Consider the following 72,089-nt stretch of genomic DNA (forward strand, 5'->3'; position numbering starts at 1 on the left):
CGTTGCCGCCGCGCTGGTCGGGACCCCCGTGAGTCCGGTCGCGGGACCCGCGGACTCGATCGCCGCGGGCATCCCTGCGATCATCTCACGGAGCGGCCGAATGGAGGAAATGCTGTATAAACAACATTTTTCCATTCTGCCTAGCAACTAGTGACGCTGATCTCTGCTCCATGTGATTGGAGCAGAGATCAGTGTACACTAAATGAAAGCCCAACCCCCCCACAGTTAGTAACACACCCCTAGGAACACTTAACCCCTACACTGCCACCCACTGGTTAACCCTTTCACTGCCAGTGTCATTTACACAGGAATCACTGCATTTATATAGCAGTGATTACTGTATAAATGACAATGGTCCCAAAAATGTGTCAAAAATGTCCGATGGGTCCCCCACAATGTCGCAGTCACAATAAAAATCGCAGATCGCCGTCATTACTAGTAAAAAAAAAAATAATAAAAAATTATTAATAAAAATGCTATAAAACTATCCCTATTTTGTAAACGCTATAACTTTTGCGCAAACCAATCAATAATCGCTTATTGCGATTTTTTTTTACCAAAAATATGTAGAAGAATACGTATCGGCCTAAACTGAGGGAAAAAAATGTTTTTTTATATATTTTTGGGGGATATTTATTATTACAAAAAGTAAAAAATAATGCGTTTTTTTCAAAATTATCGCTCGATTTTTGTTTATAGCGCAAAAAATAAAAACCGCAGGGGTGATCAAATACCACCAAAAGAAAGCTCTATTTGTGGGAAAAAAAGGACGTTAATTTTGTTTGGGAGCCACGTCGCACGACCGCGCAATTGTCAGTTAAAGCGACGCAGTGCCGAATCGCAAAAAGTGGTCTGGTCTTTGACCAGCAAATTGGTCCGGTCTGAAAGTGCTTAATGAATCTAGTGGTTTTTTTTTTTGATTAGCTAATTAATCCTTTGGATAACCTTGAGTATTGTATGGCAGAGTATTGTATGGCAGAGTATTGTATGGCATTGGCGGGCATTGCAGGGCAGGGCAGAGTATTGTATGGCATTGCATTGCAGGGCATTGGCGGGCATTGCAGGGCAGGGCAGAGTATTGTATGGCATTGCATTGCAGGGCATTGGCGGGCATTGCAGGGCAGGGCAGAGTATTGTATGGCATTGCATTGCAGGGCATTGGCAGGCATTGCAGGGCAGGGCAGAGTATTGTATGGCATTGCATTGCAGGGCATTGGCGGGCATTGCAGGGCAGGGCAGAGTATTGTATGGCATTGCATTGCAGGGCAGAGCAGAGTATTGTATGGCATTGCATTGCAGGGCAGGGCAGAGTATTGTATGGCATTGCATTGCAGGGCATTGCAGGGCAGGGCAGAGTATTGTATGGCATTGCATTGCAGGGCATTGGCGGGCATTGCAGGGCAGGGCAGAGTATTGTATGGCATTGCATTGCAGGGCATTGGCGGGCATTGCAGGGCAGGGCAGAGTATTGTATGGCATTGCATTGCAGGGCAATGGCGGGCATTGCAGGGCAGGGCAGAGTATTGTATGGCATTGCAGGGCAGGGCAGAGTATTGTATGGCATTGCATTGCAGGGCATTGGCGGGCATTGCAGGGCAGAGTATTGTATGGCATTGCATTGCAGGGCATTGCAGGGCAGGGCAGAGTATTGTATGGCATTGCATTGCAGGGCATTGGCGGGCATTGCAGGGCAGGGCAGAGTATTGGCGGGCATTGCAGGGCATTGGCGGGCATTGCATTGCAGGGCATTGGCGGGCATTGCAGGGCAGGGCAGAGTATTGGCGGGCATTGCATTGCAGGGCATTGGCGGGCATTGCAGGGCAGAGCATTGGCGGGCAGAGCATTGGCGGGCAGAGCAGAGTATAGTATAGTATTGCAGGGCAGAGTATTGCATTGGCAGGGTATGGAGGGATGGCTGCATCCATCCAACCTCTCCCCTCCACTTCACAGATCAGTACAGAGAGGGGAGAGAGAAACGCCGGTTTGTTTACAAGTGATCGCTCCATCGGAGCGATCACATTGTAAACGCCTGGGTGTAGAAAGATGGCCGCCGCTTCGGAGCTAGGCCGAAGCTGCGGCCTCTCCTAAGGCCGAGACCGCGGAGCGCTCCGTGGATCGCGGCATGTGCGCACGGATCGGTGACGATCCGTTGCACCCCTAGGGACGGCAGCACGGAGGGGGAGAAGAGAGGGGGACGGCGGCACGGAGGGGGAGAAGAGAGGGGGACTGCGGCACTGAGGGGAGCAGTAAATGCTAAGCACTGCCCCCACTGTGACGCATCGACGCCCTGCACGCACGTCGACGTATTTTCTTAGTCGACGTAGTCGATTACGTCGACGCGTCGTGGCAGCTCTAATATATATATAAAACACCCCTTCTTCCCTCCCATACCTCCCCGCTTCTCCTCTCCTTATCCCATCCATCCCCTTCTAAATTGTCCTCCAGGAAGATCTTGATATAGTTGTGCCCACATTGGCAGCTCTACCGGGGGTAATTTAAGGTGACCTAGAAAAACAAGAAAGTCTCTACTGTCTCGAAACACAATTTTTCGTCCACTCTGATATACTATTATCTGGAAAGGGAACCCCCATTTATAGAAAATCCTCTTCTCTCTTAATACTTCCAATAAAGGTTTCACCGCCCTCCACCTATTCAGTGTATATTTAGACAGGTCCTGAAAAAACATAAGCTAGGTACCATCGAACTCAAAGCCCTTTTGTACCTGTGCTGCTGTCATGATGTTCTCTTTAACATAAAAAAAGTGTATTCTACATATTATGTCTCTCGGTTTCGTCTGCTCTCGGTCCCTGGGGCTTTGTTCTGTGCGCACAGTCAATCTCTATTTCTGACGAATCAGGGAGCTTTAACAAGGTGTTAAATATACTCGGAAGGGTCCGTTTCAGATTTTCTGTACTTATTGTCTCTGGCAGACCTCTTATTCTTATATTGTTGCGCCTACTTCTATTTTCGAGTTCATCTGTTGCATCAATTATATATTTTAAATAACGATGATGCTCCTGAGTTTTCTCTTCCAATGTTAGTATTTTTTGATCCATAGCCACCATTTTAGCATCTAAGACCTCGATTTTATTTTGAGTATCCATTAGAGATGTTTTCAGTGCCTGTATTTCCCCTTTATATGTGGTTTCCAATCTATACACATATTTGTCCATGTCTTCTCTGGTCGGTAGCGTTTTTATATATGCCTGCATATCCCAATTCGGGCTATTTACCTCTCCTGCCATACCTTCTGAAGGTTGTTGTGTGTTTCCCAGGGAGTTAATGCTGGTTGTAGATTCTAGATCTCTCCTTGGAGATATAAAGTTCAATTCCGCCTGTATCTCTGCATCTTGCTGGGATGGTGATTGTGGGTGTTTAAAAAATACCTTAAAGAGGGATTCCACCAAAAAAAAAATATTAAAAGCCAGCAGCTATAAATACTACAGCTGCTGACTTTTAATAAATGGACACTCACCTGTCCCGGGTTCCAGCGATGCCGAGGCCGATCGCTCGCTCGGCTCTCGGCTGCTGTCGCCACCATTCTAGGTGAGGGAATCAGGAAGTGAAGCGAATCGGCTTCACTTCCCGGTTCCCTACTGCGCATGCGCGAGCCGCGCCGCGCAATAGGAAATCTCCGCGCTGTCACTGGGACCCGTGTGTGTCCCAGCAGACAGCGCGGCAGGGCAGGAAATGGCGTAGACTCCCACGGGAGTCTATGCCCGGAAGTGGGTGAAAATACCTTTCTTTGACAGGTATCTCCACCCCCCTCCCCCCTGAAAGGTGTCAATTGTGACACCAGAGGGGGGGAGGGATCCGATCAGCGGAGGTTCCACTTTATGGTGGAATCCCGCTTTAATATCCGCTTTTTGTGCAGATTGGGGTTTAGGGTTTTTTTTTTTTTTTTTTTACTGTGCCCCCTGTAGATCCCCTCTTAGTCTTTTGGCTCTAAGTACTCTTTGGTGGCATGTTACTATTTGTTACTATTAGAATATATTTAACACAGAATCCTCTATATTTCTCAGCAAAGCTTTTCCCTTCTCTTACACTTCCAACTTCTTTGGATAAATTATTTTAACAAGAGTCTTTATCTTTGCCCTTCTAATATTGCACTTATATCGGCTATTATGAGGAGGGGAAAGAAAAAAAATCCAAGAGAGGAAAGACAGGGGGACTTTCAAAACCCACAACATTCATCAGACTTAGCCCTCAGATGTCTTTTTCCACTTTCCAGGTTGGTTAACGATAGTTTTTCCACCCTTCACAAAAGATTAAATATTACCTTATGGTCAGGATTGTTGTATGTCAAGACTGTTTAATATTTAACCTTTCTGATGTCGCTCCTGCCGTTCCCCGCTACAAGCGATGGTATTCCGCCGAGTCTGTGTAGCCCTAACCGTGCTCCCTGAGCTGCACATCCACCAAGCAGCTACTTTTGGCTATTGACGGTATTGTCCGGGCAATTTCGGCATACTCCGGGGTCACTCGGGGTAACTCTGGCTGTCTCTCTCCTGCTCAGCTGCGGCTTAGATTCGGCATGACATCGGTGGGACTCGGCTCAATCCGTGCATTGTCGGAACATCACGGAGAGCCTCCTTATTAGCCACCGATCCGACAGTCCTCTCCTCCCTTCAACTCCCGAAGGTGTCCGAGCCACTATCCCTGCTCGGTCAAGCCTCTCTGGCCGAATACACCTCGCTCCACCACTGCCTCTTATAGCGTTCTCAGCCCTGAGCTCCAAGCCTACCGATCAGCAGTATACAGAGCTTTACAGGGGACACAGCAAGCAGCAGGGGAAACAGCAGGAGAAGCAGCGAAATTGGATCCTCAGATCATTGAGGAGCAAGCTCACACCACGTCCATCCCGGTCAGTCTCCTACTCCCCTCTCCTCGTATCGTGAGATTTTGAGTGGCAGCATTTTATGGGAACAGTGGCAGCATTTGATGGCACAGTGGCAGCATTTAATGGACACAATGGCTGCAATTGATGGGTACATTGGCGGTATTTGATTAACACAGTGGCAGCATTTGATGGGCACAGTGGCAGTATTTGAGCACACTGGCTGCAATTGATGTGTCATAGATCAGCTGCGGAGCTGATCTGTGTCTCACCTTTACTGCAGTGGGTCGGCTGGCATCTGTTGTCCACTGTCAGGTGTTCAGCTCTGTGCACTCTGCAGCTATGGGCGTCGATGCCCTTCACCTGTTGCCTGATATATGTTTCCTTCCTGCTACTTCCTGTCCAGCCCCTCATGTGCTTCTCTATTTAAATTCCTTCCTAACTACCTACCATTGCTTGAGCAAAGTTTGTTTCTGAAGCTCCCCTGTGTAACCTGTTTTACCTGACTTTTCGTGAACTGATCTTCTGTGTACCAACCCGGCCTGTTCTGATTACATTGTCTGCAGCCCGCCCTGACCTTGGCTCACTACCTGGCTTTCCTTGCTTCATCCATCCATCCTTGTCTACAGTGTCTTCTGGAACTTCCCTAGCAAGCAGGGTAAACCCGGGGGTCGTGACCTGGGGTCAGCACGCGGCTAAGTCCAAACCTTTGTGAGAGGGTCACTGGCGGAACACCGGCTGACTCGTAGATTCCACGACCTGGGGGATCCCGTGTCACCTGATCGCCTGTGGGTTCGCTGTAAGTAGTACCGTGACATGATGGCTCAGTGGCTGTGTTTGATGGCACAGCGGCTGTGTGCTTTCTCATAATTTTTCAATTTGTTTGCACCCCCCCCCCCAAAAAAAAAAATTGGAGCACCAGCCGCCACTGCAAGAGGCCCATGATAGCTCTGGAGGAGCTGCAGAGATCCACAGCTCAGGTGGTCGAATCTGTCCACAGGACAACTATTAGTCGTGCACTCCAAAAATCTGGCCTTTACCGAAGAGTGGCAAGAAGAAAGCCATTGTTGAAAGTAAGCCATAAGAAGCTCTATTTGCATTTTGTGAGAAGCCATGTAGGGGACACAGGAAACGTGGAAGAAGGTGCTCTGGTCAGATGAGACCAAAATGTAACTTTGTGGCCTAAAAGCAAAACACTATGTGTAGTAGAAAACTAACACTGCACATCACCCTGAGCACACCATCCCCATCATGAAACATAGTGGTGGCAGTATCATGTTGTGGGGATGCTTTTCATCAGCAGTGACAGGGAAGCTTGTCAGAGTTGATGGGAAGATGGATGTAACCAAATACAGGGCAATTTTACAAGAAAACCTGTTAGAGTCTGCAAAAGACTTGGGACTGGGGCGGAAGTTCATCTTTCAGCAAGACAACGACCCAAAACATACAGCCAGAGCTACAATGGAATGGTTTCAATCAAAGCGTATTCATGTGTTAGAATGACCCAGTCAAAGTCCAGACCTAAATCCAATTGAGAATCTATGGCAAGACTTGAAAATTGCTGTTCACAGACGTTCTCCATCCAATCTGACAGAGCTTGAGCTATTTTGCAAAGAAGAATGGGCAAAAATTTCACTCTCTAGATGTGCAAAGCTGTTAGAGACAGACCCAAAAAGATTTGCATCTGTAATTACAGCAAAAGGTAGTTCTACAAAGTGTTGATTTGGGGGGCTGAATACAAATGTACCCCATTCTTTTCACATATTTATTTATAAAAAAAATGGAAAACCATTTATCATTTTCCTTCCAATTCACAATTATGAGCCACTTTGTGTTGGTCTATCACATAAAATCCTGATAAAATACATTTACGTTTTTGGTTGTAACATGACAAAATGTGGAAAATTTCAAGGGACATGAATACTTTTTCAAGGCGCTGTATAGTAGAATTTCTAAGAATGGAGGAGGGGCGGAAAGCATGGGCATAATCGGCACTCAAGATGAGTGCCTATGAAAGGTCCAGCACTCATATTAACCCCTGCAGTATGCCTGCAGGGAAAGGGAGGGTGGGAGATGGGGAAGAGGGATTTGTGTTTTTAACTATGGCAGAAGGCATCAGCAAAAGTGACACCACATTAAATGTAAGTGCCATCCCTTGTGCTGATTTTTTTTCAAAAATGTTCTGTTTCAATATTCTTTTATGAATTCTTTTAGTAAAACAAAGAAAGATCAATTAGTAGAACAGCGAACAATCCTTGCTTGCTCCAAGTGTGCAACATAGAAGACAAACAAATGTGGGGCTTGATAAAGAATAATGAAGTCCCAACACATAGGTTAGGTCTGCTATGAGGTCCCCAACACTTTTTAACTAGAATATAGGGCAGGACAGTGACTAGTTCATAAATACTGATAGAACGTTTGAACTTCATGAACTCTACGAAGCAATCATCCTTCTAGCCACCTAGTACATTGTGTGTATACAAAGCTTCCTGATCACAGATACACAACATTACTAAAGTAAAACCACAGTAAGTTGGTCCAGGTGGCATATTGTGTAATAAGTACGGCTCTTTCAGTGATCATTTATTTCAACTGCCCCTTATAGTACAACTGTCCAATATAATGGATATATTCCCAGTGGCGTAGTGTGGGTTGTCAGCGCCCGAGGCAAGGCAAGTAATTTGCCCCCCCTTGTGACCACCACACTACAATACATTGACCACCACACTACACTACACTGACCACCACACTACACTACCCTGACCACCACACTACACTACACTGACCACTATACTTTTTACTGACACGTCAGGTACACCATGCAAGGCTCAGTCAGAGAGCTCCAGCTTGGTGGCTCTTGTTTTATCCTATAGTGTTCTCTCCACAGTCCACACATATCTGACTTCTACTATGACCCCCATCCCAGCGGTGCTCTCCACTCCAGACTCCCCCTCAGACTGCAGACATGATAAAAGACAAGAGATTGTCAGAGGCTGCGCACATGATACAAGGAGTGAACAGAGGCTGCGGACATGATACAGAAGGTGAACAGAGGCTGCGGACATGATACAGAAGGTAAACCAAGACTGCGGACATGATACAGGAGGTGGGCAGAGACTGTGGACATGATACAGGAGGTTGACAGAGGCTGCGGACATGATACAGGAAGTGAACAGAGGCTGCGGACATACTACAGGAGGTGGACAGAGGCTGCGGACATGATACAGGAGGTGAACAGAGGCTGTGGACATGATACAGGAGGTGGACAGAGGCTACGGACATGGTAGTCCTCTTCACCCCCTCAAAGTAGTTTTCTCCTCTGTCCACCTTTACCTCTCCACATCAGTGTCCTCCTCTGTCCCCTGCACGGCTTCACCCCCCCTCCCCCAAGTAATATCCTCCTCCTCTCCCCCCTTTTTGCTATCCCCCCACAGACAGTCCTTGTCACTCTCCTATCTCCTTACCCCTCCTTTGCTCCTCCTTTGCTGACTGCTGTGGTGCGTGCACTGCCAAGAGGACTCGCTTCTATTCAAAAATGGTGGCAGGTGGCGCCATTATGTTACTGGACATGCGTCCCCCCCCGACCGAGAGCAGTTGCATGGGCAGCTTGTGGCCATCTTTTTTATGGGCAGCGATGCCCTAATGGACATTTACGGGCAGCCCGAAATTAGCTTAAATTTATGGGCTGCCCATAAATGAACGTGCAGTTGGCAACACTGGTTACTGAAACACATACTGCAGATTTAAAGCTGGCCTTCAAGTGTATGTAGTCACTAACAATAAACTCTTATTTGCCTTTGCCCCCTACTGGTCTGTTAAACATACCAATGAAATTTTTTTTGTCATACAGTATATGTTTGATAAGTGCCAAAAAAACAATTGGTCTTGTCAGAACTTTAGAGCTGTCTTGGGCATATTTCCTGTGTTTCTCAAGACATCTAGTTAGCCCTCCCAATTCTTATCTTGGACTACAGAATAATTAGTGTCCATGTTGTAGAGATAGAGGAGTCAGAAGTTTTGATTAGTTTAACAAAAAGAAAACAGCAGGAGGAACACCACTCAGGCCACAAAAATGCTGTGTGTTGTCAGCCCACAACAGGAAATACCCAGATAGCATTATAACACATTTTTGGCAGTGTTGAATTGTAAATCTGGTAACTTGTTGCACATTTTCACTGGCAAGCTGTACAATTGCAGAGTATTTGAATCACAAGTTCTAGTTGACACTTTTCCAATTTGTAGCAAATTTGCGTAGCAAGACTGTAGTAAGAGCAAAGTCGCAGTGGTGAGTCTACAGCAAGAGCTCTGCAAGTCTAAAGCATGAAAATTCAGCCACAGTGACCCCTGTGGTGGGATGACTATTGCCGATCATTACTGAACCAGAACTTGCAGCAGTCTTGCAGAATGTTTGCAAAGAAAGTTGACCTGGAGTCATGCAATGTGGACTTGCTGCAATTGTGCAATAAACATGTGAAGCCTGGCAAGTTCAGCAATAGCTTAGCAACTCATTTTCAAACTTGCAGCACAATTGCTTGTTATCTGGGTAGGAGATGAGTGTATTTTGTCCACAAGTGTGTTTCTGTACTTGTAGAGATTTTAAAGGGATAATACATGTGGGGGGGGGGGGGGGGGAGAAGGGGGGGTTGCATGTATTGCAGAGGAGTGCAGCATTTTTTTTTGCCCTGGCATGTAATTTAACCACTTCCTATGAGGCAATTCTGTGCACCATAAGAACAATCGTGGCGGTAGTTCAGCCCCTGCTGTCCCCCGCCCTCCGGTGCTTCTCCCGGGTCACTCCAGAAGTTTACCATAGAGATTTCTGGTGACCAGATGGTCCCCAGTCATCTCTATGACCCTCAGAGGCCCGGACGTGATGTTATGATGTCATGTCCGGGCCGGTGGAAGTAAACAAAGCTAAGGATGTGACTGGAAAGGCAGAGAGGGTTTTTTTATTTTTTTATTTCAGCCTTTCCAACCTGAAGGAGAGATGTGGAGTCTTATTAACACCACATCTCTCCATAAAGAGGACCTGTCCCATACCATTCCTATATTCCTTGTAATAGGAATAAAAGTGATCACATTTTTTTTTTAAGAGAATGTTTAAAAATAAAAAAAATAATAAGTAAAAACAAAGAATAATAAAAAATAAAATTTAAAGCGCCCCTGTCCCCACGTGCTCGTACACAGAAGCGAACACATACATAAGTCGTTCCCACATATGTAAACAGCGTTCAAATCACACATGTGAGGTGTTGCCACGTGCGTTAGAGCAAAAGCAACAATTTTAGCCCAAGACCTCCTCTGTAACTCTAAACATGTAACCTGTAAAATATTTTAAAGCGTCGCCTATGGAGATTTTTAAGTACCAAAGTTTGGAGCCATTCCACGAGTGGGCGCAATTTTAAAGCGTGATATGTTAGGTATCTATTTACTTGGCGTAACATCATCTTTCACATTATACTGTACAAACAAATTGGACTGTTTTTTTTATTTTTGTTTTGTTTTATTCGTGAAACTTTTTTTTTCCAAAATGTTTGAAAAATCGCTGCACAAATACTGTGTGACATAAAAAGTTGCAACAACCCAACTGCCATTTTATTCCCTAGGGTCTCTGCTAAAAAATATATAGATATAATGTTTGGGGGTTCTGAGTAATTTTCTAGAAAAAAATTATGATTTTTACATGTAGGAGCGAAGTGCTAGAATTAACCTGGATGGGAAGTGGTTAATGTCCCCTTAGCCAGCCTCATATACTATAAAGTGATTGTAAGGATTCGTTTTCTTTTTCTTTTAAATAACAAACATATCATACTTACCTCCACTGTGCAGCTCGTTTTGCACAGAGTGGCCCTGAACACCGGCTCTTGCGGCTCCTCCCCACATCAGATAACCCCCTAGGAGAAGCGTTCTCCCGAGGGGGTTAGCTTGAGGGTGCGCTCCTGAGTCCAGCATTTGGTGTACATAACCGCCGAATGTATAACTGGGCCCTGACCCCATTGGCGTCATTGGATTTGATTGACAGTAGCGGGAGCCAATGGCTGCTATCAATCCAATCAAGAGCCGAGAACCCCGGGCAGTGAGACAGATGGGTCAAGTTCCAGGGTTCAGTTAAGTAAAATGGGGGACTGGGGGGCTGGTCACTACCAGGTGCCAGGATGCATTAAGGTGAAAAAACACTAAGGTTTACAAACCCTTTAAGGTGTCAGTAACAAAGAAATTACGTACTTCTGGGTATGGAGGAACATATGTGGTAGTGCTGGTGCCCAGTGACTGGTCCACTGCTTTCACATGGGATGGGTAAAGTTCTCGGCCCTGTGTAAGCTCTGAATTAAATGGCTTAGAGCTTATAGATGACTTCCTTTTTTGGCATTTTCATGGAGCAGAGGGGTTAGCAAAGAATAAGTACATATGTACAGCTGGGTGAAGGGTGCCATGAAAAGGGAACCTTTTATCTACAGTAGCGCTGCATAGGCAAAGCACAGGTTTGCTTAAAATAACATTTTAAAAACTATCAGTAACCTTCATTTTGTATTAACGTATTGTATTGTCTTAAGGATAGCATGTATCCACCATCACACTTTTCATAATCCATTTTTTTGTGTCAGATTAAGAAGTTGTTCTGCAACTCATTGAATGTCAGAGTTTAAATTGTCTGTTTGTCTTCTACTTTGCCTTATGACAATATTCCTCAGGGTATTTCAGACTAGATTGACATTATATTTTAATAAGTAGATGTGCAGGGTTTGGGTTGCCAGAAGCTGCAGGTGAGTAACCAAGCAGATGAGCCGATGACTATCAGCTCACAGATCTCTGTATGAACATTGAAGAGGCAGGAAGCAGGATGTGCACAACACATTCTTTGCTACAGTTTTGCACCTGTTACCTCAATAGTACTGCTCTGAGAAAATTGTACATAATTGAGCTCATTAGGTATAGACAAAGAAAAAGAAAATATTGTCTGCATAATTTCTGATACTTGATACTAGCCTGCTTGATCTGTAGGCGTATTACGGAGACTCCACAGTTATTATTCTTTAGATCACTAAACTGTGCCTAGTTAAATATAAAGGAGTGAAGGGGTTGTTTTTTCACCAACCATTGTGGAGATTTCCCTTCACTTCCTGTCCCATAGCAAAACAGGAAGCAAATGAAGGGAATTCCTTGAGGCCCCCCCCCCCCCCCCCCCCCAGGTTAACAGAACTAGTGTGCTCATTGGAAGATTTCCCCTCTGCTACTTTTCTGGGAAAAAAACAAAATTTGGGATTTTCTTTTACTTTCACTTTCAATGATAATGGTAAACAGGACAAAGAGAGAGGGGAAATCTCCATAACGGTGGCACAGACAGCAATATAAACTGACCAGTATTCTAATCCCGACCCTCTCCACTCTATTCAAAACGAAAGAAAAAGGTTTGCCTCCAGTTATACTTCAATTGGATCTAAAACGACTTGGGAACAATGGATCTCTTATAAATTCCCCTTGCACCAACCAGCCTGTTTAGGCCTTGATTTACCGTTCCCCTCTGGGCCTCTAAGTCCGAACCCCCCAACTCTTTATCTCTTGTCTGTGCTCTTGGACTTGCTCACGTAGTCGCTGCCCTGCGGAGTTGGTTGCAGGAAAAGAGACCCCCCCCCCCAGGTGCCTGCAAGTAAACTTTGGGGATATAGCATTTTTACAGTTTTGACATCATCCCTATGTTCCAGAATACCTTTATCTTAATTAACATGACTGTACTTTTTACCACTATTTGTAATTAACCAAGCCCCTGTGTTGGGGTGATTTCTATGCTTGCTTGAATTCTTAGACCCCTTTCACACTGGGGCGCTGTGCGCTGGCAGGATGTCATAAAAAGTCCTGCAAGCAGCTTCTTTGCAGCTCTGTAGGCAGCGCCCCTGCCCACTGAAATCAGTGGCAGCGTCGTCGTACCGCTGACAAAGCGCCACTGAAGCGTCATTTTGTGGGCAGTTTTACTTTCTTTTTCAGCTGCTAGTGGGGGTTAAAACTGCCCTGCTAGCGGCTGAATAGCGGCTCTAAAACGACGGCAAAGCGGCACTAAAATATTGCGGTTTTACCGCCGACGCCCGGGCGCTTTCAGTGTGAAAAGACTCTTACTGTATGTTCATTTTCAAACAATAAACATATTAAAGCTGAAATTAGATCTAAAACATTTTTTTTATTTTGAACAGAATCTTGAATTGTGAGAACCACAGTCAGGTTTATATTGCTGTCTGTTTGTAGTGGAACAGAAAATGTAAAATTATACAGCTGTCATCAGATCAAGGAGAAATGTTCCACAAAGGACATCAGTTCTGGTGTAATTTCTGTAGGAAGGGATTTGCCCTAATTTCCTTTTGTATCTCCTGCAAAGGAAGTCAAAAGTGAAGGGCTATGTCTAGCTGAACATACGGGGGGGGGAGGGGGGGCGGGGGTGCTTTAAAAATATTTTACTTTTTTTTATTTTTTATTTTTTTACGCTGTTTCTTAAATTTTTTTTCATCAGAAGTACTGTTATCACAGGGAATATAGATATCCCCTGTGATAGCGACACGATATGTACAGGTACTCTTTATGGACAGATCTGCAGATCCCTCTTCTGCCCTTTTTAAGCATTTGATCACACCAAGATTGGTGGAAGGTGGTGGGAGTTTCCCCCGTGATTGTAAAAGTAATCCAGTAGCTGGTTAATCTCTAGGATTGCTTTTAAAAGAGAGCCGACCGTCAGCTTTAAAAATACAACATTGGGATGATGTCTGCAACTACAAGCATCATCCCGGTATAACCACTTGAAGTCCAGCCTGTATAACCACTTGAAGTCCAGTGAGGCTTTAGGAATGTAATGGAAATAGTGAAGGGCCGGCATGACAGAGTGAGAAGGGAAGGCAATGAATGGGTTAAGGAAATTAAAGTTTTAGAAGCAGGAAGGAGAGAGGATTGGCTGAGAAAAGCAGCAAAAGAAGGGGTCTGGTAGTTTACTTAAGGCGGAGGCGGGGCTCTCAGGCATTAGTGGAGGGTCAGCAGGTGAAGAAGTAGGCAGTTTCACATGCTGCTAAAAAAGAAACAGCTATGGCAGAGGTGGACAGGATTTTGGCCCATCTGCTGGTGGTTGCTGCCACAATGGGACCAGAGTGGCTACTTTGTCAGGTAGCGTCCCTTATAGAGGATCAAGCATCCGGGTCAGGGGCAGGGGGGTGGGAATTCCCACGCCTGAGGAGGTTTCGGCCTCTGGAGCATTGTTTCCCGGGTACATCCCCCGAGCTTTGTGCCAGGTCAGGAGCACACTTGCTGGGCCACCATTGGCTGCAGCAGGTGGATTGCCTGGACAGAATCCTCGTCGGAGGCAGAGCTCTATGAGCGAGGTGGCGGGTCACATTCAAAGTCCGTCCCCGTCCGCTCTGCGTCACTGTCGGGAGCCAGCGGACTCCGCCCCCATTTACGTGGCGTTGAGGGGGGGTCCTTGCGAGGGAGACGATCAGCCACAGCTGCTGGGCCATCACCAGACACGGCCAGTGGCTCCAACACCAGGCCAGTTCCCCCTGTAGGAGGCGGAAGGGGTAGAAGCTACAGGAGAGCACCGGCAGTTTCCGGGTGCAACGGAAGGGTGGAACTACTCAGAAGATGTGAAGGGGGTGGATCCGGTGCTGCGAGGAGGGGCCAGTACCCGCACAGGTCCTCGGCGTCCAGGCCATCCACGCCTGGGATGCTAAGAGTGAAGGAGCAGCAACTTCCAGGAGAGCGGTTCGAGGGAGAGCTGTCATGCTATGAGGAGGAAGAGTCGCAGAACCAGCTGGCACCAGTAAATTCGGAAGCAGCGGCTGTTGGGGTCTCCCCTGGTCAGCCCGGTAAGTCTGCGTCTTTATCTACTACCTCTTTCAATGCTGCATTGAGTGGGTTGTTGGCTGTGAGGGAAGAGGGGGATTCGGCAGATGTTGGGCTGCACCGCAGGCTGGAGGCTCGGCGGCTTGCCCACAAGGTAATACACCTGCCATGTCCGGTACAGATGCACAGCTGCACAATTTGCTGGGAGGACTGCAGGATCTTGTGCAGCGTTTTGCAGGGGGGGGGAACAGGGTTACAGTCCCCGCAGGTGTCGCCTTGGGTCCAGCCGAGTGGAAGGGCAGTGTTAGATGGTGCTAGTCTGGGGTCCGGTGCGGTGCTCACTCTTTCCCCTTCAGTCTCGGGGGTACCCCCGGTAGCTACAGGAATTTCTGTGTTGCCTCCAGCATCTGGGGCAGCTAGTGTGGTGCCTGAGAAGACGGGAGCGGCGCAGGAGGTCTCAGGAAAAACGTATGCAGTGCGGTTAGCTGATGTGGCAAAATGTTAATTTTATGTCTGCTTTGAGTGTCAGTTAGGGGCGCATTTAAAACAGGAAGTTCGGCAGAATATTTTCAAGGGTGAGTATGTGGAGATTGTTTCCTTACTGCCATTAGAGAAGTTTAACCTGGTCAGGCTTAAGCCTGACGACACTAAAAAAGAGGATGAGGAGAAGCGGCGGTATCGATTGATTTCTCTGACTTTCACCAACTGGCTGCAAGCGTTTGCCATTATGGCGAACCTCATCGGGGATAAAAATCCAGAACAGAGTTCTGCACTCTTTTGCTACATGGACGCCATCGGTGCAGCTCACAGTCTATGGTGGAACTTCTTGGCAATGTTATGACGAGCAGTTTCGGCAGTATCGGGCTATCTGACCGTTCCTTCACTGGGACCACAAGGACATTAGCTTCTGGAGAGCTCATGTCCTCGGCACGGGCCACAAATTTGTTTTTTCAGGGGGGATCAGTGGTGCAGCATTCACTGGGCAACTGGCCAATAAAAAATGGGGCATATGTTGGAAGTACAACGAGGGATCATGTAAGTTTGGGGGATCATGCAGTGCTTGGGTTGTGGAGGTTCTCATCCCGTGTCCCGCTGCTTTAAAAAATGCAAGGCCCATGCTGGAGATTTTGCAAACAAGGGGAAGGAATGTAGAGGGGGAAAAGGATGCATCCTTTTCTAAATAGATATCCTGACCAGGATGCTGCACACCTGTTGAGGGAGGGATTCTTGAAAAGTTTTCGCATCCCATGTTCCTTGGGGGCCGTGCCGCCTATGAATTTGCATTCGGCGTTGCAGCATCCGGGGGTGGTATCTGAAAAAATGGCTAAGGAGGTGGCATGCGTGGGACTTTTGCAGTGAGGCCACTGCTGGACCTAGTGGTCTTGCCACTTGGGGTGGTGCCTAAGAAGGAACCAAACAAGTTACAACTGATCCATCACCTATCCTTCCCGAAAGGAGGTTCTGTTAATGATGCAATAGATCCAGAAACGTGTACGGTGTCGTACAATTCTTTTGACACATCGGTGAGCTGAGCTTTTCCAAAAAAGGGTAAAGGGGCTCTAATGGCAAAATCTGACATTGAGTCTGCTTTTCGACTGCTCCCAGTTAATCCTGACAGTTTTGAAACCTATGATACAGCTGCTGCGCCACATGGTGCTCCGCTGCCTGCAGATTTATATTTTTCTGTATGCTGTATACCTCCTGGGGATTGACAATACAGTGGCTGACTCATTGTCTTGGTTTCAGTGGGGCAGGTTCCGAGAGTTGGCACCAGCGGCAGAACAACTGGGAGGTTCCTTGTCTGGGTTGGCTGTGGGAGATTGCCTTGGAGCCATCACTGGATGGATCAGAAGGTCAGTGAGTGAATCCACATGGTATCCACATATACCAAGGTATGGCAGAAATGGTTGACGTTGGTGCGGAATGTAGAAGGGGTTCGGGAGGATTTGGAGGTAAGGCTACTGGTCCTTTACTTAGTTTCCAGGAAACTGGAGCAGGGCGTGTTGGTGTCTGCCATTGAGAGGAACCTGGCGGCCTTGGCCTATTTATTTAAATTAGGGGGTGGGGTTGATTTTTTTGTCCGCCAAGTTTTAAAGGGGTTTCGGAAGGATGCTAGGCTGCCTGTGTCCTTTGCTATCTTGCAGGCCATTTTTGTGCAATTGGGCATCATCTGTACTTCCAGATAGGAGCTATCCATGTTTAAAATGGCCTTTTCCTTTTTTTGGGGTGTTCCGGATCAGCGAGCTAGTCAATCCTTCTAGGAAGGTTTCGGGGGGAATCTTGGCGAGGGATGTGATTTGGGAGAAGGACAAGGTGCAGGTTTTGCTACGCAGGTCAAAAATGGACCAGACAGGCAAGGGCACATGAGGTACAGCTGTTTTAACTGCCGGGTTCCATGTTGTGCCCGGTGGGGGTTGTACGGGAATTTTTGGATTTGCACCTGGGCTTGGCAGGGCCCTTTCTTTTACACGGGGATGGGTCACTGTTGTCTAGGTTTCAGTTAATTGCCATATTCAGGAAGATTCTTCGGGCAGTGGGTTTGGAAGAAAAACAATATACCTCGCTCTCCTTCCGTATCGAGGAGGCATCTTTAAGGAGGATTAGAAGGTGGGACTCAAGGAGATTTGTTAGCCGATTAGCTGATCATGAGGGGGGGGGTACCCGACAGAGGAAGGGTCACGGTGGTTCTTGCTTGTGGGCAAGTATTCATGGTGTTTTGGTGTTATCCTGTGGTTCCCATTCTTTTCTTTCAGATGGAGTGCAGACACACCTCATCTGGATTTTGGGCCACTCATACGTATTTTGGGGGACCAGACAAGCTGATGTTAGGCCAGATGGCAGACAGCTAGGTATTTCCAGGAGGGAGGTGTGTATTCGCTGGCTAGGCACACCAGGTTTTGCATGCCTTGACAGGTCACCCGATATAGTGCTCCATGATGGAGGGAATGATCTGGGGATTTGTTCCAGTAGGGAGCTTATTATGGACCTCAAGTTAGATTTCCTGCGGCTCAATACGGCCTTCCTATGCTGGCCTTGTGGTCCAACATGGTGGCTCGGTTACAAGACTCAACAAGACTTGAATTAAAGTCAATAAAGTGGTGGGCCGATTTTTTATGAGAAATGTGAGCATGGTCATTCGCCATAGGGAATTAGAATATGATGCCAGGATGTACCTAAGGGGGGGGGGGGGGTGGAATCCATCTATCTGTGGTGGGGATAGATGTATGGTCCCTGGGGTTGCAGGATGGGATTCAACATGCCTTGAGGGTGTGGAGGGACCCTTAAGGGTAAGGTGTCACCCTTACGGGTGGTGGTGGTAGATTGATCTGTGATGGTGTAAGAAATTACTTACGAGATTGGACTCATCAGTGGTATGTGCCCCTCTGGTGGATTCCAGTTAACATGGTAGTGGGAATAGGGTAATGGTTGCACTGTGGGTAGTGGGGTTGTCTTCGAGCTGGTGTTCATGGCTGGAGGCCTTAAAGGTCCCGCAGTGTAGCAGTGGAACATGTTTAGAAATGTTGGGGTTGCTGTCATAGACCAACAGGCCTGAGAACTGTTTCTTTTGGTTTCAAATGTTGATGTAAAGAATGTTATTTAAATAAGATTTTTGGTTAATAAAAAGGCTGCTGTGGCCATTTTGCTCCATTTTATGTCTGGTCTCATTAATCTAGGTAAAAAGAAGGGGTGGGGGTGAGTACCTATGGTCGGGCAGGTAAAAGAAAATTTGGTGACATCTGATCTAACAGGTCAAGTGAGGCCCGGAGCGATAGGAATGTAATGGAAATAGTGAAGGGCCGGCATGACAGAGTGAGAAGGGGAGGCAATGAATGGGTTAAGGATTTTAAAGTTGTAGAAGCAGGAAGGAGAGAGGATTGGCTCAGAAAAGCAGGAAAAGGAGGGGTCTGGTAGTTTAGTTAAGGGGGAGGCGGGGCTCTCGGGCAATAGTGGTGGGTCAGCAGGTGAAGAAGCAGGCAGTTTAGCACCCACCATCCCTGTGTGTTTTTTCTTTTGTCTGTTTTCTTTTTTTGCAGGTGTGGTATGAACAGGGAAGTCATGGCAGCTGATCAGATGGCGGTAGGTTGGTCTGTGATGGTGTAAGAATGTTACGTACCTGGGATGTAAGCCTGACGTGCAGAGGAAGGCCTCTCGTACAACTCCGGCTCGCGGACCACTGGTAGTGATACAGCAGCCACAGGAGCACGGTGGGATATGAGTGCCTGCAAACAGTTCAATAGTCCCTGTAGTAGCGGCGATCAGCAGGCAGGTAGTGGATGAGCTGACACAATGCTTGACTGGTGGCAGGCTGAGATAAACCACAGAGCAGTACCAGATGCAGGTTTGCAGGGCTGGGAGCTGTAGCAGGCTGGATGAGTGAGATGCAAGGTCAGACAGTCCGGGTCGGTAATAATCAGGCAGATCAGGCATAGACGGTAGGCAAAAGAGAGGTCAGGTCACAAGCCAAGTAGTACCAGAAGATCAGCAGACAGAATCAGCAGGCAGGATCAGAGTCAAGGGAAGCCGGGATCAGAACAGGCAGCAGGCAATCACAGGTAACGACAAGCTGGATCAGATTCAGAGGTCACACAGGAAACAGGATACAACACAGAAGCTGCAGACCAAACAGCAATGAATCTCTGTAGGAGCCCTGTTTAAATAGCCCACCTGACTTCAGTATTAGTGACAGGTGTGTGTCTTAAAGTGCTAGTACACATATGTGCACGCCGGGATCTTGCATGGAAAGCCTGTCTTCCCTGACAAGGAAATTACTTATGAGATGCAAGTATGGGGGACTTATCGGTGGTATGTGCCCCTCTGGTGGATTCCAGTTAACACGGTTTAGCCAGGATAAGGTAATGGCTGCACTGCGGGTAGTGGAGTAATCTCCGAGCTGGTGTTCACAGCTGGACGCCTTATCATGGTAAAGGTCCCGCAGTGTAGCAGTGGAATATGTTATGGAATGTTGGGGTTGCCACCATAGACCAATAGGCTTGAGGACTGTTTATTTTGGTTTCAGATGTTGATGTATAGAATGTTATTTGAATAAGCGTTTTGCTTAATAAAAAGGTTGCTATGGCCATTTGTACTCCATTTCACGTCTGGTCTCGTTAATCTAGGTAATGAGAAGGGGTGGGGGTGAGTACTTATGGTAGGGGCAGGTAAAAGGAAAGTTGGGGACATCTGATCCACACTGGTCAAGCGACATACCGGTTGCTGGTCATCAAGTGGTAAATAGATTGTTTGTTTGGACCAGGCTAGTCCAAACAAATGATTACCCTCACTGCTAGATGTGCCCACTGTGTGCACTGTATAAACTGTATATAGCTTCAGCTACATACAATTTATACAGCGCATTCAGTGTTACATGACTAGCTTGGTCTAAACAAACTATATACGCATAAATATAAGCTGGAGATCAGCTTTATGATTCCAAGTCTGGAATTTACCAAAAAGGTTATTATCAGAAATGCATAAACTGTTTTTGCAGTAGCAAAGGGGCTCACACACTGTGCTGGAGAGGAGTGGCCTTTATTGATCAACTCCATACTTGAGCTGAAAAAATGAGGAAGCCTTAAAAACTTTGGCTAGAGTAAGCAACCCATCCACCAACAGGCAGACTAATAATTATCCACTTGCCGACTGGCTCATGCCGATGTACATCGGCAAAGTGGCGCGGGTGCGTAAAACAACATACCCGTGTGTCGCTGCGTCATGCACGGCTAGCGGGCGTGCGCATGCCGCTGCTGACGCATACGGGAGCAAGTCCACGGGACGGATCATGGCATGAAGAGACAGAACGGGGAGATGCAAACAAGGCATTTCCCTGTTCTGTGTAGCAAAATTACAGGGATCTCCTGTTCACTGTGATCAGGAGCAGTTATCTCTGTCATGTTCTAGTGAGCCCACCCCCCCCCCCCCACAGATAAAACATGCTGAGGGAACACAGTTAACCGCTTGATCACCCCCTAGTGTTTAACCCCTTCCCTGCCAGGGACATTTAAACATTGCAGTGCATTTTTATAGCACTGATCACTGTATAAATGGCAATTGTCTCAAAATAGGGTCAAAAGTGTCCCATCTGTCCACCACAATGTCGCAGTCATGATAAAAATGACATATCACCGCCATTACTAATAAAAAAAATTATTAATAAAAATGCCATAAATCTATCCCCTATTTTGTAGACGTGATAACTTTTGCGCAAACAAATCAATATATGCTGTTGCGTTTTTTTTTATACCAAAAATATGTAGAAGAATACATATTGGCCTAAACTTTGGAAGAAAAATTACGGTAAGTATTTGATCCAATTTTCCATTTCCTGATGCCAAACATGGCAGCATACCAATGATACATAATCAGCTTTTGAGAGGGAGGGTTTAATGCTACAGAGAATCCCATGATTAAGTCAAGTGAATGACAAAACATGTCGGGGCGTGGCTACTAGGTAACTAAGAGTGAGAGGAAGCATCGGACGGCTCACGTCTATCTTCACCAAGGTGCTGGCGAGGCCAAGGAGCGGTGAGAGATTTAAAGAGTGTGTCTCACATACCCTGGGTCTGCTAAAAATCACCAATGCTTTGGCAATCAGCTGTGGTAAAGTGTGCCGTGGCTTGACTTATTTGGCGTTGTTACAGGTTTTTAAATGTGAGTGTAACTTAAGAGGATCTTCTTATGTGTGATTAAAAGTTTTTTTATGGTATCACGCTATGGGAGCATTTCCTTTTTTCTATTTCATGAGAGCACTGTCTATGAAAGTGTCAATTGGGTCAGCTTTTCTCCCGCTGAAGTGAAGGGTTGTATGCCTGTCATCCACATCCCTGCAAAAAGAGTTTGGAAAGCGCTTTTCTGCCAAACACGTTGAGTGTGAGGTTGATTTAGTCGGTGAGTTAATTCACATAAGGGGAAGGGAATCACATTTCACAGCGTTGTGGTGAAGGAAAGGCGGTTTGAGAGAAAAAAACACTGATCAATATTGCTTGTTAAAGTGAAATATGTTTTGGATACTCACGGACTTTTGCAACATTGTATGAACACTGCATATGCTCTGCTCTGGAGTGTTTAAATGTATAGTGTGAACTATCACTTATTCACTGGGTTATTTATTTTTATTTAATGTTTATGTATACCATTTTTTTTAGCTATATCTGATGCACTTCGTAGTATAATATTTAGTGGTGTAACAGTCGATTGGTTTAGCGCCACGTGTTTCAATTATTTATAATAGGAACAAATACACAGATAATTACACATTATTTTAAGTGCCTGCTTAGTGGGGAAGGGTTCTTTTGCTGGAAGCGCAGTGGTAAATACACAGGTGAAAGGGCATTAGTGAGTGTATTTCTGATTGGCAAACTTAGTCTTTATTTGAGAATAGACATAAAAGCTTGGATGGTTTTCCTCCTAAACTCTACTGTAGTAAGAGCTGTTGAATCCACCTTGTAGTTTTTTAAGAACGTATGATGTGATGACTAGGGATGAGCCGAACACCCCCCGGTTCGGTTCGTACCAGAACTTTCGAACGGACCAAAAATTCGTACAAACTATAGAACCTCATTGAAGTCTATGGGACTCGAATGTTCAAAAAAAAAGGTGCTAATTTTAATGGCTAATATGCAAGATATTGTCATAAAAAGGGTTTGGGGACCCGGCTCCTGCCCCAGGGGACATGGACCAATGTCAATTTTTGTTTTTAAAACGGCTGTTTTTTCAGGAGCACTGATTTTAATGACGATTAAAGTGAAAAAAAAAGTGAAATATTCCTTTAAATATCGTGCCTGGGGGGTTTCTATAGTATGCCTGTGAAGTGGCACGTGTTTCCCATGTTTAGAACATCCCTGCACAAAATGACATTTAACGGAAAAAAAAGTAATTTAAAACTGCTTGCGGTTTTAATGTAATATCTGGTTCCAGCAATACAGATGAAAATCATTGAGAAAAAAATGGCATGGGTAGCCACCCTGCCCATTACCAGCCCCTTTGGGTCTTGCACGGATATTAAGGGGAACCCCGTACCCAAATTAAAAAAAGGAAAGGCGTGGGGCCCCCAGGCACTATATACTCAGAACAGCAGTATACAGGGACTGCGTAGGTTTGTTGTGTTAAGTAGAATCTTTGTAATTTTGAACTGGTACATTTTTAAAGTGTAGCTCCAGTCAAAAAATCTATTTTTAAGCTTTTTGGAAAACATAGGGAAGGGTTATCACCCCTGTATAATTTTTTGGGCCGTCTGTCTTTTTTCATCTTACTTCCTGTTGTCTCCTTCCATTTGCAAGTAGGAGATGTTTGTAAGTTGGATGTTTGAAAGTAGGGGCCTGCCCTATATGCTCTGCAGAAATGTGGGCCTAAGGTGTTGGTGTTGCCACAACACTGTAAGCCCTCAAAGTGACTCTTGGTGGGCGCTGGAGCACCCTGCTGCGAACGATTATATCAAGAATTCTAATTACATTCCATTGTTGAACAGTGGTAGAAAAATTGGGCCTTTGGTGGTTGTGGTGGTGGTGCTGGTGCCACAACACTATAAGTCCTCACAGTTACTCTCGTGGGCGCAGGAACGGGCCCTGCTGTGAAATATTATATCAAGAATTGTAATGACATGCCCCTGTTAAACAGGGGCTGAAAAATTGGGCCTTAGGCACTGGTGCTGGTGCCACGACACTACAACCTCTCCCAGATACACTAGTTGGAGTGCAGGAATGAGTCCTGCTGCAAAGCATTGCATCAAAAATTGTAATTACATGCCCCTGTTAAACAGTAGCTGAAAAATTGGTCCTTAGGCACTGGTGCTGGTGCTACGGCACTGCAACCTCTGCCGGATACTCTAGTTGGAGAGCAGGAATGAGCCCTGCAGCAAAGTATTGCATCAAAAATTGTAATTACATGCCCCTATTAAACAGGGGCTGAAAAATTGGGCCTTAGCCACTGGTGGCATCACCCAGAACTAAAAATGTTCTTCCAAGCTATCAGCAGGATCATTGAGGAGGAAGGGGATAGTCAGTCAACATAACAGGACAGTCACTCAGAATCAGCATAGGCAGTCTTGAAGGGATGTGACATTTAAAAAAAAAAATATTTGGTTACATCAGCTTCAGGTGCTTGGTAGCTGGTAGTGATCCAAGACGGATTCATCTTTATGAAGGTCAGGTGCACCCTGTGATCGGTTACAAAGCCTCCAGCAACATCGAAGGTGCGTTCCGAAAGAACGGTGGATGTAGGACAGGCCAGTAGCTCAATTGCATACTGTGCAAGCTCTGGCCAGTGATCCATCCTCAAGACCCAATAAGCCAGAGGATTTTCGGTGGGAAAGGTGTCCAAGTCTGACCTTGCCCCTAGGTATTCCTGCACCATGTAAATCAGAGCTGGCGATGGTTGCTGGAACCGATCATACCTGCGGACTAAAAAATTGTCTGAACGCATCGGTCAGACAGCCACCTTCTCCACCGCTCCTTCTGTGACTGACCGAAGCCTCAGCAACACGTTGTCCAGGATGAGTTTGTAACCTCCCAGTCTCTGGGAACACGTTGCACTGACCTTTCTGCAAGGCCTCCCAGAGATGTCTCATCCTCTGCTCCCTCTGCAACGGCAAGATAAGGTCTGCAACCTTACCCTTGTACCGTTGATCAAGGAGAGTGGCCAGCCAGTATTGGTCCCTCTCCTTGATCCGAAGAATACAAGGATCCTTCCGCAGGCTTTGCAGGATCAGGGAGGCCATGCAGCGTAGGTTAGCTGAGGCATTCGGTCCGGAGTCCTCTGGGTCACTAAGGACAACATGATCCGCAGCCACCTCCTCCCAGCCACGTATACAGTGGTGTGAAAAAGTGTTTGCCCCCTTCCTCATTTCCTGTTCCTTTGCATGTTTGTCACACTTAAGTGTTTCGGGAAACATCAAACCAATTTAAACAATAGTCAAGGACAACACAAGTAAACACAAAATGCAATTTGTAAATGAAGGTGTTTATTATTAAAGGTGAAAAAAAATCCAAACCATCATGGCCCTGTGTGAAAAAGTGATTGCCCCCCTTGTTAAAACATACTATAACTGTGGTTGTCCACACCTGAGTTCAATTTCTCTAGCCACACCCAGGCCTGATTATTGCCACACCTGTTCACAATCAAGGCATCACTTAAATAGGAGCTGCTTGACACAGTAAGGTCCACCAGAAGATCCTTAAAAGCTACACATCATGCCGAGACCCAAAGAAATTCAGGAACAATTGAGAAAGAAAGTAATTGAGATCTATCAGTCTGGAAAGGGTTATAAAGCCATTTCCAAAGCCTTGGGAATCCAGCGAACCACAGTGAGAGCCATTATCCACAAATGGCGAAGACATGGAACAGTGGTGAACCTTCCCAGGAGTGGCCGGCCGCCCAAAATTACCCCAAGAGCGCAGCGACGACTCGTCCAAGAGGTCACAAAAGACCCCACAACAACATCCAAGGAACTGCAGGCCTCACTTGCCTCAGTTAAGGTCAGCGTTCATGCCTCCACCATCAGGAAAAGACTGGGCAAAAATGGCCTGCATGGCAGAGTTCCAAGGAGAAAACCACTGCTGAGCAAAAAGAACATCAAAGCTCGTCTCAATTTCTCCACAACACATCTTGATGATCCCCAAGACTTTTGGGACAACATTCTGTGGACCGATGAGACAAAAGTGGAACTCTTTGGAAGGTGTGTGTCCAAGTATATCTGGCGTAGAAGGAACACTGCATTTCATAAAAAGAACATTATACCAACAGTAAAATATGGTGGTGGTAGTGTGATGGTCTGGGGCTGTTTTGCTGCTTCAGGACCTGGAAGACTTGCCGTGATAAAAGGAACTATGAATTCTGCTGTCTACCAAGAGATCTTGAAGGAGAATGTCCGACCATCTGTTCGTGTACTCAAGCTGAAACGAACTTGGGTTCTGCAGCAGGACAATGATCCTAAACACACCAGCAAGTCCACCACCGAATGGCTGAAGAAAAACAAAATGAAGACTTTGGAGTGGCCTAGCCAAAGTCCTGACCTGAATCCTATTGAGATGTTGTGGTATGACCTTAAAAAGGCCGTTCATGCTCGAAAACCCTCTAATGTAACTGAATTAGGACAATTCTGCAAAGATGAGTGGGCCAAAATTCCTCCAGGACGCTGTAAAAGCCTCATTGCATGTTATCACAAACGCTTGGTTGCAGTTGTTGCTGCTAAGGGTGGCCCAACCAGTTATTAGGTTTAGGGGGCAATCACTTTTTCACACAGGGCCATGACGGTTTGGATTTTTTTTCACCTTTAATAATAAACACCTTCATTTACAAATTGCATTTTGTGTTTACTTGTGTTGTCCTTGACTATTGTTTAAATTGGTTTGATGTTCCGAAACACTTAAGTGTGACAAACATGCAAAGGAACAGGAAATGAGGAAGGGGGCAAACACTTTTTCACACCACTGTAAGTCCACGTGTTTCTTGGGACTATAAATCATCCCTAAAAGACTGCTGCTGCTGCTGATGCTGAGTGCCAGGCTCCACCTCCATGCTGACACAAGCCTCCTCCTCCTCGTCCTCTTCCTGTGTGATGGGTCAGACAGCAGGAACACTGCCTGAATAAAGGGGGCCTTGGGAGGCAAGTCCTCCTCTTTCTGCCTCTGTTCTGCCTCAAGTGCCCTGTCCATTATTCCACACAACGTATGCTCCAACAGGTGGACAAGAGGTACAGTGTCATTGATGCATGCACTGTCACTGCTCACCATCCTCGTGGCCTCCTCAAATGGTGACAGGACAGTGCATGCATCCTTGATCTTGCCCCACTTGCGTGGGAAAAAAAAACGAGCTCCCCTGACCCTGTCCTGGTGCCGTAGTCGCACAGGTACTCATTGATGGCCCTCTGCTGCGTGTGCAGCCGCTGCAGCATGGCCAATGTTGAGTTCCACCTGGTGGGCATGTCACATATAAGGTGGTTCTTGGGCAGGTTCAACTCCTTTTGGAGCTCAGCCAGCCGAGTACTGCCATTAAATGATCGGCGGAAATGCACACAAACTTTCCTGGCCTGCCTCAGGACATCCTGTATCAAGAACCGCTGCACCACCAGATTAAGGACATGAGCCACACAGGGCACATGGGTCAGTTGTCCCTGTCGGAGGGCAGAGAGGACGTTGGTGCCATTGTCGCAAACCTTTGTATGCTCCCTTTCCCCGCTAGAGCAAAGTGGGCCTTACACTTAATTGTTATTTGAATAGGATTGCTTCTATGTCAGTAGATAGAGGAATAAATAGCTTATCGTGTTTTATATAATTTTTTATAGCTAAATCAATATTGCTCCTGTCTTTTGGTAATCTTTTTAAGGTAATCCTAATGTTCATTTTTTTAACCTTGCAATGAGGTAACGAGCTCCCCCCCCACTCATGTTTCACAACGAGGCTTGGTTGCTTGAAATATATTTAATGCGATGAGTCAGTGCATTGCCCGTTCCCCAGACGACGTCTTTTTTGAGACAAAATGTACGTCGGGAGGTTGAAGTGCTGACATCATCGCGATGTACCTCGTATGCGGACGGGTGTCTGCAAGCTGGCCGGCAATTGTTTCTTTGATGCTTTTATCTGCGATTGTTTGTAAGTGTTACCTAATGCCGCGTACACACGAGCGGACTGTATGGCGTACTTAGTCCGTCGAAACACATTTCAGCGGACAATCCGCTAGTGTGTGGGCTTCAGCTGACTTTTTCAGCGTGCAGTCCGGCGTACTAAGAATTTCGGATTTTTCGAAATTCTGTCCGTCGTACTTTGGTTTCAGTGGACAATCCGCTCGTCAGTATGCTAGTTCGACGGACTAAGAATGGCGCATGCCCAGAAAGGATTTACACGGCGGAAGGGTGCTTTGCTGTGTCTTGGACTTCCTATTTCTAGTCCCGTCGTACGTGCTGTACACGTCATCGCGCAAGCTTTCGACGGACTGTTTGTGCATCCGTGTGTGGTCAAGTCCGTTCAGTCGAAAGTACGACGGACTGTCCGTCGGATTGTATGACGAACTAAGTACGCCATACAGTCCGCTCGCGTGTACGCGGCATAACTTTTTTTAAATAAATCTTTATATGCTGATTCACACTATGGTGCACTTCTCTCCATTTCTATGAGTCCTTTGATGTCTGTGTACCAAGGAGTTTTATTCACTTTCACCAGAATTCACTGGATTTCTTCACTGGACTGTTGAATTGTTTATTTAATTTCATCATTCACCTGCAATGATACCTAGAGTGTTCACGGGTATCCATTCACTGTTTTATTTTAATTTATTTATGATTTGCGCAGCCTTCCTTTCTTTGTTCAGCACAGCCCTGTCTGGGAAGAACATGGAATAAGGTTCTGCTGCCCCAATTCTTCGAGTTCCGACACCCTTCCCCCTGAAGCTATGGCTAATGGGAAAGCTGTTTTTAAAAGGTGATATGCCATAATGAACAGTCTTCTGTCAGAGTATGAGGAGGGTTTGCTATAAAAGTGAGGACTGCTGTCAGGTCCCATTGAGGGAACCTATTTCTCTTGGTAGTCTAAGTACCGCTCTCATGAAGTGCTCCACTAGCAGTTTTTCTGCCCTTTTTTTTTGGGTAAAAGCCGAGATGACTGAAATTTGCACTGAGCCCCAAATCCAATACGGATTGTAGGTAAGACAGAATTTGAGATACAGTTGGGTCCCTAGGGTCAAACTGACATCCAGCTGCAAAGCTTGTGAACCTATTCCATATTCTGGAGTAGATGGCATTGGTTGACCCCTTTCTGGAAGTTCTAATACTCTCTGGAGAACATCCTAACTCTTGTAACCCCTGCCTTACAATCTCCAGGCCGCTAAGGCCAGTCATGATGGTTGCGGATGTAGGGTATCTCCTTCAGACAGGAGATGAGGAGTTACCAGCAGAGTGATCGGCGTGCACGCGCTGTGATTCATTGCCAGAGAGACACATGGTCTGTGAGGCCAGTAAGAAAATACTGTGATGACTGTCAAATTCTCTGTCAACAATCTCCTCAGGAATTTCAGGATTAAAGAAATTGGAGGGATGGCATAGGCCAGTTGCCCAACTCAATGATGGGTGAAGGTATCCGTCCCCTCGTCGAATGGATGAGGGTAGCGTGAGAGGAATCAGCTCACCTTGCAAATGGTTGATGAGGCAAAAGTATCCATCTTACGGACGCCCCCACTCGTGGATGATCTGTGTGAACACTTCAGGGTAAAGGGACCGTTCACTGGGGTCCATAAATTGTCTGGATAGGAGATTTGCGCCAAGTTCTGACATCCTGGAAGATATATGGCCCTCAAATCTGGAAGATATTGTTGTGCCAATGTCATGATTAGTTCCATCTCTCTCAAGAGGGATTGGCTGTGCATCCCGCCTTGTCGCTGTATATAGGATGCTGCTGCCATGTTGTCCAGATGGAGCAGGACTGGGAAACACTGTATGTGAGGCAGAAAGTTGACCAACGCCATGAATGCTGCTGAAGTTCCAGAATATTGGAAACCAGGCCCTGAGTAGGAAATTCCCCTCTTCCCTGGATCTTGAGTTGTTCGCAGGTGGCACCCCAATCTGTGGTAACAATGATCTGTGGCTGCGACCCTAATGGACTATGCCATTTACCGTTTGTTTTGTCTACCACCAGAGACTCTGGCACCTCCGGCTGGTGATCCTGATTGGCTGGGCTAGACGAACTCTTCCACTGCATCAGAAAGCCTTGCTGGAAAACTGAGTTTCCAGTGAGCCTAGGGGATCATTGGAATACATTAAGCCATCGTCCTGAGAGGACTCATGCACTGGGATACTGACATTACTGGTGCAGCCAATGCCTGTTGGAACTTCTCCCTGATCTTGGGGAGTTTCTGAGGTGGCAAAGAAACTGTGGCCGCCTGAGTATTGAATTGGGTTCCTAGGTAGACCATATTCTGTGTAGGCTCCAGCTGGCCCTGGTAATACAAATTTGAGGTCTTTTATTTCTGTAATAAGAGGACAGGTAGCTACCTGTTTCTTTAGGTTCTTCCTATGGAACCCAAAGGCTTGTTCAAACTTGCAGCAGGCTCTGCTAAAGCAATCTGTGCTTAGGTCACTTTTCAGAGGCATTTGATATTATCACGTAGAGGGGACAAGTATTCCTGCTATGATAAATAATAATACAATAATCCCTCCAGTGGCGGCCGTCCAGTGACAGCTCTTTTTTTGGCCAATCACACCCACTTCTGATTGGCCGGATTAAGGATCAGTGTTACAACAGCGAATAGTCATTCGCTGTTGTAACACCTGGGAATGCTCTGCACCAAGATCCCACATATTTTTAAGCCTATTAGAGCCTATGGCTCTAATCAGGTGCTTAAAAAAAAAAACACCCCTACCGCTGTAATTCAGGCACCCGGCATCATGAAAGGGGCTGGATGCCTAAATAGGGGGTGGCAGCGGTGGCTGTGGATAGATTCATGCTATGCATGAATCTATCCATTAGTCATCTAGGGGGTGGCGTGGAGAGAGGGGGCGGAGCCCGGGCGCCCCTAATGGACGGACCACCGCTGCCCTGTACCATAAAATTGTATAGCAGTTTTTAACAAAATGTGAAAAGTCTCGTAAAATCATATGTGATTCGATCTGTAGAATTCCCACAAAATTGTGTTTCATTACCTCCACCACAAAGTAAAGTGTGAGTTCCCCCACCCAGTTGAAACCGCACTTACCTGCTCCTTTGCCTCTGTAATTATAGAAAGGCAAAATATCACACTTTTTGGCATACAAAACCTTAGCTTAAAATGGATTAATTGTATTTTGAAACATAAGCATTTCTGGAAACAAACTTTCCTATTTAGGCTGAATAAATAAATCAAATGCCTTGTTACTAGGGGGTATAGCACTGTTTTTGTTTCTTTTGTAATGTTTTTTAGTGCTGTTAGATGCTATAATCACATCTCTTAATACCATTAGTTCAGATTCTGTTCTACAATCATTAAGAATCACTTTAGAAATGTGGCTTACATGTTTCACATTAGCGAGAGTGGGTGTGTAGACGTGCACAATGTACTGTGTTCAAGATTCTAACAGCGTTATAATTTGCAAGTAAATATCAAAACTTTTGAATTTGGGAGTGCAACGTTGGTGGAGTTAGAAATGCATACTTATATTTTAGCCACAGTATATTTTTTTGAAAGTACTTTGATCACCTTCATTTTGTAACCTAAAAAGCAAATATAAAATTTTGATGCAGCTATTTTCTTTATTCAATAAAAACTATCAAATATATTATTAAATACAGTTTGTGTGAATAGGTAAAATCTGTCATTTTAATTAGGTTTCAAAAATGTTCTGCAGTATCTAAACTTAAATTAACCTCCTTGGCGGTCTGATTATCTTAGTATTTTTGAAAGTCAAAGTGGTACATTATTTTGCATGGAAATTTGTTGTTTTTATATTGTAGGCCTGTAATTCTTAGAAAAACTCACTTAAATCTGTCCAAACAAGAGTCTAGTAGACATCCTGGGTATAATAAAGTTTGAAACAATAAATCATAAATTATAATATAATAAATAACTAAATAATAATAAAAAATAATAATATAATAATAACACATTTTATTAAATAATGTATTCAAATCAAAAACACTGAAATCTGTCCAAACAAGGGTGCAATATTACTAGTCCCTGTAATACTAGACACAGCATATTGGTTTAGTAAACATCGCGGGACTGCACAAAGTCCGACGTCACAATTGGGACAATGGAACCTGGTTTCCTTTCTGATTTTCTTTCCACTGTCATCTCGCTTCGAGCAACAAACCACGCACATCCTTGTAGGTGCTGACTTTTTCTTGGTTGGCAGGATGTAGTCCATGAAGTGATGACCATTCAGGCATTCCGGGTTGATAATGCCAACAGCACGATGTCCAGCTCTATTCACGGTCATTGATGGTGTTTGGTGGTTCACAAAGATACTTTCCGCAACTTTCCAAATTAAGTCAGAATGAATCACAGGCTTCTCACTCTTTTTTGTTTTTTTGCAGAATGTAGGCATTCCACAAGCATTGCTTAAAAAGATGCCTGAAGATCTTCTTGTAGTACTTCTTTTGCTGTTTTCACATTGCTGGGTAGAATGTCACTGCTTGGTCAGCTGTGTCGACACCTCCCATGATGTTATTGTAGTCTATCACTACTTGTGGCTTCATGATTTCTTTCCCACCTTTCATGTGTACCATAACAGTGGAGGTATTATGAACTGTACTCATTAGGCACACATCTTTTTTGTCTTGCCATCACAGTGCCATCATTTTGCCTTTATGCCAGGCAATAATTTCTCCAGTCTTCAGCTTACTTTTGCCAAACATTGGTGGCATGTCACGCCAGTTAGCCCTAATGGTTCCATAGGCATCTGTTTTGTTTTGCAGAAGAAACTCATAAAGTTCAGGAGATGTAAAAAAGTTGTCGGTTGTTACGCAATAGCCCTGATTTAGCAATGGCTCAATGAATGAAAGAACAGAAGATGTTGCCATTCCATAGTTGCTGTATTTTGGATTGAATTTTCTTCCTTTTCCAGTGTATATGATTGAATTCCAAATGTAGCCAGTTGATTTGCATAGCATGTAGGATTTTACGCCAAATCGTGCTCTCTTTGATGCAATGTATTGTACCCAGCTGAGCCTTGTAGGTCATTAGACTTTCATCTATGCTGATATTCTTCTATGCTGATATTCTCTTTCTGGTACATAGCTCAGTTGGAAATTCTTTAGAATCATTTGAGATGCTTCCCAAATTTTCTCTAGTTTTGGTGCAAGATGAGTAGTTTCATCAAATTCTTTGTTGTTTTCAAAGTGTAAATATTTAACCGCTTGCTGCCCACCGTCTGTCATATGACGGCCAGTCGGCGCGGCTCTCGTTCATGCGCATCCCCGTTCCTTCAGTGGCGGCGTGTCACAGACTCACCCCAAGGGGGGTGAACACCCATTGGTCATGGCTAGGGTTGCACCGATACCAGTATCGGTATCTGTGCCGATACTAAGCATTTTTAAGGGTATCGGTACTCGTGGAAATGTACCAATACCCGGAACCGATACCTTCTAGTTTTTTTTTTTAATGCTAGGCTGCTGGCATGAAAGTGCAGGGTGAATGTAAGAGGCGAGCGGGTGGGAAGGCAGAGATGATATCATCTCTCTCTGTCCCCTGCATCACCGCTCATCTGCCTTCAAAGCCAGTGCTCTGTCTCAGTGTCGGAGGTGCTGCGGGGAGCAGAGAGATGATATCATCTCATACTGCCTGCCCCGCATCACCACTCTCCTGCAGCTCCTCACTGTGTGAAACCCAGGACAGCTAATCAGGAAAGCCAGAGAGTGACAGCCAAAGGAGTCCCGGACCCTCCCTCTGCCAGGTGAGATCGGCTGCAGCATAAGGAGGGAGGCACTCTGCTACATCCAGAGGGGCGATCCCACAGAGATGTGATGTCATCAGTAACAGGGGAGCTGTGTGTGGGAGTACAGGTGAGGTGTGCTGGGACTTACCCCAGCCTCACTGAGCTCCCCTGCAGCCCCCCAAACCTCCCAAACCACCCCTCTACATACTCTTCCTAGGCGATAGGTATTGGTAATTGGTATTGGTGAGTACTTAAAACAAAGTATCGGTACTCGTACTCGGTGTTACATAAATGGTATCGGTGCATGCCTAGTCATGGCTGTTTACCACGTGATCAGCCGTGATGAAGTCACGGCAGATCACAGATGATTCTGCCCCACTGTGCATGGCGCTTGCCCGCAATAGCGGCACGCTGCGTCATCGACGCTGGTAAACAGCCATTTGCTGGCTGGCGAATCCCTGAAGTGTCTCCTCCGTGGAGACAGAAGAAGGATGGATTCGCTGCGCTGATTCAGATGAGCCATCGCTGGAGAGATGACCGTCCGTCGCTGGATAGCAAGAGGGGATTAGCACCGCTGGAATCTTTTTTTTATTTTTTTTTATTTTTAATAAAGGAATTTTTCAAAAGTGTGTTTGTCTTATTTAACTATTTTTTACACTTTCTTTGTGAAATGGTAGGGGTACTTTTGTACCCCCTTACCATTTCAAACAGGGGGGGCCGGGATCTGGGGGTCCCCTTGTTAAAGGGGGCTTCCAGATTCTGATAAGCCCCCCGCCCGCAGACCCCCACAATCACCGGCCAGGGTTGTGGGGATGAGGCCCTTGTCCTCATCAACATGGGGACAAGGTGCTTTGAGGGGTCACAGACCCCCAAAGCATCCTCCCAATGTTGAGGGCATGTTGCCTGGTACGGTTCAGGAGGGAAGGGGGGCCGCTCTCTCGTCCCCCCCTCTTTTCCTGCGGCCTGCCAGGTTGCGTGCTCGGATAAAGGGTCTGGTATGGATTTTTAGGGGGACCCCCACGTCAATTTTTTTTTAAATTTGACGCGGGGTTCCCCTTAATATCCATACCAGACCTGAAGGGTCTGGTTATGGATATTTAGGGGGAACCCCACGTCAAATTTTTTCTTAAATTTGAGGCAGGGTTCCCCTTAATATCCATACCAGACCTGAAGGGCCTGGTAATTGAATTTGAGGGACCCCCACGCTTTTTTTAAATGTTTTTTTTTTTTTTTTATCAATGACTTTCAATGAGTGTTCTCTGTATTACGGAGCCGACAATTCATAATAGCTGCGAGTGATTTTAAAGGACTTTTTTTCCTGCATAAATGACACTTTGTGCAGGGACAGTTCTAAGCACCAGAAACCTGCGCCCCTTCACAGGCATACTATAGACACCCCCCCCCCCCTAGGAAATTTAAAGGAATATTACACTTTTATTGTTTCACTTTAATCATTATTAAAATCACTGCTCCCAAAAAAACGGGCGTTTTTAAAACTTTTTTTTGCATTGATACATGTCCCCTGGGGCAGGACCCGGGTCCCCAAACACTTTTTAGGACAGTAACTTGCAAATTAGTCTTTAAAATTAGCACTTTAGATTTTGAACGTTGGAGTCCCATAGACTTTAATAGGGTTCTAAAGTATGCTATATACTAGCTTCGTCGAATCTTCTTTATACATTCAACAGACACCATAAGCCTTCAAAGACAGATTCGACCGTAATTCATGTGGCTTTTTGGACGAATGCAATTTTTGAACGAAAAACTAAATAAATAAAAACGAATTTCGGGAGTAACTAAATAAATTAAGTTTTCGGACGAAAACAAAATTCCGAAACAAAATATTTTACTCTGCACATGTCTAATCCGCAAACCAATTTGCCCAATATTTTGTATCTCCTGAAGGAGAGGTGCCATGGCAAGATAATCATATTTAAAAAACAATGCTGACATCGAATAAAGCTTGGATCTTGGTCTTAATAAAACGTCATATTCATGTTAATGCTCTTTGTGTCCATGTTTTTTCTTTTGTTCCTTGAGTCCATTACATTCTGCGTGAGGTAAACGCATGCTTGGCCTCTTGGCTTTGCATGCGTTTGTCTCAAGCAAAGTGCTTTTTTCAATTTGCTTGGGACAAACGCATGCTTGGCCTATTGGCTCTGCATGCGTTTGTCTCAAGCAAAGTGCTCTTTTCAATTTGCTTGGGACAAGCGCATGCTTGGCCTTTTATGGCTCTGCATGCGTTTGTCTCAACCAGAGTGTTAATGACTGGTGTTGTGCATGCTATAAAAAAGATAGAATTTGTCAAGCAAAAGTTTTTTTATTGAAGGAGAAAAGATTTATAACTGGTGATGGGTTTGCTGGGATACCTGGTCACCTTGGGAATGTGGGGATTGTGGACAGGGGAAGGAATGGGGATGGTACCTCTGCAAGTAAATGGCGGTGTGAATTCTTCGTATGTGGGTGAGGGGTACAATGGGGTCTGGGGCATGGTGGGTGGTGTCTGGCTGGGAGAGAAGGGGGCTGATACAGAGAGGGGTGTTCTTGCACTGCTGAGGTCCCGGGCCATTGGGGGATCCTGAGATACAGTGTAGGGAGGTGGCACACCACTGTATTTCGGCTGTCTGTATTGAACACAGATGGTGTTCAATCGATCCATGCACTGTATCTCAAGGTCTCCACCCATGTCCTCCATTAGGTTGTACATGTAACGGCAGAAGCAGGCGTGCTTGTTGCTTGGGTCCATGAAGGCATCAAAGCTGCACCTCTCCTGCCGCACTTCCTGCAGCAGCGCAAGCACCCTGTTCTCTGTCTCAGTAACAAACTCCCCCACCCTCTGCCGCTGGTTACTCCCACATCCACGGACACTTCTACGACCATGCACCGACCATGAAAATAAATATATAAATTGGCAGGTATGTAGGTAGATAGACAGACAGACAGACATAGACAAGCTGACATAAGGGATGGACAGTTACCTCATGTGCTCTCTCCTCAGCGTAGCTTTCCACACTACTGTCACAGGGAGATGTGTGGGCTGAGCTGTCTGTGGCACTTGGGGTGGGTGTGTCCACTGCCCAAACTTCCCCTGCCTCCTCTACTCTCTCAGCAATATTTGATGTCATCCTACAAAGAATAGAATTAAATAGTTAGTTGACATTATATATAGAACATGCATATTGCCTGCGAAGAAATGCACAAGTTTAATTAAATTCACAGGGTTAATTATATTTAAAAAAAAAAAAAAAAAAAACGTACTCTCTGGAGCTGTTTATCATGGCAAAGGCCAGTTTTTGATGGTACACATGTTGCTTCCTTTTGGGGGCTGGGGCTCCGGATCGTGCTGACTTCTCATCTTCAGTGAGGTCCCTCTTCACATGATCACGGAGGGATTTCCATCGCCGCTGAAGGACTTCGCCTAGTGGACAATATGTGGAAAGGAAGAGGTTAATTATGCATTCTACATTCATTACATTACAGAACAAACAGATCATGCATTCCATGAACATAGACGTACGTGTTGTTTGTTTTTGGGTATCATGCGGCATATCTTCCCACCCTGGGGTGATTGCTGCGCTGATTTCCACCCACACCTGTTTTTTTAATATGTGGTCTCCATGCTGTGGGTGAGCAAGGTGCCACAGCTCAGGATGCGCCTCCACAGCAGTGATGATTGCTGGTTGAGACACAGTGCTGGCCATACTTGTTGTTCCTCCTAATATTTCCCACAATCCCCCAGGTGTGCAAGGGACTTTTGGGTAATCAGACAGAAATTTCCTGTTTTTTTCATCACTACAGTGACCAATCATATAATAAATATTTTTACAGCTTACTAACGCTGATGCTAAAAAACGTCAGATACCGCGTTAATGAGAGTTTTTTTAGCTTTTTCCAGCGTCGGCGTCAAAACAGCTCTAGCGCTGAAGCCTCTGAAGGCGCTGGTCCTTGTTTTTTTTTGGAGCTCAAAAACGACCATGTCTGTTACAGCTCATAAACGCCATGGTGTGTATGAGCCCATTGAATAAGATGGAATTACCTTCTTAAGCAGCAAAAAAAGCTCAAAAAAGTCACTTTTAAAACATCAGTGTGTATGAGCCCATAAAATGAAATCTTGCCTAGCAGAATGAAAATGTTGACTTTCAGAAAAGTTGATATTGGTAGAGGATCCTTGCAAGGACTTCACTGCGGCTTAGGGCAATAAAGAAGAAGCATTGATGCTAGGTTATGGCAGGGAAAATGCAAAGAGCAGGGACGGGAAAGCTTTGTTATTGCACTTTATTACACAGTGATCTAATGTTTGGCAATTAGAAGAGAGTGAGCAGTGCTTAGAACCAGTTGCAGCTAGCACTCCTATGAAGAATACCAGTAGTATGACCAGAAGATGATGAACGGTGTTACGCCAGTAGTCTTCAGAACACACTCCACCTGTTGCAGCCCACAATCAGGATGATTTACAAAAGCTGTGTGCCATCAGTAGAGGCGCACGGTGAGGCGCAGCGCACATTTCCATATTGACAAAATGGTGCGCCAGTAACAGATCGCGAATCCCCCATTTACTATAGTACTCTCGGCGCATGGGAGAATGCAATCTGTGTGGCACTATGGACATGGCGCACGGCATCTCCAACTCAATATTGACAGAAGATGAAGGTACCAATATTATGGGGTGATGTGAGGAAGTTTAGTAACAACTGCCCAAGTAAAAAATATATGTACAAAATAGAACGAGAAAGTAACTTTTTCAGAGAAAGCCTGCTCTGCCTGCAAGTACATTTAGAACTGCGTGAGACTAATGTAAGCAGTGCGCATGTGCAAGTGTGTGTGGGAGGGCACAATATTTTTTTAGTTTGGGGTGGTATTTTTCACGTGTGGGTTCTCATTTTAAACCTTAACAGACCAAAATGGCTTTGTATGTATTGGGGGGTAGGCTATTTCTTGTTTTGGGTTAAAATCTTGCAGCTGCAATGTAGATTTGTAAGTTTTCTCTATAGCCATACATCTTTGAAGCAGCATTTTGGATACATGCTACAGATGCATCAATTTACAGGCAGAGTAACCCCCCCCCCCCCCCCCAAGTTACTAGCGTTTAAGCAATTTAGCATTTTTAAAGGCACTGCCTTGCTTCGTTTTTGGGGTTGTCCAAATTGGTGACATTGATATACGTCCCTCAGGGTGGAACCTGGGCCCTCATTCCCATTTTAAGGCCAATAACTAGAAGATAAGCCGGCCAAGTGGGTACTAGCAAAATTAGCAAGTCAGTTCTCATAGACTGCAATGGTATTTGTTGTATATCTTTTGCCGATGTTAGGCTCTTTGTTTGCCCCATGGACCGGGGGGTGTTTTTCCCATCTGTAATTTTGTAGCATGCTGGGTGATGTGCTTAATTTTGGATAGAGGGGGGGGGGGGTGGCTTATTTTGTGCTAGCTGCATTTGGATTGTTCTGGGCATGCTCAGCAACAATGTTTTTTTTTGCTGGGGCTTTTGGTGTGTGAAATGCATTTGTCTGGGTCTGGGCATGCTCAGGGACTTTTTTTTTTTTTTGTGTGTGAACAGTGTGTGTGTATGTGTGTGTGCATGTGCGTGTGTCTGTGTCAAGAGAGTACATTTGGGTGTTTTATAGAGTTTGTAACACATGTATTTTCTTTTTGTATTTTGTTTGTTATGTCTTTGCAAAACAGATGTATTTTAGAGCAAGTATTTTTAACTTTTGCTTTTTTGTTTTTTTTTGGGGGGGGGGGGGGGTATTTTTCTCTGAAATATTTTTCATGTTGTCAATCTGTGGTGTTTGTAGGCTGTTCCTTTCACTTTGATTTAATTGTCTGTGCTGCATTATTTTGCAAAATCTTCCTCAAGCTATGGTGACTGATCCTTAAATCCTTAAGAGACTGTCCGTTTGTGGGCACAGTCCTCTTAACTCCTGTTAATGTCCTCTGCAAAATGGTCAGACCCCAAAACAATATTTTGTTAGTGTCTCAAATTAACATACATATGTTTTTTGCTTTTCATGCTCTTTTCCAAGTCCTGTTTCGTTGACCAATAAAATTTGTAACAATTGTTTATGTTTTCTGTATTTTGTTAATAATTTATTTTGCAGATGCATGCTCAATCCAAGTAATGCATTTTACACTCTTTCCCCCCCCCCCCCAAACAATTTTCATGCAACAGATTTACCAGCTGCAGCTTAACTAGGCTGATTGGCAAAAAAAGATGTGATTTGTCTAATGCCGCATACACACGAGCAGACTTTTCAACGGACTAGGTCCGACGGTCTTACCGATGGACTTTCGACGGAGTTCTGATGGACTTTGCGAATGAATGAACTTGGCCCCACACAATCACACTAAAGTCCGACGGATTTGAACGTGATGACGTGTGACTGGACTAGAATAAGGAAGTTTGAAGCCAGTAGCCAATAGCTGCCCTAGCGTCGCTGTTTGTCCGTCGGACTAGCATACAGACAAGCGGATTTTTCGATAGGAACTGGATCCGGCGGAGTTCCGGCGGAAAAATTTGAAACATATTCCATTTCTAAAGTCTGTCGGATTTTTGCAAATCAAAAGTCCGCTGCAACCCACACACGATCGATTAGTCCGCCGGAATCGTTCCGCCGGACCTTTGATGTCGAAAAGTCCGCTCGTGTGTACGGGGCATAAAAGCTACTTTCCTGGTGCTTTCATGGTAGCATATGCATGCTGCCATGGATCGGCACCAGGAAAGGAAGATTACAGAGAGGTAAGCATTCAATTTTCCATTTTAGCGCAGTGGTTCTCAGTCTCAGTCCTCAAGTATCCCCGACAGGACATGTTTTGGGAATGTATTTAGCTAAATAGCTATCCAAAATACCAAGCCACTGACTCTGATTTAAAACACCTGTGCAAGATGAAGGTAAACCTGCAAACATGGACTGTTGGGGGTACTTGAGGACGGGGTTGAGAACCACTGATTTAGAGCACTGAGCTAAAATCTAGCTCAAGACAATCCTATTTTAATTGTGGACATTTGAGGGAAACCAAGCGAGTATTAGAACCCCTGCTAGTCTTTTTTAGGTTGGGCTTTGTGTTCCTTTTCTGAAAATTGGCTATGTGCAGGAAGTGAAGCCAAACAGGAGTGAGGGTAAAACCCTACCAATGTCTCGCCTTGGGGACACACAGGTCAATCTAACTAGTGTCCCCATTAGGCAAATTGCACTCTAGCACTTTATTGTGTAAACCCCAAATTATTAGGTATTTTGGGGTTTATTAAAGGCAAATAAACTCTGCAATACAAGTGTACTCACTGTAAATCTGAGGAGAAGCACTGCTGATTTTATCATCCAATAATGTAGAAGCAAAGAGTCTTTTTTTTTCTTCCTTGCATATCCCCCTCGGATCTCCAGCAACTGTACTTCCAAGTGCACTTGTAGTGCAAAGTGGATTTGCCTTTAGTAAATAAACCCAAAGTCCAAGATACCTAATCATTTGGGGTGTACACAGCAAAATGCTAGAGTGCAATTTACCTAATGGGGAAACTATTTAGATTGACCTGTGTGTCCCCAAGGAAAGACATTGGTAGGGTTTTACCCTCACTTCCTGTTTGGCTATGTGACAGGAAGTGAATAAATTTGAAGGAGAAACTGGCAAAATTTGGGAGGTGTCTTCGCCCTATCAGGAGTGCAAACATCCCCAAAAATTGACAAGACTTCTAATCCCTCTAAACTCTATCCCCAAGCAAAAATAGGAAAGGATTTCATTTAGTTTAACTTTGCAAAGTCAATGACATTATTTAGACCTTGTTTAATAGAAAACACCAGTTGCCTTTCACTATAAACATTTGTTAGTTCAGTCCTGGAAATCTGCATCTGCTTTACTATTAATTTCCATAAAAATTGGGTTCCTGCAGCTAGATGCACCAAATGCATCTAGATGTGTGACCGCTGTGTATGTGAGATGCACAACTGCTGTGTACACGGAGGTATCTACCCGAGACGCATATCTGTTTCCCAGAAGTGGTGGCCAGCACACAGGAATGACATCAGGTCCCTCCAGTAAGTTGCTTTTACTGCTGCTAATTACTTCCCACCACCATGCCCCGCTCACTATTCTCTGAGGAAGATGATCCTTATTTGCAAATTAAGATAATTGTTTCTTTTTTTTTTACATGGGGTGGTGTTTCTGTGGGTCATGTGTGTATTTCTAAATGATTTGGCCTCAAAACACAAACCTACTTCCTGTGTACAGATTCACTTCCGGGTCAATGTATATTGCTTCCTGCTTCAGTGTGTGTGTGTGTGTGTGTGTGTGTGTATATATATATATATATATATATATATATATATATATATATATATATACAGTGGTGTGAAAAAGTGTTTGCCCCCTTCCTCATTTCCTGTTCCTTTGCATGTTTGTCACACTTAAGTGTTTCGGAACATCAAACCAATTTAAACAATAGTCAAGGACAACACAAGTAAACACAAAATGCAATTTGTAAATGAAGGTGTTTATTATTAAAGGTGAAAAAAAATCCAAACCGTCATGGCCCTGTGTGAAAAAGTGATTGCCCCCTAAACCTAATAACTGGTTGGGCCACCCTTAGCAGCAACAACTGCAACCAAGCGTTTGTGATAACATGCAATGAGGCTTTTACAGCGTCCTGGAGGAATTTTGGCCCACTCATCTTTGCAGAATTGTCCTAATTCAGTTACATTAGAGGGTTTTCGAGCATGAACGGCCTTTTTAAGGTCATACCACAACATCTCAATAGGATTCAGGTCAGGACTTTGGCTAGGCCACTCCAAAGTCTTCATTTTGTTTTTCTTCAGCCATTCGGTGGTGGACTTGCTGGTGTGTTTAGGATCATTGTCCTGCTGCAGAACCCAAGTTCGTTTCAGCTTGAGTACACGAACAGATGGTCGGACATTCTCCTTCAAGATCTCTTGGTAGACAGCAGAATTCATAGTTCCTTTTATCACGGCAAGTCTTCCAGGTCCTGAAGCAGCAAAACAGCCCCAGACCATCACACTACCACCACCATATTTTACTGTTGGTATAATGTTCTTTTTATGAAATGCAGTGTTCCTTCTACGCCAGATATACTTGGACACACACCTTCCAAAGAGTTCCACTTTTGTCTCATCGGTCCACAGAATGTTGTCCCAAAAGTCTTGGGGATCATCAAGATGTGTTGTGGAGAAATTGAGACGAGCTTTGATGTTCTTTTTGCTCAGCAGTGGTTTTCTCCTTGGAACTCTGCCATGCAGGCCATTTTTGCCCAGTCTTTTCCTGATGGTGGAGGCATGAACGCTGACCTTAACTGAGGCAAGTGAGGCCTGCAGTTCCTTGGATGTTGTTGTGGGGTCTTTTGTGACCTCTTGGACGAGTCGTCGCTGCGCTCTTGGGGTAATTTTGGGCGGCCGGCCACTCCTGGGAAGGTTCACCACTGTTCCATGTCTTCGCCATTTGTGGATAATGGCTCTCACTGTGGTTCGCTGGATTCCCAAGGCTTTGGAAATGGCTTTATAACCCTTTCCAGACTGATAGATCTCAATTACTTTCTTTCTCAATTGTTCCTGAATTTCTTTGGGTCTCGGCATGATGTGTAGCTTTTAAGGATCTTCTGGTGGACCTTACTGTGTCAAGCAGCTCCTATTTAAGTGATGCCTTGATTGTGAACAGGTGTGGCAATAATCAGGCCTGGGTGTGGCTAGAGAAATTGAACTCAGGTGTGGACAACCACAGTTATAGTATGTTTTAACAAGGGGGGCAATCACTTTTTCACACAGGGCCATGATGGTTTGGATTTTTTTTCACCTTTAATAATAAACACCTTCATTTACAAATTGCATTTTGTGTTTACTTGTGTTGTCCTTGACTATTGTTTAAATTGGTTTGATGTTTCCCGAAACACTTAAGTGTGACAAACATGCAAAGGAACAGGAAATGAGGAAGGGGGCAAACACTTTTTCACACCACTGTATATATATATATATATATATATATATAGATGTAGGCCTTTGTGTCCACCAGCAGAAGTTGGGTAGATTCCATACTCCCAATTCTGGAGGCATAATAATGGTCTAGCACAGGGGTCTTCACACTATGGCCCTCCAGTTGTTCAGGAACTGCAAATCCCATCATGCCTAGTCATGTCTCTGAATGTCAAAGTTTTACATGGGGTGTGTAGTTCTGCAACAGCTGGAGAGCAGTAGTTTGAAGATTCTTGATCACTCTAGCATGTTTTGGAAAAAGGTGTTTTTTCATATGCCTTGTATAATGCCCAAGAAATATCGTTAGGAAAATATTAGTGGGTCATGGCACATCTACGATCCAAATTTGGCACTTAAGATGGTCATGCACTATGCAATCTGATTGGCCAATCTCTGTAAAACTAAATATTTGGAAAATTGGTAATAGGAGGATCAACAATTAATTAAAAATATAGGAAATAAAACAGGCTCTTGCACTAAATCTAATGTATTTAAGATTCAACTGATTGCAGTGTATGGTCACCTTTAAAGATCAAGATCTGAAAATATTAATGTATTGGGTTTAGAAACACTTTTCTGTTCTTTGTAATGTATTGAAAGATTTGGGTAAAAAAATAAAAAAACACATTTCAAAGATATATTAGAAGTGACAGGTATGAGATTAGCATCAAAATGGTTAATTAATTGAGTACACCTACTAATTGCCTAACAAGACACATCCAATGAGATGACATTAACCAATTGCATTGGGTGTGCACTATCATCAATGAGAAAACCGCAGTCTAGCTCCAGTTGCAGTTTACATATGCGGGTATTTATTATTGCTATTTGCGCTTCAATGTGCGCCGGCTCGCATGTTCAATTAATGACTTTTTCGGCGCACCAATTATTTTATGAACTGGTGCAGTGCCTTCTTCTTAGTAAATCACCCCCAATGACTTACAAAGAATTCAGGAGGTAGGCTCAAGGCCCATTGTGGTAATTACAGTGCAGTGTATTTTCCAGAAAAAGTCTTGACAATGCGGGTTGTCTTTCTTGTATATATTTCGAGGAATGGTGTATAGTTCAATTTAGCAGCACTAGGTACACATACCAATATTGGATTAATGCTAGTATAATCATCAATACCATAGAAATATATACTGTATAGTACAATAATTTATGTTATGATGAACTCATTAAAACAAATCCATTAAAAAATTCCCATGCAGTGCTCTGTGCCTCTTAATATGCTTGAAAAGGGGCAATTCATTCTTCTGTTAAATGAAACCACCCGTGTGCCACCACCTTTTGCATAAGCAACTCACTGGAACACCATAATAGTGTGGAGTATTATGGGTAATGCAGCGTTTTTCCCCTTTTAAAGGGAGAGGAACACGGGACCAGACACTCTTTCTCCTCCTGGAAAACTCACGCTTACAATATAGGTATTTTCCAAAAAGGAAATAAAACTTGCATAGTGTAAAATATCTCACTTTATCAAAAACGAACAAAAAAATCCACACATGCTCACTCAACTTAGATTGAGCACAGCCTTCTGCCAAGGATTGAACACACAATCTCATGTATCATCGGCTCCACCGTTACTATTGATCTACCACTCAAGCATATAGGTATAACCCTTCTGTGACTGTGACAGCTTTATGAGGTCACTTACTGTCAGCCTGTTCCATATATATATATGTGTGTGTGTGTGTGTGTGTGTGTGTGTGTGTGTGTGTGTGTGTGTGTGTGTGTGTGTGTGTGTGTGTGTGTGTGTGTGTGTATATATATATATATATATATATATATACAGTATCTCACAAAAGTGAGTACATCCCTCAAATTTTTGTAAATATTTTATATCTTTTCATTTGACAACAATGAAGAAATTACACTTTGCTACAATGTAAAGTAGTGAGTGCACAGCTTGTATAACAGTGTAAATTTGCTGTCCCCTCAAATAACTCCACACACAGCCATTAATGTCCAAACCGCAAAAGTGAGTACACCACCAAGTGAAAATGCCCAAATTGGGCCCAGTTAGCCATTTAAGCTAGTTAATGTTACAAGGTCTTAGGTGTGAATGGGGAGCAGGTGTGTTAAATTCGCTGTTATCGCTTTCACGCTCTCATACTGGTCTCATACTGGTCACTGGAAGTTCGACATGGCACCTTATAGCAAAGAACTCTCTGCGGATCTGGAAAAAGAAATGTTGCTCTACATAAAGATGGCCTAGGATATAAGAAGATTGGTAAGACCCTGAAACTGAGCTGCAGCACGGTGGCCAAGACCATACAGCGGTTTAATAGGACAGGTTCCACTCAGAACAGCCCTCGCCATGGTCGACCCAAAAGGTTGAGTGCAAGTGCTCAGCATCATATGCAGAGGTTGTCTGTGGTGTAAATAGGTGTATTAATGCTGCCAGCATTGCTGCAGAGGTTGAAGGGGTGGGGGGTTAGCCTGTCAGTGCTCAGACCATTAAATTGGTCTGCATGGCTGTCGTTCCAGAAGGAAGCCTCTTCTAAAGATGATGCACAAGAAAGCCCACAAACAGTTTGCTGAAGACAAGCAGACTAACTACATGGATTACTGGAACCATGTCCTGTGGTCTGATGAGACCGAGATAAACCTATTTGGTTGAGATGGTGTCAAGCGTGTGTGGCAGCAACCAGCTGAGAAGTACAAAGATAAGTGTGTCTTGCCTACAGTCAAGCATGGTGGTGGGAGTGTCATGGTCTGGGGCTGCATAAGTGCTGCCGGCACATGGGAGCTACAGTTGATTGAGGGAACCATGAATACCAACATGTACTGTGACATACGGAAGCAGAGCATGATCCCCTCCCCTCGGAGACTGGGCCGCAGGGCAGTATTCCAACATGATAAACACCACAAACACACCTCCAAGACAAGATGAGGGTAAAGGTGATGGACTGGCCAAGCACATCTCCAGAACTAAATTCTACTGAGCATCTGTGGGGCATCCTCAAATGGAAGGTGGAGGAGAACAAGGTCTCTAACATCCACCAGCTACGTGATGTCTTCATGGAGGAGTGGAAGAGGACTCCTGTGGCAACCTGTGAAGCTCTGGTGAACTGATGTCCAAGAGGGTCAAGGCAGGGCTGGAAAATAATGGTGGCCACAAAAAATATTGACACTTTGGGCCTAATTTGGACATGTATATTTAGGGGTGTACTCACTTTTGTTGCCAGTGGTTTGGACATTAATGGCTGTGTGTTGAGTTATTTTGAGGGGACAGCAAATTGAACTGCCATACAAGCTGTACACTCACAACTTTACATTATAGCAAAGTGTCATTTCTTCAGTGTTGTTACATGAAAATATATAATAAAATATTTACAAAAATGTGAGGGATACTTTTAAAAATACTTTTGTGAGATACTGTATATATATATATATATATATATATATATATATATATATATCTAGATCCAGGTTATATATATATATATATATATATATATATATATATATATATATATATATATAATCCTGGATGGTGGACTGGAGGGTACCTTTAAAAAAAGATCATGCTTCTGTTTAAAGCTTCTTTACGTCTTCACCGCCTCAGCTTTTAGTGCTTGCAAATGTCTTAATAGGTCTCAACAATGTCTAGATCGATTGATAGATTTTTTTATGTCATAAATATTTCCGCAGTGGTTTTTTGAACTTAAAGTCTATAGAAAAAATACATTTAAATTAATTTTAATGCACGCAAACACAATATAATACCCATGTTTTTTTCATATAAAAGATGGTGTTACACAGAGTAAATAGATACCTAACATGTCACACTTTAAAATTGTGCACGTTCATGGAATGGAACCAAATTACAGTATTTAAAAATCTCCATAGCTGATGCCTTAAAAGAATTTACAGGTTACCAGTTTAAAATTACACAAGAGGTCTGGTGCTGGAAAAAATGCTTATTTATTTTTTTACACTGTTTCTTTAATATTTTTTAATCACTTTTATTGCCGTTACAAGGAATGTAATCATCCATTGTGACAGCAATAGGCAGTGTCAGGCAGTGTTAATTTTGGCAGCAAATTTAGATTTTGTTTTAGTCTTAGTCTTAGGACTAAAATGGCATTTTAGTTTTAGTGCCATTTTAGTCTTCTGCAAGTGTTTCATAAAGTGCCATTTTAGTCTTCTACAAGTGTTTTATAAAACTAAGTTGTATTTAGTCAACTAATTCTCCAGTACATTTTAGTCGACTAAAATCTCCAGTACATTTTAGTCAACTAAAATAATTTTAGTCGACTTAAATCGAATGGGTTTAGTTACATTGTAATGCATTATTAAGACATTTCTCAACAATTTCCAAACTCCCTATATACTCATGGAGTGAAAAATGGGTTATTATTAATGGTTTATTAAATGGGTTACTAATGTGTTATTATTAATTTTATTAAAGTTTGAACATGCACTACAGACACAGATTTAGTCATTATATAAGGTCTTTAAGGAAAACCAATTTTCGTTACAAGAATATTGCTTTTTTTGACAGAAGTGTAACGTTAAAATAAAATGTTTGGGGGGGGGGGGGGGTTATGTAATCTTCAGGCCTAAATTGATTTTTTAAGCATGGGTGCCAAAACAGCTCTAGCAGCAAAAGCGGTAATCCTGCACAGATCAGATAGTGTGCTACTCTCCCATAGTAGACAAGCTGTGAAGCCTATTGACAAGGAGCAGGTCTCCTTCAGGGGGCCTCTATATATCAGTGTGAGTGTGTGGCAGTGTGTGAGTGGGTTAACTACACAACCCAGCCCCACCATCCTAATAGGCTGCAGATAACAGCCATTGATAGTCTAAGCTTCCACGGACAGCCTCCTATCTACAAATGCCAGGCTCCATCCAGAGGAAACAGGAAGTTCTGAGGGTAAAAGTACCTCAGATTTTAATTTAGTTTTAGTTTGTTAATGAAAATGGAATTGATTTTCATCATAGTTTTCATCAGTGGACGAAAATGTGGTGTAATTATCATTTAATTTTCTTCACTGCAAAAATGTCGCTGACTAAAACTGTGAAAAAAAAAATTTTAGTTGACAAAATTAACACTGGTGACAGGTACCCTAAATGAAGAGATCTGGGGTCTATTATACCCCAGATGTTGCCTCTGCTCTTAAAAACATCTGATCACGCCAAGATTGGTATAATCAGATGCTTTCACAGTATAAAAATGGTGCTGTTTACATCTAGGGAAGCCAAAAGGGACAAAATACTTGACACTTCACTGGACCTTTCAGTCCTTGATCAACTCTATGGTAAGCCAGTGGATTCTCTGGCTTCATACTGGGCTTGCCAGGTGGGACAGTAGAGAGGTACTGGTGGGCAGCGGGGGGGGGGGGGGTTGAAACCTTTCCTGCAACCTGTAAAACAATGCAGCAGCTAATTAACCCCTAGGATGGCTTTTACAAAAAAAAAACAATCTCCTCCTGAAAAAAAACAAAAAACAATACTGGGATGATACTTGCAGCTGCAGGCATCATCCTGGGATACTACTTGAAAACCACACCATATATAACAAGTGGGTAGACATACTGTAGGCTGTAGCTCATGTACAGTGGTGTGAAAAAGTGTTTGCCCCCTTCCTAATTTCCTGTTCCTTTGCATGTTTGTCACACTTAAGTGTTTCGGAACATCAAACCAATTTAAACAATAGTCAAGGATAACACAAGTAAACACAAAATGCAATTTGTAAATGAAGGTGTTTATTATTAAAGGTGAAAAAAAATCCAAACCATCATGGCCCTGTGTGAAAAAGTGATTGCCCCCTAAACCTAATAACTGGTTGGGCCACCCTTAGCAGCAACAACTGCAACCAAGCGTTTGCGATAACGTGCAATGAGGCTTTTACAGTGTCCTGGAGGAATTTTGGCCCACTCATCTTTGCAGAATTGTCCTAATTCAGTTACATTAGAGGGTTTTCGAGCATGAACTGCCTTTTTAAGGTCATACCACAACATCTCAATAGGATTCAGGTCAGGACTTTGGCTAGGCCACTCCAACGTCTTCATTTTGTTTTTCTTCAGCCATTCGGTGGTGGACTTGCTGGTGTGTTTAGGATCATTGTCCTGTTGCAGAACCCAAGTTCGTTTCAGCTTGATTACACGAACAGATGGTCGGACATTCTCCTTCAGGATCTCTTGGTAGACAGCAGAATTCATAGTTCCTTTTATCACGGCAAGTCTTCCAGGTCCTGAAGCAGCAAAACAGCCCCAGACCATCACACTACCACCACCATATTTTACTGTTGGTATAATGTTCTTTTTATGAAATGCAGTGTTCCTTCTACGCCAGATATACTTGGACACACACCTTCCAAAGAGTTCCACTTTTGTCTCATCGGTCCACAGAATGTTGTCCCAAAAGTCTTGGGGATCATCAAGATGTGTTGTGGAGAAATTGAGACGAGCTTTGATGTTCTTTTTGCTCAGCAGTGGTTTTCTCCTTGGAACTCTGCCATGCAGGCCATTTTTGCCCAGTCTTTTCCTGATGGTGGAGGCATGAACGCTGACCTTAACTGAGGCAAGTGAGGCCTGCAGTTCCTTGGACATTGTTGTGGGGTCTTTTGTGACCTCTTGGATGAGTCGTCGCTGCGCTCTTGGGGTAATTTTGGGCGGCCGGCCACTCCTGGGAAGGTTCACCACTGTTCCATGTCTTCGCCATTTGTGGATAATGGCTCTCACTGTGGTTCGCTGGATTCCCAAAGCTTTGGAAATGGCTTTATAACCCTTTCCAGACTGATAGATCTCAATTACTTTCTTTCTCAATTGTTCCTGAATTTCTTTGGGTCTCGGCATGATGTGTAGCTTTTAAGGATCTTCTGGTGGACCTTACTTTGTCAAGCAGCTCCTATTTAAGTGATGCCTTGATTGTGAACAGGTGTGGCAATAATCAGGCCTGGGTGTGGCTAGAGAAATTGAACTCAGGTGTGGACAACCACAGTTATAGTATGTTTTAACAAGGGGGGCAATCACTTTTTCACACAGGGCCATGATGGTTTGGATTTTTTTTCACCTTTAATAATAAACACCTTCATTTACAAATTGCATTTTGTGTTTACTTGTGTTGTCCTTGACTATTTTTTAAATTGGTTTGATGTTCCAAAACACTTAAGTGTGACAAACATGCAAAGGAACAGGAAATGAGGAAGGGGGCAAACACTTTTTCACACCACTGTACATAGCATAGAGTCATAAGATTTAAGTTGAGCTAAAATCAAAACTTTTTTTCAATTAATTTTGGATCCCACTGAGGAGATTTCCCTTCACTTCCACTTCCACAGCCAAAATAGGAAATGCCTCCAAAGTGAGAGAATCCCTGGTGATCACCAGGGTCATCAGAACTAGTGTCCTCATTGGAAGATTTCTTCTCTATTACTGTTCTGGGGACAACCCAAAATTTGGGATTTTATTTCACTCACAGTGATAGCAGTAAACAGGACAAATAGGGTGAATCTTCCTAACAGGGGCACAGAGAGCAGTAAAAACCTGAAAGAAATCCCTCTCCATTCTACCCAAAACTAAAAAAAAGTTTGTTGCCTTTATTTACACTTTAAGTTTGCCATTATGATTCCAAATAAATTCTGTAACGTAGATCAAATAAAGGGAAATAAAAAAAATTATACTTTGCAGTGGCCTAATTCCTTGTTTTTTCTAGGGGAGAGGAGAAACAGTTTTATTACCTGATCCTCCACTCCCACTGACAGGCGGTGCTCCCCGCACTATCCAGGGGTGGACTGTTACTTGGCATTCTCACCTATGAGAATATGGGCCCTGCTCTGGTCTTGATGATGTCAGGAACCTGGACTGGTAGAGCATGAAAATGCAGGGACCAGTCTAGCTGTTGCGAGGATAGAGGATGGAGTAGGAAAATCTCCTTTCAGTTTTTCCCTAGGCATAAAACAATTAACTCTTTGCAGTATGGGCATAGCCCCATGGCCAGGGATAATTTTTTTCTATTTAGCCCAAGTTGGGCTAGGATACGTAAATGATTAGGCAAAAAAAAACCTTCCCAGCTCTCTATAATCTTTTTTGATGCAGAAGCTGCTGTACACCGTCCAGCAAGTCAGTGATCACTGAGTTGTCATATTTAACCTTTAAATCTGCCCTGCAAACTTCATAGACTGTAATTGAGATCTGCCTCTCCTGTCAACTTACAGATCCAAGGAAATGAATATACAGCCTATGAGGCTATGGGTCTTATGCGTCAACTTAAAGAGGACAACTCAGTGCTAAAGTTCTTATGGAAGCTGGAGTACAGAAGTTTCTGCATGGAAAGGTGAGTATTTTTTTACTCTGAAAATATTGGTTAAGGCCAGTATTTATTTTTCATGTAATGCAATTATCATTTAAACCCAACTTCAGGCAATGTTCTTTTTACATATTTAAAATATTTTTAACATTTGCCATGATTCATGTTTTCCATATCTAATAATTTACTAAACTAGCCATTTCTAAGCCCTCTGAGCTGGTGTCGGAAGGTACAGCAGGAGCTGAATGTTCCGTTCCCACTGTACTTTCTAGGACCAGCTTATTGAGCCTTAGAAACTGCTATTTCAGTTAAAAATCTGTTAGAAATTACACAGTCCATAGCAAATAAGGCTTTTAAAAAAAGGAATACGCTTTAGTGGAATTTTCCAAAACTGGAGCAGATTTGCATGGTAACCAATCAGCTTCAATCTTTTATTTTGACAGCCTACGTGAACAAGGTGAAATATAATCTGATTGGTTACCTTGCACAGCGGCTCCAGTTTTGCTAAATCCCCTCCACTATGTCTAGAATTGATATTTAGTAGGTGAATTGTAATGCAGAGGCTGCAAAGGTTAATTTCAAGCTACCCTGTCAGTGCTCTACTCTTCTACTACTCCTTTCAATGCAAAAGCTGAATGCTTATTTAAAGCGGAGGTCCACCCTAAAATGGACCTCCGCTCATCGGAATCCCCCCCCCCCTCCGGCGCCACAATCGGCACCTTTCAGGGGGGAGGGGGGTGCAGTTACCTGGATAATCCAGGTAACTGCACCCACTTCCGGGCTAGCTCTCTGCGGAACGAGCGTAGGTTACGCCCCCGTTCCGCAAGCGCCCGCCCCCTTCAGCAAGTGCCCCGCTGCCTGCTGGGAAACACACAGCTCCCAGAGGCAGCGGGGACCGTCCGGATTGCGCCGCGCGGCTCGCACATGCGCAGTAGGGAACCGGGAAATGAAGCCGAAAGGCTCCATTTCCTGATTCCCATACCCAAGATGGCGGCGGGACCCGGCAGCTGAGCGAGCGATCGGCTTCGGGTGCCGACATCGCGGGCGCGCTGGACAGGTAAGTGTCACTATTTAAAAGTCAGCAGCTGCAGTATTTGTAGCTGCTGGCTTTTAAAAAAAAAAAAAAAAAACGCGGAGTCCCGGTGGACTCCCGCTTTAAATCCAGCAGCATAGACAATTCATAAGCCCTCATAGAAAGAAACGAAAAAGAAAAACTGTGCTTGTGTGTCAAAAAAAGGAAAAAGAAAGAAAAAAAATGTATCCGTGAAAAGTTGCAATCCCCACTATGAGATATTTATCATAGTAACTAAACTTATATAAAATATTGAATTGCGCTACTTAACCACTTAAGCCCCGGACCATTTGGCTGCCCAAAGACCAGAGCCCTTTTTGCGATTCGGCACTGCGTCCCTTTAACTGACAATTGCGCGGTCGTGCAACATGGCTCCCAAACAAAATTGGTGTCCTTTTTTCCCCACAAATAGAGCTTTCTTTTGGTGGTATCACCTTTGCGGTTTTTATTTTTTGCGCTATAAACAAAAGAAGAGCGTAAATTTTGAAAAAAACACATTATTTTTTACTTTTTGCTATAATAAATATCACTGTGGGGAGGAGGGGCTATGTGTGACACGACACTGATCACCGCTCCCGATTACAGGGAGCTGTGATCAGTGTCAGTGTCACTAGGCAGAATGGGGAAATGCTTGTTTACATCAGCATTTCCCCATTCTTCCTCTCCGACATCGAGTCCGTGGGACCCAAGATCCCACTCACAGAGCTCTCAGCGGGGGCACACCCGCAAACTGCTTCTGAAAGGGCAACGTACATGTACGTTAATATGCCTGTATGTGCCTTTCTGCTGACGTATATAGGCGTTAGACGGTCCGCAAGCAGTTAAAGTGTTTCTAAACCCAGGACCCTGCATTCACTATATCTGGTCTCCAACAGTACACAGGACATGGAAATGCAATAGTAAAACTTTTTTTCTCAGAGAATAGGTGAAGGAACTCCGATCTTCACCCTTCGTTTCTGTTCCCTACCTGTCCCTAAGCGCCGTTCCTTGGTTCCACCTTTTACCGACCTCCCAGTGCCGCTCATATTAGAGAATACAGAACCAAGTATCATTTTTGCTACTAAGTGATTTGCAGGGAATTCATTAATAATAACAAAGAGAAAGTATAATAGATCGCCTGCAGTGAGCAACAATAGACGTTACCCCAGCAACAGTAGACCCCCCCTCCCCCAGAAATGATAGACCTCACTCCAGTAAAAATAGAGCCTCCACAATAAAATACCACCCCAGCAATAATAGACCCCCGGCAGCAACAGATGTCCCAGCAGACTGCAATATACCCTTCAGGGGGCAGCAACAAAAGACCTCTCCATCAACAGTAGATCCATTCCAGTATCAATTGCAACCCCCCCAGAAACATCAAACTAGCAACAATAGACCTCCACACACAAATAGATCCCCGGTGACAATAGATTCCCCCAGTGGCAAGTATCGATAGGCCCTCCAGCACACCCCAGCACTCCTTGCATACATTAATTTTTGGAGGTGCCGGAACTGTGTTCCCCCACATTCCTGCTGAAAAAAAGCCCTGGTTTCAGTAAATCGAAACTGCTAAATACATTTTCTCATCAGCAGTATATAGCAGACTTATATCACTGTCTGTCCAAGCACTGATTAAAGCTTATAAGGGGAGTTTTCATTTACCTCTGACTGTCCCATGCACCCCCCCTCCCCAAAAGAAAAAAAACTCTCCACCAATACACACCAAACTGAGCATATTCAGAGTGTCTCCAAGGGTTTGTTCTATCAGCAGATGGCTCAGAGAAGACAAACAGCCTTTTTACACAATGCGGAGGATTAACCCTTTAGGTTTCACAGTGAGTATAACAAGAATGCTTTAGCCCTTGTACACACGGTCGGAGATTCCGATGGAATGTGTCCTATCGGACCGTTTTGTCGGATATTCCAACTGTGTGTTGTCTCCATCGGACTGTTTCTGTCGGAATATCCGACGGACCAACTTTTCCAACTTGCCGGTAAAATTTTCCTACAAAATGCTCCGATCGGAAATACTCTGATCATGTGTAGCCTACTCCTACGGATAAAGTGCCCCGCATGCTCAGATCAAATTCCTAGACCAAAGCTATTGGCTACTAGCCTGAACGTAGTCCCGTCCTAACGAAATAACGCCATCATGTTATGTACAATCGGATTTTCCGATAACTTTGTCCGACCGTGTGTATGCAACATCACTTCCGGACCTCTTCCGGAATTAATCCGTCTGAATTACTCAGACGGATTTGGTTGTCGGAATCTCCGACCGTGTTTACAAGGGCTCACTGCATATACAGAATGATTTTACTGTTGTGGGTTTAGTAACACTAAGTGGAAACAATGAATACATATATATAAATACACATAAAAAACTCTCCAAGTACATATGCTGTAATAATTGATCAAAAGAATATATACTGTATAATAAATACATATTACAGTGTCCGCATTGATTATTGTAAATTCCAAGTGATAAACGCAAAAAGTCTGCTATAGTATAGAGAAAAAGAGGTGATAAACGATAGAGGAAAATTATCTCTAGCTGATTTTGTCCTTTCTCAGTGAGCAGGAGACTTCTGTCCGTTTCTTGAACAGAACAAATTTGTATCCCCCAGAAAATCAGCCCCATATACTTTTTCAATAATTCTGCCTTTTAAAACCTCAGCTTGAGCCCTATAGTCTTCTGATCTAGTGCAATTGTCTTTAATACGCATGATCTGCCTATGGTGCACTGATTTCAGCCAAGATTTTTGAGGACCTCTGATGTTACTGAGGAATACCAGGGGGAGTGATGTGGTCCTGATGTAATCTTTAACTCACAAGCCTTTATGACTTCTCTTTAGTTAGAGGGTCTTTTACTGTTGGTATGCCATTTGTACCTTTGAGGTGGTGGCATTGGAACTCGGACTTCAATGAGATGTGGTGGTGGAATATTGATTAACTACTCAGTTTTGCTTGCATTTTAGATGTAAGCACACTACAGTGAAGTTTTACCTTTATCAGTTGATCAGTTCTTACAGCACATGTACTTGGAGAGTTTTTTAAATATTCATTTATATACTGTATATGTATTAATTGTTTTCAAGTAGCAAGAAAAGTATCGCATAAGCCGCTCAGTGCTGCAAGTCCACTTTAAAGGAGTAAATGGCAGTCTCAGTCAGGGCTCCTGAATCCCGAAGCGTAATCATGATTAAGTTCTGGGAGGTGGAGCGAAATGTGCTGGGATGTGGCTGTCAGAGCTGGACTCTAGAGGGAAATTAGTGTCATATAATTTGGATACTGGGGAAGTTAGTTTATTTCCCAGGTAATCAACTGAGTTATTGTCCCACGAGTTGGGGAACTCTCCTTTTAAGGGTTTAATGGCTTATTTAGTAATGTTAATGGGTAGTATAGAAGATGTTGTTATGTTTACTTTGTAATATGTTATCATTCCAAATTTCTCAATTTCATCTTGGACCGCTCTCAGGGAAGGAGCCACATTGGTTAGGGTAAGGAGAATATCATCCACAAATAGTCCAATTTTGTGTGCATAGTCTACAGTAGTAATTCCTTGAAATAGGGGATTTTGTCAGATAGTGTCGGCAAATGGTTCTATTATAAGGGTGAAGATTATGGGGAATAAAGGGCACCCCTGTCTAGTCCCATTTGTTATCTTAAATGAATCTGTTAGTATATTGGATGTATACACTTGAGCCGAGGGACAGGAGTATGGGGCTGAAATTGCAGTAAATATGGGGCCTTGCATGCCAAACTTATTAAGGGTGGCTTTGAGGTACCTCCAGTGGACCCGATCAAAGGCCTTCTCCGCATCTAATGTTAAGAAGGCTGCCGGTCTGTTCTTATGTTCTATCATAGTGAGGAGATCAATCATTCACCTAGTACTGTCTGAGGCTTGGCAGCCTTTTACATAGCCTACTTGATCCATATGAATTAGTGTGGTTGTAATTTCTGCCAATCTGTTTGCTATGATTTTTGAGAAAATCTTTAGGTCTGTGTTTAGGAGAGAAATTGGACTGAAATTTTGTGGAGTTGTTGGCTCCTTCCCTGGTTTTGGCGAAGTGACAATGATGGCCATTTCCTCAGGAAATGATCCAAAGGTTGCAGCTTCATTGAATAAATTTGGAAGTGTGGAGTGAGAAGTTGGTAGTAATGTTTTGTATTATTCAGATGACAGTCCATCCGCACCTGGTGACTTATTATTGGGAAGGGACTTAATCACTTTACAGATTTCTGTCATGGTCATTGGGGAATTTAGCTGTTGTAGTGGGTCTTCAGCTATGGCAGAAAGGTGTAGAGAGTCCAAATATTTTTGTATTGCATCAACTGTGGGTTGTGTAGTATTGGAGTCTGTCTGTAAGTTATACAGGGACTGATAATAATCTCGAAAAGAGTTTGCTATATCTTTTGAGTGGATTATTTTAGAGTCAGTACCTGGTTTCAAAAGGTACGCTGTGGAGTTTTTCAAGAGTCATGTTTTTAGCTGGTTTGCTAAGAGTTTATCAGCTTTGTTTCCTTGGGAATAAATAGGTGGCCTTGAGTCTATGTGTCTGTCTCTTATGTTCTGAGAGCACGAGAAGTCTCAATTCATGTCTGCGTGTCATTAGTTCAGTAAGGGTAGTAGGGTCATGAGAACTTTTGTGGTGGAGTTCAAGCATTTGGATCTTAGTAAGAATAGTTTCAATAGACTGCAACTTATGTTTCCACTCCCTCGTCCCATGTTGTATTAGTAGCCCCCTAGAATAGGCTTTATGGGCACACTATTCATTTGACATATTTGAATCAGGGGTTAGGTTGAATTGGAAGTATTCATCTAGCTGAGCATTCATTCTTTCTCCACATGCCTGGTTGTTGAACAGAGATGCATTGTTACGCCAGAGACGAGTCAGAAGGGCTCTGTGATCTTCTATCAATAGCATTTAGATGGGGGCGTGATCAGACCATGTTATTGACATAATATCTGTTTTAATGACTTTGTGTAATGTGTTCAGGTCCATTAGAAAGAAATCTATCCTTGAATATGTGCCGTGGGGGCCGGAAAGGTAGGTATAATCTTTTTCATTAGTGTGCATACACCTCCACGGGTCATATAGACGTTTTTTTTCTTAGAAAAACTTCTATCGTTTGTCTAGCAATGCAACGGTTACTGCAAGAAACAAACATGAGTAATTCTGTCTGTGTAAGTGTAGAACATAGAGGGGCAACGGATAACCAGAACAGCAAAAAAGTAACTTTGCTGCAGTAAAGCAGGCTAAACAGGAACAGTCAAAAAAGAAAGAAAAAAGGTAAAATATATAAAAGTAAATAAAAAAGAATGGTTGGGCAAACCAATGGATTGCTGAGTAGCAGTCGCTACTCTACGGTAGGTGGGGGTGTCTTTAGCTCTTTAGGGACAGCTTCATTTGTGTGCTGCTGTAGGGGACTAGCGGTGGAGAACAAAAGAAATCCCCAACAAATTCTGAGATGTCTGAGATGTCGTAAGGTATTTAAGTTGGGAGCTACTGCTCCTTCGTTAGGTTTGGTCGTTAGGTTTGGTCATCTGGAGGTGGAAGAAGGTTCCATGCTCGAAGAAGGCCAAGGCCATCTTCTAGTGTGGTGATTACATGTTGTCAGTTGCCTCTAGTGATCTCCATTTTGGCTAGAGAGCCCCATCTGTATAAGATTTTGTGGTCCTGTAACATTTTTGTAGTGGAGACCAGTTGTCTGCAGGCCAAAGTGTGTTGGGAGTGGTCTGTGAATAGCTTAATCCCTGTGTAAAAGGGTTTGCTAGTGGATTTGTTCACCTGGAAAATTGGAGCAGTTTTTCCTTCACGTGGGAAAAATGGATCCTCGCGATGACATCTCTAGGGATTTGAGGTATTGCGGTTTTCGGCAGCCTGTGGGCCTGGTTAATAATAATTTTTTGGGCTGGGATATCTGGTAGTAGGGTAGTCATCAGTACTCTGCGACCCCTCTAAATTTAAGGTTATTGCATCTCGAGCGGTCCTCAAGGTCTGCAATTTTCGTTTTGAGTTGGATAATGGAATCTTCTGCATCTTTGTGTGCATCTACCAGGTCATTGTGGACCTCTGCATATTCTCCCATCTCGTCTTCAATGTGGTCGACCCTGTCTCCTAGTTCTGCCACTTCAGCTCTTATGTTGGAGACTGCTGACAGCATGTCTCTGTAAGGTACTTGTCAGAAACCATGAAATCAGACCAAGATAAAAGTACAGTTAAATCACACTTGTTTAATAATAAAAGTAAAAACAACAAACGTAGTCAAAACATAGCCAAAGTTCAGCAACCGGAAGGAATAGTCAGCCAAGCCAGAAGCCAGGGATCAAAGTAGTGGAACAGCAAGCAGGATCTGGAGCCAGAAGGGATGTCAGCAAAGCCAGTCTTTAAACAGGAACGCAGGAGATAGTTTCTTGTGATGTGACCAAGGCGAAGGAAGAGCTCCTCTGGACTGGATGGCTTAAGTAGGCAGTACTGACAATCAGGATCATCAACAGCTGAGTAACTGTGGAGAGAGATGGGAGCTGGCAATTAGTCGACAGCTGAGCGGCCAGCTCAGAGAAGGAAGGGCTGAGCCCAGCCCTGATAGTGCTGCGGAGAGGCACTATCATACTCTTAAGGGTGGTGTCCACAATAGGCTGGCCTGTAGTTGAGAACTGTGTTATGGGGTCATTTGGATCTCTTGTCTCCTACATGAGGCTGTTTCCACCCCTCTTCTACATCCGTGCCTTGTAGTGTAGGATCCAGCCTGGTTCTGGACTTCTGGGGGCTGTGGGAAGGGGAGACTTGGCTACTTGCCTGCCCTGATCTGTGGGAGGATGATCCTGCCTCTGTATCCAGTCCATAATACTGCGGCGGCGCCATTTTTCTGCGGTAGTTCCGGACTGTAGTGAATATCTCCACAAGCTTGCGGGGTCCATCGCGGGACTTTCATTTATTCATTCTCCTCCTTGGTGCTTTAGGGTATGCTCTACTAGCATGGGGGTGATTTTAGATGTCCCTCGTCGCTGTGTGCCGTTACTAGAAGCCGAGATGTCCCAGAGCTCTTTCACACTGCGGCCATCTTCCACGCTGCCGGCCATGCCCCTTGCCATTGAGGCTATTGATGGGAGACCGTTACAGCCTGCCCATGTAACTCATGAGACTGCTCCATTGACCATGGCTGTAGGGGCTCTTCACCATGAGATAATCCAATTTCAAGTGATTTCCTATCCTCATTATCTGGTGGTTATTGGTTATCCTTGGTTACAGAGGCACAACCCCTCTTTTGATTGGCTTCCTGCTGAGGTTCTTTCCTGGTCGCCACAATGCAGTAGGACATGTTCTCAGAAAGTGTCTAAGGTCTTGTGCACCTCTTCCCTCTCCTCCTTGCCACAGGAGTACCACGAATTAAGTGATGTCTTTGACAAGGGTCAAGCCAGTAGTTTGCCTCCATACCGGCCGTATGATTCCATAATTGACCTTCAACCTGGTGCTATGCCTCACCGTGGCCAGGTTTACCCTTTGTCTGAGGATAAAGTAATGGAGGACTATGTTGCTGACGCACTTTCTTGAGGGTTCATCCGCAAATCCTTGTCTCCTGCTGGTGGTGGCTTCTTCTTTTTGAAAAAGAAGAGTGGTGAACTGAGACCTTAAGAATCCCAGATTCTGGTTTGAGGCTAAACTCTTATCTCCTAGAAGAGCGCGGTTGGCTCTTTTTCTGTCAAGCTTCAATTACCCAGTACTAATAATGTAAGGGCTGACACACTGTCGCAACAGTTTTCCTCTGCTTCCAAGCTTGAGTCAGTGCTTGTTCCTGTAATACCTCCTGATTGCATTGTGGCTACTGTATGCATTAGTCTCACCTCACCTTTGGGTGATAGAATTTGTGCCACTCAAATCCAGTCTCCTCCCGAGAAACCTGGTGACGGCTGCTTTGTCCCTAAGAATCTCTCCACTGCTTTGCTCCAGACCATTCTCCCAAGGCTGCTGACCAACCAGGGAAGAATCAACTAATTTGGGCTATTTCTCCACAATTCTGGTGGCCTAGTCTCCGCTCTCCTTTGTAGCCGCTTGTTCTGTTTGTGCACTGATTAAGCTACCATGACACCTTTCAGTGGGCCTCCTACAACCCATACCCATGACTAAATACATGTAGTGGCAGAAAAGAAGCATTGCATTGAAAAGCTTCAAATTGAAGGCGATTATTGCACATATGGTGGTTATGTCCAATACAGATTACATGCAAATAAACAATCTCTCACAGAAACAATAAAGTATGTTTTGGGGCCAAATTATACCAGAATGGGGTCAGAAGGAAGACTAGGAGGGTAGGAGAAAATGGAGTGGGGGTGTCCCTGGGTTAGCAAACACAATAGTGTTAGAATGGCAGAAAGGAAGGGTCACGTTTTTAAGGGTCAAGGTGCTAAAAGAGGTGTGTCAAAGGATGTAGGTAAAAATGTATCGATCCATGGTTGCCACATTTTAGTGTATGGTAGGCCATAGATGTGCGTTTTTTTGTGGTTGCAAGAAAATCGCTTGATTCCTCCATCAACAAGGTTAGTTTTGTGATTATTGTTAGCAGCTATAGCCACTGGCAATAATCACATGTAAAAATCTGACATGCTGGTTGTATCCAAGTTGATCGATGATCAACATGGGTACAATCAACCTGTCCACAAATAGCTTGGATCATGGTCAGTCCCCGCTGAACTGGCAAAGATTCAAACCATCTATGACTGGCTTAAGGGTGGACCCTGTCTTGTAGAGTGGCTTCAATTTTTACATGTATCATCACCTGGGTGACCCTATGTTTGGTATCCAAGATACAAAGTGTAGATGTTTTCCAGGCAATATTTTATTGCTAATGTAACTTGCAAAGATGTGAAGTGTAGGCGCTAAACATATATTACTGTGATATTCAAAGGGGTTTAACCCAAAAGACACAAAGAAAAAATGCATAAAAAAGTGAACAATATACGTGCAGAAAACAAAAATATATATAAGGATCATAAAGTGTGTCAATGTAAATATATCTTACTTGAAAACCATGACCCCAAATCTGGGGATAACATCTTACAAAGAACAAAAGAATGTACAAACAATCAAGTCCATGTGTTGGTGAACGTGGATGTACGAAAAAAAGAATATACAAACAATCAAGTCCATATATTGGTGAACATGGATGTGCAGATATGAATCCCAACTAGTTGTAGTGAAGGCAACAAATACTAATGTGATGTAACCATAGGCAATTTCACCGTCGTGCAATTCCCACCACCTTACGAAGCACAGGCTTACCGAAAAAAGATGACTCGGATAGACTTATGTCTAAGGGGTCAAAAATGGCTTGTAATTCCAACTACTGAGACATTGGATTCAGCATTCCATATTTCCATGGATCGCAGGATGGGTGATCTTTACGGTATAGTGGACTGTATATGGTCACCGTTTTTTAGAGAGACAACTCCGGCATCAGCTCGGACATAGGGGATGGAAGGATAAAGCCAAAATAGTGTAATAACGTTTTTTTTTTTTTAAATCCTTTTTTAATAAAAATAAAATATTACACTCACATTTCCATGGTTGTAAATAGACATGTCACAAGAAATAAGCAGTGGTAGAGTCTTCCCGGATGCGTTTCGACCTATGGGTCATCATCTGCATCTTGCCACCGCAGATGATGACCCATAGGTCGAAACGCGTCCGGGGAGAAGGGCAATCTGAGGGTCTGGTTGCAGGGCAACATCAAACAGAAAAAGTATTTGGAAGATCTCAACCCAGAAGGACCGTATTAAGGGGCATGTCCACCAAATATGTATGTGTTGAATTTTCCATAGCCTCAAAACCAAGAGGATAGGTAACCCGGAACTTACTTCGCTATTCTTGTTGGAACAAGATATTACCTGGATAGCACTTTGTAAATCATTTCCAATTCCGCAATATTCAGTGACAACTTACGGATGACCAGCCATATTTCTGACCAATCACCTTTCTTCAGGGAGAGATTCAACTCCAGGGGGCAGTGTTTGAACTAGATAGCATAGTGCCATAAAGCTGTGTGATCACACCCTTCACATGTGGGTCAGTGGAGCATAATTTCTCAAAAATAGTCAGTTTACCAAAGTCTGTTGTAGTTTGTGTTTTGGTCTGGTAGGAGTGTCTAATCTGTAGATATCTGTAGCAAGATATTTCAGAGTTCAGAAGCTGCTTGTGTTCCTGTAATTGTGTGAAGGGCTTAAAGCCCTTGGTGGTGGTAAGATGTCATTTTTGGTAAATTTAATGGGGACAAAGACAGAATGTGGCTGCTAAAACAAACGCTGGGTAGAAGGTCGGGTTGCAGAGAAATGAGAGTGTCAGGTCACCTTGAGGCCAGGTGACAGATGCACACCGTAGGGATCAGGAGTGCACCGCAAGGTTGTGGACCCTACGGCTGACTGCTGCGGACGGGAGACAGGTCCCACCGGGGTTAGAGCGCAAGATTCCCTGGGGCGCGGAGTCTAAGAGCCAGCAGGTGTTCACCAGAGCCTCGAGTGGTGAGGATGGACTTACCTGCAACTGGCTCCAGGTCGCAACCCCCAGGTTCCCCCAGCTCACACCCACAGTAGGCAACAGGAGGATAGGGATGGTGAGGGATAAAGCCAAGGTCGGGCCACAAGCAGACAGGAATAGTCAGGGACACGCCAAAAGGTCAGGATCACAGGCAAACAGGGATAGTCAAAGACATGCCAAAGTCGGTAACGGAACAACAGAAGAGCACACGGCAGGTAACAGGAAGCTAACACACAAAGGAATACACAATGGTTGATCAGCAGGGATGGCCTGCAGTGCACAGGTTAATATAGAGTTCTCTGATAGGAGCTAGGGTGGAGTCATGCCAGAGGATGGATTACAAAAGCAGTCAGGTAAGGGTCGGCTGGTCTCTAGAGATGAACACATGGAAACAGGTAAGCAGACCAACTCTATTGCATAACCATGACAGTACCCTCCCTCTTACGAGGCCTCCCCCTCCCCCACCTGGGTCCAGGCTTAAAGGGAAACTCCAGATGGAACCTCCTCAACAGACTAGGAGCAAAGACCTCAGATGCAGTGATCCAAGACCTCTCCTCAGGGCCAAACCCTTTCCAATGTACGAGGTACTGAAGAATGCCTTTACGCAGCCGGGAATCCAAAACTTGACTAACCTCGTATTTTAGATTATCCTCAGAGACTGGAACCGAGGTAGGAAGAGGACGAGAGGACTTGAGGACTGAAGGCTTTTTAGGAATGGATAAGGGCATGAGAAGATCAGGAGCCTGAGCAGGGTCCCCCAGACCCTTAAAGATAAGCTGGGCATCTAGAAGAGGACCACCAGACTGGGCAGAGGTCAGTGGAACCCAGAGGTCAGGTTGGTTAGAAGGTAACATGTCACAAGAGTCAAGCTGGATAGCTGAAACACAAACAGAATGCAGAGAACCCTGAGAAAAATATTGAAAACCCCGCCTGGCCGAATGTGGCAGTCTATCCAAAGGATGGATTGAGCCTCTTAAACGGGTTTGAACGGACATAGTAGCAGTAGGGTGAGGCCGGGTCACCGAAGGTCCTGAACAAGAAGCAGGAAGATCATTGGGCATGGGCTGGACTGGCATAACTGGTGCAGAGGCCGACTGACTAATATTGTCAGGTGTAGCGACCATCTCAATCGCACCACAGGGCATAGCAACTGTGGAACTTGCAGACAAGTTAGCCTGGCTGTGCGTCCCAGGGAGATTAGGGACAGGCAAAGGTAAATGGTTATGCGAACTGGAGTGAATGATCGACTCAGGTTCATAGGTGGGCCGCTCATCCAGAGTACCACATGACCTAGAGAGTGCATCAGTCCGACTATTGCAGGACACATCCCAGAGATCGCTATATACAGCGGGAAGAGCAGAAGATACTGGGATGGTGGTAACAGGAAATTTCTCTTTTGAGGTACCCTTGAGTAGGCAGGAAGAGGAACAGGAGGGACCCCTAGCCAGGATCTGTCCAGCAGACCAGTCAACGTGTGGAGAATGGAGCCATAACCAAGGAAGACCTAATATGATAGAAGATGAAGCTTTAGGTAAGACAAGGAAGTATATCCACTCCTGGTGGAGTGTCCCTACTGACATCTTAACAGGAAGGGTCTGGAAGCGGATAGGGCCCCCTGGGAGAACAGTGCCACCAATCGCCAAGACCATCAATGGTGTTGTAAGGAGCAAAAGGGTAAGTCTCATGGAGGATGCAGTTTCCCAATCCATGAAATTGGCAGCAGCTCCGGAATCCAGATGTGCTGAGACCAAATGAGAGGAAGCACCGACATGAAGCAACACAGAAAGGAGAAGACGAGAAGGTGAAGGTGATATTTCAGGGTCTAATACTCCATCTTCCAGATGTATTAGCCCTGAGCGTTTTTTCGGACGAAGAGAACAAGTGTCACGGAAATGACCCTTGGCCCAACAATAGAGGCATAGGCCCAGAGTTCTGCGCCTAGCGCGTTCCTCGGGAGACAACCTTGTCCGGCCCAGCTGCACAGGCTCCTCAACAGGCAGGGGCGCTCCTCAGATCAAAGAGAAGGGACTGGGAGCTCAGGCTGCCCAAAGAATGGAGACTGCTGGCATCTTTTTTCCAAGGCCCTCTCCTGAAAGCGAATATCGATCTGGTTACACAAGGTGATGACACTGTCCAGATCAGTTTCATCAATTCCTCCTTCACTCTATCAGAGAGGCCATGTAAAAAGGTTGCAACTAGGGCCTCATTATTCCAGCTCAATTCAGCTGTGAGGATACGGAACTGAAGAGCATACTGTCCCACAGAAGCGGACTCTTCACGAAGACGTAAAAGAGCGCTAGCCGCTGAGGAGACGTGACCCGGTTCCTCAAAGATATTCCGAAAAAGTTTCAAGAAATCAGACAGGCTAGAAACCACTGGATCATTCAGTTCCCACAGAGGGGCAGCCCAAGCTAGTGCCTCGCCGGACAGGAGGGATATAATATATGCTACTTTTGCCCGATCGGAAAGGAAGTTTTGGGGCTGAAGTTCAAAATGAATTGTGCACTGGCTAAGGAACCCCCTGCAAGCCTTGGAGTCCCCAGAGAAACGGGCCGGAGCTGGTAGCTGTAATGAATGTGTGGCTGCGACTGATGCGATAGTTGCAGCAGCAGATAGTGGTTGAGGTTGTTGAACCGGGGGTCCTAATGAGGCCTGAACCTATTCAACACGGGATGCCAAATCCTGAAGGAATCACATCACCTGGGTCTGATGCGATTCTTGGGTCTCAAGTCTGCGAACTAAGCTCTGCAATGGATCATCTGCAGGAAGCGGCACGTCAGCCGGGTCCATGGCTGATCAAACTGTCAGGTCACCTTGAGGCCAGGTGACAGATGCACACCGTAGGGATCAGGAGTGCACCGCAAGGTTGTGGACCCTACGGCTGACTGCTGCGGACAGGAGACAGGTCCCACCGGGGTTAGAGCGTAAGATTCCCTGGGGCGCGGAGTCTAAGAGCCAGCAGGTCCCCCAGGGTCCCCCAGCTCACACCCACAGTAGGCAACAGGAGGATAGGGATGGTAAGGGACAAAACCAAGGCCGGGGCCACAAGCAGACAGGAATAGTCAGGGACACACCGGAAGTGATGTTGCATACACACGGTCGGACCAAGTTGTCGGAATATCCGGTTGCCAAGAACGCGGTGATGTAAGCCGCGTACGGCGGGACTAGAAAAGGGAAGTTCAGCACCACGTCCAGCACCCTTTGGGCTCCTTCTGCTGATCTCGTGTGCATCGCGTGTTAGTAGAAGTTTGGTGAGAGGCAGATTTGTGATTCAGTTCGCTACTGCTCTTCAGTTTCTGCTTGTCTTTGCGTATCTGATAATCAGTGCGTGTAGTCAGTAAATATTTGTTTCTCATTGTGGACTATATCTTGGTATAGTACGCTTTGATTTGCATTGCTTATTGTCTGCTTGCTTCTGCTATTCAGTTCGTTCTTTCAGGGATTGCTGTTTATTGGCGCTTTCTGTTGTCCGTTCTGACCAGCCGACCGTTTTCAAACCATGTTTCGTCTACGTACTCGTTGTAGAGTTTGTGCTGTGCAGGGGCTTCGTGTTGGGGTTCTTACTTTGACACAAGCCCGGTCCATGAACAGGGAGGGTAGGCGTTTGTGGACCAAGAATTGGTTGCGCCAGCGTGACCAGTTCTCGCACATGCCTTTGCTCCGTGAGATCCGGGAGAATAATCCTGATGATTTCAGGAATTAGCTCCGGATGATGGACCCCATTTTTCACCGTCTTTTTTTTTTTTGGTTGTGCCAAACTCATTAGGAACCCCCGCCCCCCCAACTGCTAGCTCAGCTGCTAGCAATCCTCTATCTGATGACTTTACTAAACCCAATACACACTATATCTACCTTTTTTATGGTTACATTTATGGATGAATTCACCAAAGCATGTAGTACAAGGGCCTTAATTTTTTTACCCTATTATTATCTTGCTATGTAATAGCAGAATGTCAAAATGTGCTTCCATTTTGTTTTCTTTTTGGTATTATGACACTTATTGCCTGTCCGGTGGGCTGCCAATAGTGTAAGTAAGGAGGGGCTTTCCAAAGTATCACACATTATTTAGGCATTCAGCTCTCAATCAAGTGGAGAGGGTTACCTGTCCAAATCATCCCCCCCTCATTTATTAGCAAGGGCCCATCAGATGGGGGGGATGGGGGGGTGGTGACTCTGATAAGGGGACCTTATACTTTAGGCTTTAAATACTCAGTTCCCAAAATGTTATACTAATCTTGGCCAAAAATGTTTGTGTCTAATCTGCTTGCAATGTTCATTTGTAAAATTACAAATTTTTGGTCTTGTTTCACTCCACAGTGTCCTTCAAGGCCACAGGAATGGCAGACTGTGGCCTCCCACTTTGCCAGTCGTTGGGACTTTCCCAATTGTGGAGGTGCAATTGATGGGAAGCACGTCCGCATCATCCCACCACCCAACTCGGGGTCGTACTATTTTAACTACAAGGGGTTTCATAGTATCGTGATGTTGGCGGTGGTGTCTGCGACCTATGACTTTTTGTATGTGGACATGGGGCAAAATGGACGGATGGTGGAGTGTTCTCACGGACGGAATTCTACTGGCGTCTCCAGAGTGGCAGTCTGGGCTTGCCACCCACAGAGGAGAATCAGGAAGGACTCCTGTTCGTCTTCGTCGCGGATGAGCCGTTTGCCCTGGCAAACCATCTGATGCGGCCTTTCCCGATGAGGACCCTCACCCCGCACCAGAGGATTTTTAATTTCCACCTGTCCAGAGCCCGAAGAGTGGTGGAGAACACCTTTGGAATACTGGCCAGACGGTTCCGCCTTTTTTTAACGCCTATCCACATGGCGGAATACAAACTAAATCACATTGTGCTGTCCTGCTGTGTTCTTCACAATTTCCTAAAAAGACATTCTGCAAACTATGCGGTCTCAGTTGTCCAAGAAGCAGACTTGCTGGAAAATGATAACCTCACGGGCCTTGAAGCTGCTCATCCTGGCTTGCCCCCCCAAAGCGCCCGTGAGGTTAGAACCCAATACGTGGACTACTTTGTGGGTAGGGGGGCCATTGATATGCCAGACAATGTCTGAGCGGCATTTTATGAATACATTTTTCTTTGAAACTCCAATATTTGTTTATATTTACTGCTTGGCTTGGTTTTAGGTGTCTCCTAAGTAAATTTATGTTTTTTCTTGTTGTGCCTTTTTCACCAACAGTGCAAACCCAAGTTCTGAGCGAGATGAGGGGACAGTCTCTTCCTCAGAAAAGCTTATTATGTTGTGGGTCTGCTACATACACACCTTGTTTTTGGTAACTAATGTATGTAGTGCATTACTGACCAAAATCGTGCTCATTTTTAGAACCATGGCAGGAAAATGGCATGATTGTGAAAATTAACACATCACTGTGGGTGTTATTTACTAAAGGCACATCCACTATGCACTACAAGTGCACTGCAAAAGTGCACCTGAAACTGCACTTGGAGTGCAAAGTGGAGTTACCTTTAGTAAATAACACCCATTGTCACCGAAAATAACAATTTTACTCCAAATACATCATTTGCGCAATGAAAAAGGAAGCCACACATTGTTGATAATTAAAATTTTTAATCAAAGCACACTCACATGTGCGTTTAGAAAAGGGTTTTACAACAAACCAACACATTGGGTGTATCAAAAACATTATTTCAGGTATTTTTTGTTTACTTGGTGTTTTTGTGTAAACAGGCATGTATCAAAGCGTAACATACAGAACACAGGAACTTACAAAGTTCAACTTTGAAAAGTGAAGACAATATCAGACATGAGTATGTACAAACTGGGCTGATATTGCCTTCATCACATGGGGTGTTACCCCTGGAAAATCCAAATTTGGAAGATGCACACAGTGTGTCAACATGTGCTATCTCCCATCATGGGGGATCAATGTACATGTTTTGGGGCTGCAACCCCTTCATCTCAGCCACTTTCCACAAAACACGTACATTGATCCCCCATGATGGGAGATAGTGCATGTTGACACACTCTGTGCATCTTCCAAATTTGGATTTACAAAAAATACAAAAGGTGTGGTTTAAAAGCCAAAAAATAAAACCCTAGCTAGTTTGGGCTGTTTCACACTCTCCCCAAAACATCAATGATGTTCTTCATTTTATTTTTAACATCATTGATGTTTTGCTGTATATTTTCGAAATCCCGATTGCACCCCCATATCTCCCCAATCAGGATCTGGGCACTTTCACTGGTAAAATGGGATTCTTCTTCCACATCACATACAAAACAAAGCCAAAAAAAACACCATGTATTATAAATATGGTGACATACATTGATGAGCTTAACGGAAGCTGTGTTCTCCGACACTCATCTGTTGTGGTGATAAATTCTCCAACTTCAACGATCTCTCCTTTCTCCTCCTCCTCCTGCTCCTCTGCTTCTGGTTTTGGAATTTTGCCTTCTTTGGGAGGGGTGGGGTCCCTGGTGTCCTCAGACTTCCCGAGTTTTCTCTCCCCTAGGAGAATGTAAAAAAAGAATAATTAGCACACAGAGGGCAGAAATAGGAATATGAAACATTGGTTGGAAGTGTTGTACAATTGTGTTTTTTGGCCGAGTTCAACGGTGAGAACATTATTGTGGACACTTTCTAAAGCTGGAATACTTACCTGCAGAATGATGTTTCTTACGAACGAATGAAACCATGAACTTGAAAGTGGCCATTTTAAAATGCACAACATGAAATCAAAGCACATGGAGCAGTATGCAAGCAAGAATAATGATATGAACACATGACAACTACTTACTTTTTTGAAGAACACGCTTGATCCTTCTGTACTGATCATGCTCCCTCAGTTTCAGGTCTGACCAGCATTTTCTCAGTTGATCCTTGGATCAGCATACCCCAAAATTCTTCTGAAGACTCTTCACAACTTTAGTCATGATCTTGGCCTTTCTGATATTTGGGTTTGGGTAAGGTCCATACTTCCCATCATAGTCAGTCCTGTTCAATATGTCCACCATCTCCAACATCTCTACAAAAGACATATTTGAGGCCTTAAATCTTCTCTTCCTGGATTGGGACGTTTCAGGCTCCGGGCTTTCCTCACCCTCCTCCTCGTTAGTGGAACTCTGATTGCGCACCTGCGTTCTCTCCGCCATGTGCTCTCCCCAATGCGCCGAAAGCGTAGGGGCGGGGAATAGTCTAGAAAGAATGTCAGGGGCGGGCGGAGTTTCACGCATGCGCACTGTATATAAAATGCAACACGCGTGTGTCGTCCATACAATCTGTGAACAGAGTGAAGAGCTGACGCGACGATCGTGCAAACGAAGGTAACATTTTGAACTTGGTACATCACTAGACTAGACTGCTTCTATCTAGGCCGATGTTGGGACAAGATTAGGAGGGTTTATCATGGCATTATTAGTATTTTAGGGTTTGTCTTGTGTTGTGTCTTGCAGAGAAGATGGATCCATTCAAAAACCCCAATTTTATGGGTCTATTCCTGGAACTGTACAGGGAGATGCCCTGCCTGTGGCAGATCAACAACCAGTTTTATCACGACAGAAGAAAGAGGAACGCAGCACTGGAGAAACTTCTTTCTTTGGTGCGGATCATGGTCCCCACGGCAGACATGGCCTATGTGAAGAGGAAAATTGGTGTAATGAAGAGTATATATCTCAGGGAGAGAAAGAAGCACCTGGAGTCCTTGAGATCAGGAGATCCAGATGCCATTTATTACCCCAGGATGGTTTACTTCCAGAGGCTGCATTTTCTGGTAGACCAGGGGGTACCCAGGCCACCACTCTCCAGTCTTCCTTCAAGGCTTCCTTCACCCCCAGCTGAGGCTTCCAACGTCCAACCTGGGCCTTCCAGGCAACAACATGTGGTGGGGCTCAGCTTGAGACAGGTATTGCATTGTTGAACATATTTCTTGTGGTACATTTAATGATGTTAACTAGATGTTCTTATTGATCAGTAAGTTGTGATTTAACAAAGTGGTTTACATATCAATAGACAGTAGTGACCAAAAATGATTGGGACGAGAATGAAAAATGCTGGGCTCAGAATGATAGTCTGTTCTATTTGGTAACATTCAATTTGCAAAAGTCATGAGCTAAAAATGGTGTGATTGATAAGCAAAAAACTAAAACTATATCCCATTTTCATACACAGGAAGACCTCTGTCGGGGGGAGGCTGTGGCAAGTGGCAGCCAGGAGGTCGACCAACGCCCTCCTTCTCCTCCTCCTGCCACAACTACAGGAGCCCAGCCACAGCCTTGAAGGATGCCTGATAGGAAGTGCCTAAGGAAGACGAGAGAGTGATGGCCTGGGTTCAGTCTGGTCTGAAAGAAGATGCAGCCTCTTGAAGAACCACATCCTGGGGACATAGATGGCATCTGATTTTCCTGATCTCTAGGACTTCTGGACCAGACTTCTCTCCCTGAGATATGTACTCCTCAGGCCACCAATTTTTCTTTTTCTAATTAGTTCATGTCTGCCCTGGGGGCCAAAGGCTGCGCCAAAGTAACAAGTTTCTCCAGCGCTGCCTCCCTCTTTTTAGTTGTCTGAGACCTAAATTAAGGTTTTTTTTGTTTGAAGAAATACTTGCATATGTGCTTTCCTTCCAAAAGGACCGTTTATTTGTGAGCAGGCAGGTACATTTCAAAAATACAAAGTGAAATGAATAACAAGGGGCACCAACACTAAACAACCTCCTGTAGATTAAAAAAGAAAAAGAAAATAGAAAAAATATAATAATGTTGTTGTGGTAAGTTTACACACAAAACACACCCCAAAAAATGGAAAGATGAGCAAAATGTCAAAAAAGGAGATTCACCCAAAAAACAATAAATAAAAATTAAAATTGTGTAGATGTGACGCATTCAAAAATTGTATTGCTGAAATTAGTAAAAAAGAGTCAGGAAATACGTTCAGGAGAAGTGTGTGTGACTATGAACATCAAAAGAAGTTCCTTCTTGCAGCATTGTAAAGAACGAGAGAATGAGCTTCATGAAAGAATTTTTAACATTGCAGCGTGACGATGTGCTATATCGATTACGAGCAGTAGTTTTACTTGAGCGAGCGCTTCCGTGTCCGAATTGGATTGTGAGAATGCGTGGCACCTTGTCCGTCGGAGTAGGCTACACATGATCAGAGTATGTCCGATCGGAGCATTTTGTCGGAAAATATTTCCGGTAAGTTGGAAAAGTTGGTCCGTCGGATATTCCGACGGAAACAGTCCGATGCAGACCACACACAGTCGGAATATCCGACAAAACTCTCTGATAGGAAACATTCCGACGGAATCTCCGACATGCAT

Source organism: Lithobates pipiens, unplaced genomic scaffold, assembly GCF_037356315.1.
Source record: "Lithobates pipiens isolate NorthernLeopardFrog02 unplaced genomic scaffold, aLitPip1_a1.2 Scaffold_16, whole genome shotgun sequence".
NCBI lineage: Eukaryota > Metazoa > Chordata > Amphibia > Anura > Ranidae > Lithobates > Lithobates pipiens.